The sequence below is a fragment of the Sorex araneus genome, chromosome 2, assembly GCF_027595985.1.
Source record: "Sorex araneus isolate mSorAra2 chromosome 2, mSorAra2.pri, whole genome shotgun sequence".
NCBI lineage: Eukaryota > Metazoa > Chordata > Mammalia > Eulipotyphla > Soricidae > Sorex > Sorex araneus.
The window spans coordinates 244,237,126-244,303,552 of record NC_073303.1 but is presented as its reverse complement, the minus strand read 5'-3'; the positions used below and the strand labels follow the sequence as shown (position 1 = coordinate 244,303,552).

The 66,427-nt window shown below is 61.2% G+C and overlaps 4 protein-coding genes across 7 annotated transcripts in view; 3 read left to right on the top strand and 1 right to left on the bottom strand.

Moving 5' to 3' along the window:
- The first annotated feature begins 14,686 nt into the window (after window positions 1–14,686).
- AP3D1 (adaptor related protein complex 3 subunit delta 1) lies at window positions 14,687–31,096 on the top strand. Of its 2 annotated transcripts, none has more exons than XM_055128005.1 (32): window positions 14,687–14,845; window positions 21,194–21,289; window positions 21,893–21,973; window positions 22,060–22,140; window positions 22,573–22,680; window positions 23,213–23,342; window positions 23,715–23,854; window positions 23,932–24,005; window positions 24,332–24,381; window positions 24,513–24,562; window positions 24,724–24,772; window positions 25,246–25,391; window positions 25,484–25,632; window positions 25,721–25,951; window positions 26,510–26,741; window positions 26,836–26,981; window positions 27,063–27,204; window positions 27,295–27,366; window positions 27,461–27,536; window positions 27,635–27,837; window positions 27,929–28,002; window positions 28,105–28,297; window positions 28,373–28,432; window positions 28,577–28,678; window positions 29,050–29,199; window positions 29,296–29,343; window positions 29,418–29,607; window positions 29,681–29,769; window positions 29,850–29,935; window positions 30,088–30,209; window positions 30,285–30,364; window positions 30,449–31,096. In XM_055128005.1, the coding sequence occupies exons 1-32, from the start codon at window positions 14,750–14,752 to the stop codon at window positions 30,542–30,544; spliced, it is 3,642 nt and encodes a 1,213-aa protein (XP_054983980.1). In that variant the 5' UTR covers window positions 14,687–14,749; the 3' UTR covers window positions 30,545–31,096. The 2 variants fall into 2 exon arrangements, with proteins under 2 accessions (XP_054983980.1, XP_004615005.2); XM_004614948.2 differs by having other exon boundaries at window positions 28,370–28,432.
- Window positions 31,097–31,816: 720 nt separating this feature from the next.
- Window positions 31,817–34,226, bottom strand: IZUMO4 (IZUMO family member 4). 2 transcript variants are annotated; one of them, XM_004614808.3, is made up of 10 exons: window positions 33,956–34,226; window positions 33,519–33,599; window positions 33,350–33,421; window positions 32,907–32,933; window positions 32,745–32,820; window positions 32,583–32,630; window positions 32,471–32,485; window positions 32,239–32,256; window positions 32,097–32,111; window positions 31,817–31,975 (listed from the first exon to the last, which is right to left on the bottom strand). In XM_004614808.3, exons 1-10 carry the CDS (start codon window positions 34,167–34,169, stop codon window positions 31,885–31,887), a joined length of 657 nt encoding a protein of 218 aa, XP_004614865.2. In that variant the 5' UTR covers window positions 34,170–34,226; the 3' UTR covers window positions 31,817–31,884. The 2 variants fall into 2 exon arrangements, 1 of the variants encoding a protein (XP_004614865.2); XR_008628586.1 differs by having other exon boundaries at window positions 31,829–31,975; window positions 32,097–32,117; window positions 32,239–32,485.
- A 204-nt stretch (window positions 34,227–34,430) lies between these two features.
- On the top strand, window positions 34,431–46,436 carry MOB3A (MOB kinase activator 3A). Of its 2 annotated transcripts, none has more exons than XM_004614807.2 (4): window positions 34,431–34,597; window positions 41,884–42,444; window positions 43,867–44,069; window positions 45,065–46,436. In XM_004614807.2, the coding sequence occupies exons 2-4, from the start codon at window positions 42,024–42,026 to the stop codon at window positions 45,092–45,094; spliced, it is 654 nt and encodes a 217-aa protein (XP_004614864.1). In that variant the 5' UTR covers window positions 34,431–34,597; window positions 41,884–42,023; the 3' UTR covers window positions 45,095–46,436. The 2 variants fall into 2 exon arrangements, with proteins under 2 accessions (XP_004614864.1, XP_054982713.1); XM_055126738.1 differs by having other exon boundaries at window positions 34,437–34,587.
- A 13,212-nt stretch (window positions 46,437–59,648) lies between these two features.
- The window catches only part of MKNK2 (MAPK interacting serine/threonine kinase 2), a 9,404-nt gene continuing 2,625 nt past the window's right edge, over window positions 59,649–66,427 (top strand). Inside the window, exons 1-12 of the mRNA XM_055128264.1 lie at window positions 59,649–59,814; window positions 60,009–60,144; window positions 62,390–62,477; window positions 62,569–62,670; window positions 62,767–62,864; window positions 64,331–64,410; window positions 64,497–64,570; window positions 64,696–64,800; window positions 64,900–64,955; window positions 65,044–65,139; window positions 65,437–65,631; window positions 66,374–66,427. The exon at window positions 66,374–66,427 is cut by the window's right edge and continues 111 nt beyond it. Of these exons, the coding sequence (XP_054984239.1) occupies window positions 60,094–60,144; window positions 62,390–62,477; window positions 62,569–62,670; window positions 62,767–62,864; window positions 64,331–64,410; window positions 64,497–64,570; window positions 64,696–64,800; window positions 64,900–64,955; window positions 65,044–65,139; window positions 65,437–65,631; window positions 66,374–66,427 (999 nt within the window). The 5' untranslated portion in view covers window positions 59,649–59,814; window positions 60,009–60,093. The remainder of the gene's footprint in view (window positions 59,815–60,008; window positions 60,145–62,389; window positions 62,478–62,568; window positions 62,671–62,766; window positions 62,865–64,330; window positions 64,411–64,496; window positions 64,571–64,695; window positions 64,801–64,899; window positions 64,956–65,043; window positions 65,140–65,436; window positions 65,632–66,373) is intronic.

The following is a 66,427-nucleotide window of genomic DNA, read 5'->3' as shown; positions in this document are numbered from 1 at the left end:
GTTCGATCCCCAATATTCCATAGGGTCCCCTGAGCCCTGCCAGGAGTAATTTCTGAGTGCTGAGCCAGGAGTGACCCCTGAGCATCACCAGGAGTGGCCCCCAAATATAAACAAAACATTAAAAGTAAGTCTTGAGGCTGAGAGGACTTAAGAGACTCGTGTGTGTTACGTGCACACAGCCAACGGTCACTGTCTTGCTCTGAAGTCTGAGCCCAGGCTATTTGGCAGCATGGGGAGCGGGCTTACTCCTGGCTCTGTGCTCAGGGATGACTCTTGATGGTGCTAAGGTTTCCAGATGTGGTGCCAGACATTGACAGCTGCATCCAGAGAACCCAAATCTTGGCATTTGACACTAATCCCTAACCCCGTGCTTGGAGCTCTCCGTGGTGCTGAAACCCACCCTCACCCCACCCTACGACTATCTTTACCTGGGATCTGATTCTGTCAGGCCACACACACACACACACACACACACACACACACACACACACACACACACACACACACACACACACACACACACACACACACACACACACACACACACACACACACACAGCGCCTGTGTTTCCAAGACCTCACTTGAGGACTAAAGTGATAGTGCAGCAGGTAGGAGGACCCTTGTCTTAAACACGACCGACCCAGGTTCCATCCCCCAGCATCTCATATGCCATCCCCACAGCCCAGGAGTGATTCCTAAATGCCAGAAGTAAGCCCTGAGCATTGCCAGGTATGGCCCCCAAAATAGAAAGGAAAATAAAAAACTTCACTTTGGACTGGAGCGATAGCTCAACAGGTAGGGCGTTTCCCTTGGACGCGGCCAACCCGGGTTCAATTTCCAGCATCACATAGGGTCCCCTGAGCACCGCCAGGGGTAATTCCTAAGTGCAGAGTCAGGAGTAACCCCTGTGCATCGCTAGATGTGACCCAAAAAGAAAAAAAAAAAAAAAAAGGACTCACTTGTCCTCGAGAGAGAGTCAGCCTTGAATTCTAGGGCGGTTGCAGTGCGTGAAGTATTCCTGAATCATGCAGTTTCAGAGTTAGATATTCCCAAAGCATTTTCTCTGGGGCTGAGGGAAGTTCTCTCTCATGGATCCATCTCTTGGGAATAGTGCAAAGACAACCTGGGCCATCTGTATTCGCATTGGAGCTTCTTCCCTCTTTTTTTTTTGCTTTTTTTTGCTTTTTGGGTCAACATCTGGCAATGCACAAGTGTTACTCCTGGCTCTGCACTCAGGAATTACTCCTGGAAGTGCTCGGGGGACCATATGAGATGCTGGGAATCGAACCTGGGTCAACCGCGTGCAAGGCAAACGCCCTCCCCGCTGTGCTATTACTCCAGTGCCTTCTTTCCTCTTTTATCAACTAATTCTAGCACACTGAAAAAGATCTAAGGACAGGAGCCTGAAGTGATAGGACAATGGGTAGGGTTCTTGCTTTGCACACGGCCTCTTCAGGTTTGATCCTTGGTACTCCTTTGTTTTTTTCTTTTTGGGTCACACCTGGCAATGCTCAGGGGTTACTCCTGACTCTGCACTCAGGAATTACTCCTGGAAGTGCTCGGGGGACCATATGGGATGCTGGGAATTGAACCCGGGTCGGCTGCATGCAAGGCAAACGCCCTCCCTGCTGTGCTATCCCTCCAGCCCCGATCCTTGGTACTCCTTATGGTCCCCTGAGCCCACCAAAAGTGATCCCTGAACATGGAGCCAAGAGTGAGCCTTGAGCAGCTCGAGCTGTGACCCCTGTCTGTTTCCTCTATTGGGGTAATTGGGGGCTAGTGTAGCAAGTGAGGTGCTGAATGCAAACTACAAGCCCAGGTTCAGTCCCCAGCTCTATCTAGGGCCCCCTGAGCACAGCCAAGAACAGCCAGCAATAAATAAACCTGGGTCAAATTCCCATAATACACAGCACCTTTGTTTTTTTTTTCCTTCTTTTTGGGTCACACCCAGTGATGCTCAGGGGTTACTCCTGGCTCTGCACTCAGGAATTACACCTGGCAGTGCTCAGGGGACCATATGGGATGCTGGGAATCGAACTCAGGTCAGCCACGTGCAAGGCAAATGCCCTACCCACTGTGCTATTGCTCCAGCCCCCAGTATACAGCACCTTTGGAACCACCTCCAAGCACACAGCCTTGTGTGGGGAAGAGCACTGGAGGGCTGTGAGCCCTCCACATCCTCTTCTCCAGAAAGACCTCCTCATCCTCTGTGAAATTTTATCACCAAGGTCACCTTTCCCCTCCTCTAGCTTCTGTCCCCCATCCACTTCCTTCTCTACAAATTGATTGATCTCATGAACTTTTTTGGGGGGAAGACTGTTTGTTAGTTTGGGGCCCATACCGGGCTCAGGGGTTACTCCTGGCTCTGCACTCAGGAATCACTCCTGGCGGGCTTTGGGGACCCTCTGGGATGCCACAGGTTGAACCTCTCCACTCTATTTCTCTGGCCCTGTTTTTGGTTGTTTTCTTCTTCTCTCTCTTTTTTTTTTTTTGCTTTTTGGGTTACACCCAGCAACGCACAGGAGTCATTCCTGGCTCATGCACTCAGGAATTACCCCTGGCGGTGCTCAGGGGACCATATGGGATACTGGGATTCGAACCCGGGTCGGCTGCGTGCAAGGCAAACGCCCTACCCGCTGTGCTATCACTCCAGCCCCTCTTCTTCTCTTTTTGTTCTTGTTTGGGAGGGCCATATCTGACTGTGCTCACGGCTGACTCCTGACTCTGCACTCAGGGATCACTCCTGGCAGTGCTCGAGGGACCTTAGGAGATGCTGAGAATCAAATCCAGGTCAGCCAAGAGCAAGGCAAGTGCCTTCCCCACAGTCCTACTGCTCTTGCCCCACCTCATGACCTTTCTTGGAGTGGGGCCAGGGGACTCGGGGAGGCTCAGTGATTCTCAGGGCTTAGTCCTTGCTCTGGCTGGAGCGGTAGCACAGCAGGTAAGGCGTCTGCCTTGCAAACAGCTGACCCAGGTTCAATCCCTCCGTCCTCTCGGAGAGCCCGGCAAGCTACTGAGAGTATCCCGCCCGCACAGCAGAGCCTGGCAAGCTCTCCGTGGCGTGTTCGATATGCCAAAAACAGTAACCACAAAGGGCTGGAGTAATAGCACAGCGGGTAGGGCATTTGCCTTGCACGCGGCCGACCCGGGTTCGAATCCCAGCATCCCATATGGTCCCCTGAGCGGCCGACCCGGGTTCGAGTCCCAGCATCCCATAGGGTCCCCTGAGCACCACCAGGAGTAATTCCTGAGTGCAGAGCCAGGAGTAACCCCTGTGCATTGCCGGGTGTGACCCAAAAAGCAAAAAAAAAAAAAAAAAAAAAAACAGTAACCACAAGTCTCACCATGGAGACGTTACTGGTGCCCACTCAAGCAAATCGATGAGCAAGGGGACAACAGTGCTACAGTGCTACTCCTCGCTCTGTGCTCAGTGGACCTTATGTGCTTTTGGGAATCAAACTGGGCTCAGCCATGTGCAAGGCAAACCCCTTACCTGCTGGACTGTCTCTCTACTCCCCCCACACCTCTTTGTCTATTTTGGGGTCCCACCCAAGTTACCACATGACCTTGATTCACCCATTAACCTCTCGCTTTTTGGTTTGTTTTGGTTTGTTTTTGTTTTTGTTTTGGGCCACATCCAGAGGTGCTCAGGCCTGACTCCTGGCTCTGTGCTCAGGGGCCCCTCTTGGCAGGGCTCTGGGGTCCTTATGGAGTGCTGGTCATTGGCCCCAGGTTGGTTGCGTGCAAGGCAAACATCTTCCCCGCTGGCCTATTTCTCCAGCCTAATAACCCCATTCACATCATCACCAGCTCCTGGGGCCTTTTCTCCTCCCGCAAGACCGGGCCGTAAGGAATAGCAGAATATATAAGTTTTCAAAGTTGTAAATTGCGGACACCAAGGCTCAGGGGCACGGGGGTTTTGTTGAGCGACTCTTCACCCGTGTCTGGCCCACGCAGTGGTCTGGCCGGGAGCTGGGTGATCCCAGTGGACGCGTGTGGTTACCAGGACACAGATGATGCAAGTCCGTGAATCTATTGCTGGCGCTGCCTCCCCAGCCCCCAGTCCTGGCAGGGGGCCCTGAGGCAGCCTAATTGGCATCTCTGGGGCTGGCCCCGTCTAACTGCTGACCCAGGCCCCCCAGGCTCCCTGGGGGAAGTCTGTCCTCCCAGACAGAAAAGTCTTGTCTTTTCCCAGCTACAGAGGTGGGGCCTTTGTTTGTTTATTTGTTTTTGGCTTTTTTTGGGGTCATGTGATGCTCAGGGGTTATTCCTGGCTCTGCACTAAGGAATTATTCCTGGTGGTACTTAGGGGAACCTATGGGATGGCGAAGAGCAAACCCGGATGGGCCCTAAGCGAGGCAAACACCCTCCTTGCAAACACCCTCCTTGCTGTACTATTCCTCTGTCCCCAGCTTTTTGTTTTGGCTTTTTTTTTTTTTTTGCTTTTTTTTTTGGGGGGGGTGGGGGTTACACCCGGCGATGCACAGGGTTTACTCCTGGCTCAAGCAGTCAGGAATTACTCTGGCGGTGCTCAGGGGACCCTATGGGATGCTGGGAATTGAACCCGGGTCACCCTCCTGCAAGGCAAAGGCCCTACCCCCCACCAGCTGTGCTATTGCTCCAGCCCCTGCCCTGGCTTTTGTCTTGATGTAGGCAGGTAGATAGGGAAAGGCCCTAGGCAATGAGCCTGGGTCCACAAAACTTCTGGGAGGAAAATTCTAAGGCTGATTCACCCTGTGGATAAGGATAAGACCTTGAGCAGCAATGGACCCTGAGGAGATCGGACCCCTCCCCATGAAGGAAATTCCTCGAATACCCTCGGACCTCTCCCTTAATTTGATTTACTTAGTGATCCAGCCCAAAAGAATACAATCATCAGTCCCAAGGTCCCTGGTAATCTCCTTAGCAACAGACTTTTACTTGGGAAGAAGCCCCACAGGGGAAGGTTGGAGAAATCCCATAAAAGCCACTTTGAACTAAAGGAAGGGCGCGCAGATGCTGCCCGAGCTCCTGTGCTGCTTGCTTGTGCTCACATGGCCGAGCACATGTGGTACCCAAGCATCTCTCCCCTTGAGATGTGTACTCTCACCCTTTTGTGCCTCATTCTGAAATGTGTCTAAGGGGCTCTCTCCACCCTTGGAGAAGCCCGCGTTCGTTTGTTCTTTTTTTTTTTTTCTTTTTGGGTCACTCCTGGCTCTGCACTAAGGAATCACCCCTGGCAGTGCTCAGGGGACCATATGGGATGCTGGGAATCGAACCCGGGTCGACCGCATGCAAGGCAAATGCCCTACCTGCTATGCTATCGCTCCAGCGCATTTCTCTCTCTCTCACACTCTCTCTCACACTCTCTCTCCCTCTCTCTCTCTCTCTCTCTCTCTCTCTCTCTCTCTCTCTCTCTCTCTCTTTCTTTCCCTCTCTCTCTCTCCCTCCCTCCACACCTTAAAAACCCTCCAAATAAAATCAACTTACTTGGGGCCGGAGCGATAGCACAGCGGGTAGGGCGTTTGCCTTGCACGCGGCCGACCTGGGTTCGATCCCCGGCATCCCATATGGTCCCCCAAGCACCGCCAGAAGTAATTCCTGAGTGCAAAGCCAGGAGTAACCCCTGAGCAACGCTGGGTGTGACCCAAAAAGCAAAAAAAAAAAAAAAAAAAAAAAAATCAACTTACTTCACTGCTTGGTGTCCACTCCCGACATTCCTTTCTGCAAGGCAAGAACCCAGTAATCCTGGGTCCCGGGTGGCAGAGTGACCGTCTTTCTCCTCCCCACTTCACATAAGTCACCCGGGGGGTCCACGGACATCAGTTTGTTTGGGGACATCAACTGGTGGTGATCCTCAGGGCTGACTCCTGGCCCTGCATTCAGGGATCACTCCTGGCAGTGCTTGGGGGACCCTATCTGATGCCGGGGATTGAACCTGAGTCAGCTGCGTGCAAGGCAAGCACCTTAGCTGCTGTGCTATTGCTGTGGCCCCTATATGGAACTTTTGTGTTGTTTTCTTGTTTGGTGTGATTCAATTGTTTATTTTTTTCTTGCCCTTTATTTTACTTTTTTTTTTTTTTTGGTTTGCTTGCTTTTTACTTTTTTGGGTCACACCTGGCGATGCTCAGGTGTTACTCCTGGCTCTGCACTCAGGAAAGATTCTACCAAGAGCGATTCTTTAGTGCAGAGCCAGGAGGAGCCCCAGAGCCACAGTGCAGCAGGGAGGGTGATTGCCTTTCGATTTCTCCAGGAGCCATAGACTACAGCTGGGACAAGGAATTGCTCTTTGCAGGAAAGGAAAAGTCAGTCCTAGACCTTACCCAGGACTGGAGCACAGCACCTTGCACGAGGCAGGCCCAGGTTGGATTTCTCCATCCCTCTCAGAGAGCCCGGCAAGCTACCGAGAGTATCCCGCCCACATGGCAGAGCCTCGCAAGCTGCCCATGGCATATTCAATATGCCAAAAACAGTAACAATGTCTCACAATGGAAATGTTGCTGGTGCCCGCTTGAGCAAAATCGAAGAACAACGGGATGACAGTCCTCCAGTGCTACAGACCTTGCCCAGGGTTACCAGGTTCTTGTCTTGGCTCGCAGAAAAGAATTTCAGTAGATGAGCAATGAAGAAAAACAGATTTCATTTATTTGGAGGTTTTGGAAGGTGAGGAGGGAAAGAAAATGAGAGTTAACGCACTCAAGGGAGAACGCGGGTTTCTCCAAAGGCAGAGAGCCCCTAGAGACACACCCCAATATTAGATAAGAAAGTCCACATCTCAGGAGGGGAGATGTAGGTGACACGTGTACTCGGCCATGTTGGGCACAAGCAGCACATGGACTCAGGCAGCATATACACATCCTCCCTGAATTCAAGTTGGCTTTTATAGGGTTTTTCCAAGCTGTCCCATGTGGGGCTTTCCAGCTAGATAAGAGTCCGTTCCTGGAGTAGAGGTTAGAGTTGGGAATAGTCTTCTCTGAAAAACTCCTTTTTTTGACCTTTGCCCCTGCTTATCTACTCTAAATCTACTCAGAATCTCCTGCCCCCATGCCAGGCTATCTTCACTGGGAGGCCCTCCTAGGGGGGGCAGGTTGAGTTTCCCTCCCTATTCCAAGCAGAGCCCTGACAGCCAAAAACCTCCAGAACCCAGCCACAGCCACACTCAAGGACACTTTCCACATGCTTGGACGAGCTTTACCCATGAAGGAAACAACAGAGGTACCCAGGTATGCAGGACCCGTGGCTGAGATCACCAAGCCTGCTCGGGCTGGGACTGGGCCTCCTCCAGGACCCCAGTTTTCCAGTAGCTTGGCAGTCACACCCACAAACTCCCCCGGCACCATGTAATCTCATCAATGGCCAAGATCCAGAGACAATAAAAACAAAGTTCCTGGAAGAGAGCAACACAATTTTTCCTGGAGCACACAGCCACATTTGCGGCTGTGCGACCTCTTTATTTTTATTTTTATTTTTTTTCCTTGCATGGCAGAGCCTGGCAAGCTACCCGTGACGTATTTGATATGCCAAAAACAGTAACAACAACGTGCTCTTCATCTTCCTGGAGTGAGCAGACGCCAATGGCCTACCCTAGCACGCGACAGGGACAAATGAAGACATTACTGGCGCCTGCTCGAGCAAATTGATGAACCACGGGATGACAGTGATACAGTGACAGTGATACACTCTGAGGGTGGTTCCAGTCTTCTCTAGTCTGGGCTAGCTGAGGGTTAATCAGATTAAAGGAAGGAATTGGGGGGGGTGGTCTGTTTCAGTAATTCCCTTCAGGCCCTTTCTGTAGGGAGGGGTCCAGGCTCCCTAGAGTCAGTTGCTGGGGAAGGTCTTATCAGCTCTTGCTTTCTGTACCTACAAGGTGGGTCAGACTTAGGACTGGTGGCCTTATTACTTCCCAGAAATTTCATTGCCAGGATGTGGGAAGGCCCTTCCCTAATCTACCTGCCTACATCAGTACATTGAGATAAACTGACAGAACTGGGGGAGGGAATCTTGGGGTCACTGATCTGCAGCCAGTCTTCAGAAGCTGATGACACCTCTGGCTTCACGATTGGGGGTCTGAGAAGGGCACAGGGGTTAGAGGCTGAGCCCTAAACTTGAGCAAGGGACCCCGAGCACCCAGGTGGTTCCAGTTTGACTTAGACCTGTGGTGTCAGGATTGAATGATGCTGTCAGAGGTGGGGCTGGTGCGATAAGACAGTGGACAGGGCATTTGTCTTGCACATGGCCAACCCAGGTTTGATCCTCTGCACCCCATAGGGGCCCCTGAGCACAGAGCCAAGAATGAGCCCCAAGCACCATCAGGTGTGGCCCCAAAGCAACAAATCAGTGCTTGAAGGTGACACCAAAAAAAATTGCTGGATGTGTATGTTTGGGAGAACCCTCCTTCCAGTCAGCAGGGCTGCGACTATGGTCAGAAGGACAGGAGGGGACGCACAGATCAACAGCAAGCTCGTCTTCAGGTATTTCTTTTCTTTTCTTTTTTTTTTTTTTGCTTTTTGGGTCACACCCGGCGATGCACAGTGGTTATTCCTGGTTCTACACTCAGGAATTACTCCTGGCTGTGCTCAGGGGACCATATGTGATGCTGGGATTCGAACCCGGGTCAGCTGCATCCAAGGCAAATGCCCTACCCGCTGTGCTATTGCTCCAGCCCCGTCTTCAGGTATTTCAACGCTGACATATAAAGTAAAATCAGGGATTGGGGTTCGATCCCCGGCATCCTGTTGGGTCTCCTGGGCATCGCCAGGAGTAATTCCTGAGTGCAGAGCCAGGAGTGACATCTGAGCATTGTCAGGTGTTGTTCCCAAATAAGACAAAATCAAAAAAGCCGAAGATTAGAATGCTTGTTTTGGGAATGGAGCAATAGTACAGCGGGTAGGGCGTTTGCCTTGCATGTGGCTGACCCGGTGTTCGATTCCCAGCATCCCATATGGTCCTCTGAGCACTGCCAGGGGTGATTCCTGAGTGCAGAGCCAGGAGTAACCCCTGTGCATTGCCAGGTGTGACCCAAAAAGAATTTAAAAAAATAGAATGCTTGTTTTGTGACTCCGGAGAACCACTGGGTGTGGCGGCCCTTCTCCCCCCAAAAAAACTAACTAAATGATTTCACGGAGCCTTAGGGAATAACCCAAGTTCTATGTAGATCACATTTCTGCTATGCAGGAGATGGAGTGTTCGACCCCCAGATCTGCCATGAATACCCCCATCACCAAAGGACCTGGTGCAGCTGGGCGTGGCTCCCTAAAAAAAAATTAATATTTTTTGTACTTATCCCACAGTGGGATAAGTACAAGGGCCAGCGTGTTCCTCACCCCTCCCTGTACAAACACTGTACAAACACTGTCAGGTGAGGTTCAAGTTCCCGCAACTGGGCGGTCCATCCACCCTGGTCCCACAGGTAGTGGGCGGGGCCCTGGTTTGCTCTGACCAATGAGCTGAGAGCAGATGCAGCTACTCGGAGAGGGACACATCCCCAGAGGGAAACGCCCTCATTCATACCTAGAGGCTGACCTCAGACCCCTGACCGGGGTGTGCCCAGCCCTTCCACATACCTCCATTGAGCCCCTGGCCAAGCGCCCAGTGAGATAGGTGCTTAGGCGGGGAAGGGGGGAGAGACACACACAGAGACAGAGACACAGAGACAGATGTTCAAGAGAACGTGGTTTGAAACAGCAAAGCAAGTAGGGCTGGACCTTAGCACAACAACCAGGAGGGGGCTCACCTTCCCCAATCCGTAATTGGGTTTGATTCCCAGCATCCCACAGGGACCTCCCCCTACCCCGCCTCCAGCTCCACCAGGAGTGATTCCTGAGTGCAGAGTCAGTAATCAACTCTGAGCACTCCAAGGTGTGGCACCTCCCAAACTTGGTCCTGACATCGTCCGGGATCCTCAGCGCCCCAGACCTTCTCCTCATGCTGACTTCATTTGCGTTCATTGTTCTTAGCACAGATACTTCCTACGTTGTTGAATCAGGGGATGGAGAGAGGATGGATAGAAAGATAGATGGAGAGGGGGAGGGATGCTGGGTTTATTGGTGGTGGAGAATGGGCACTGGTGAAGGGATGTGTTTTTGAACTTTGTATGAGGGAAACATGAGCACGAAAATGTATAAATCTGTAACTGTACCCTCACTGTGACTCACTAATAAATAAATTTAAAAAAAAAGAAAGATAGATGAAAAGGGGCTGGAGCGATAGCACAGCGGGTAGGGCATTTGTCCTGCATGTGGCCAACCCAGGTTCGATTCCCTGCATTCCATTACTCCCAAGCACCGCCAGGAGTAATTCCCGAGTGCAGAGCCAGGAGTAACCCTTGTGCATCGCCAGTTGTGACCCAAAAACAAAAAAAGAAAAAAAATGGAAGGAAGGAAAAGAAGATAATTGCCTGATGATGGATGGATGGATGGGTGGGTGGGTGGGTGAATTAATGGAATAAAGGATGGATATTAGAAAGGATAGAAAGGTGGTTGAATGCCCTTTTTGGTTTTGGGCGACACCTAGAGTCAAGAATCACTCCTGAAAGGTTTAGGGAACCTTATGGGGTGCCAGGAATCAGCTGCATATGAGGCAAAGGCCCTCCCCACTGTCCTATCTCTTCGGTCCCTGACTGGGTAACTTTTATCTTCTTTTTTTTTTTTTTTTTTTCTTTTTGGGTCACACCCGGCAATGCACAGAGGTTACTCCTGGCTATGCACTCAGGAATCACCCCTGGCGGTGCTCAGGGGACCATATGAGATGCTGGGAATTGAACCCGGGTCGGCCGGGTGCAAGGCAAACGCCCTACCCGTTGTGCCATTGCTCCAGCCCCTGACTGGGTAAATTTTAGATAAATGAACTGATTAAGGGCTGCATTTGACACTAATTACTGATGTGCAGACTTTGGTATGGGGGCGGGGGTGAGACCATCCAATTTCAAGAGCCCATTAAGGGTTAGTGGCCCTACCATAGCGGAACCTTTACAGTAATGGCCCCTGCTGGCCTCCCAGAGAATTGCAGGCAGCCCTCCCTTTCCCTGTCACTGTCACTGTCACTGTCATCCCTTTGCTCATTGATTTGTTAGAGCGGGCACCAGTAACGTCTCTCATTGAGAGACATTGTTACTGTTTTTGGCATATCCAATGTGCACGGATAGCTTGCCAGGCTCTGTCGCGCGGGCTCCATACTCTCGGTAGCTTGTCGGGCTCTCTGAGACGGGCGGAGGAATCGAACTCGGGTCGCAAGGAGAAAAATTGGCTCTAGTCAAAAAACCATTCTTGGGGCTGGAGGGATAGTATAGCATGTAGGGCGTTTGCCTTACACGCAGCTGACCCGGGTTCGATTCCCAGCATCCCATATGGTCCCTGAAGCACTACCAGGAGTAATTCCTGAGTGCACACCAGAAGTAACCACTATGCATCGCCGGGTGTGACCCAAAAAGTCACTGGGTACCAGTAACGTCTCCATTTTTTTTTTGAGACTTGTTGTTACTCCAGACCCAGAAAAAAACAAAACAAAACACATTCTTCCGGGTCTGGATGATCCTACAGTGGGTCAGGGGTTTATCTTGCATGTGGCCCACTCTGGTTCCTTTAGGGGTCCCCTGAGACACCACCAGGAGTAATTCCTCAGTGCAGAGCCAGGAGTAACCCCTGAGCAACACCGGGTGTGACCAAAAAAAAAAAAAGGTGATCTTTCATTTCTGTCCTCCTGGACTCTGTTTTCCCCAGGGGTCAGGGAAATTCCACTCTCTCAGCTTTTTTTTTTCGTTTTTGGCCACACCTGGCTGCACTCAAGGCTTACTCCTGGTTCTGCCCTAAGTGACCAGTCCTGGCAGGCTTGAAGGACCTAAATTTTATTTTATTTGGACAGATGTCTTCAGTTTTGGACATGTGGTTCTGAGGCAGTTAGACCCGCAGACATGCACTGTGATTTTTTTTTCTTTTTGGTTTTTGGGCCATACCCGGCGATGCTCAGGGGTTTCTCTTGGCTCTGCACCAGGATTCACTCCTGGAGGTGCTTGGGGGACCTTATGGGATACTGGGGATCGAACCTGGGTCGGCCGTGCATAAGGCAAATGCCCTACCCGCTGTGCTATCACTCTGGCCCCCTGTGCACTGTGTTGAAATAGATTTCCCCACCCCACCCCTCAGGTTTGTTTTTTTTTTTTTTTTTTTGCTTTTTGGGTCACACCCAGCGATGCTCAGGGGTTACTCCTGGCTTTGCACTTAGGAATCACTCCTGGCAGTGCTTGGGGGACCATATGGGATGCTGGGGATCGAACCCGGGTCGGCCGCGTGCAAGGCAAATGCCCTACCTGCTGTGCTATTGCTCCGGCCCCATCCCTCAGTTTTGTTTTTTCTGGTTTTGGAGCCCAAATCAAACTACTAGCAGTACTCGGGTCCCCATGGTAGGGATGGAACCTGGGGTTTCCACATGTAGAAGCCCACCAGCCCTCTGAACCATCTTCTTGGCCCCCAAATGGGTTATTATTTTGTTTACTTTTTTGCAACTTGGGCCCTGGCTCCATGGGAGTAGCACTGAAGGAGGCTCTCCTGGTGGTGCTCAGGGAACGAGGAATTGAACTGGGGTCAGCTGCATGCAATTTACAGAATTTTTCTGTTTGTTGGGGGGAGCTGGTGGTCACATCAGGAGGTGTTCTGGGCTTACTCCTGGCATCGCTACTGGTAGGGTTTAGGGCATATTATGTGAGGCAGAGATGTGAACCAAAATTGAAGTGGCCACATAGACAAAAGAGCTTTAACTGAAGTTTTTTTTGTTTTTTTGGGTTACATCCAGCAACGCTCAGGAGTTATTCCTGGCTCTGTGCTCAGGAGTTACTACTGGTGGTGCTCAGAGGACCATATGGGATGCCAGAGATCGAACCTGGGCAGGCCGTGTGCAAGGCAAACACCCTACCTGCTGTGCTATTGCTCCAGCCCCATACCTGAGGACTTTCTCTCTGACCATGGGCTATATATGAATTTTTTTTCAGAGTCTCATAGATGATTTATTACTGAGTTGGCAACCAGGTATAGACGCCAGAAAAGAAAAATAAAAGATTCCCTAATCAAACAAACATGGTTCAGACTTGTGGTGCCTTTCCACCCGCGGTGTGTGCAAGAGCCAAGCAGCTCACCTAGGCTGATGCGCATGCATCTCCTGTGCACCTCACCTTGCAGACCCAGCTAGGTTCTTCTTCAGTGTCTCCTCTTGGAGCTCTACCTGATTCTATTACCAGCTTTCATCCGAATCCATTGAGGAATGGGCTGACTCTGCTTCTGTTTCTTGGCCAGGAACCATTCGATCCCAAAACGTCTCGTGAGAAGAGCCACATTCGCCCAGGGATGACGGCGGAGAAAAGCCTGGGCTACCTTTTGTTTGTGATTTGGGTCTTTTCCGTTTTCAGTTTAGTCATAGTTCCTTTATTTATTTATTTGATCTTTTTTGGGGGAACACTGGCGATGCTCACAGTGCTTAGGGGACCACATGGGACTCCAGGATTGAACCCTGGTGGACAGAGTGCACGGCAAGCGCCTTCCCTGCTCTACTTTGCCAGCCCTAAACCCCAAAGCGGTCCTATGTCCTTTTTTCAGACACACAGAACATGAATCTCGTTTTCTGGTTTAAAATTGGCTTTTTTTAGGAGCCGAAGAGACAGTACAGTGGGTAAGGCACACTGCAAACCAGGGCTGAATCCCCAGCGCCCCATGGGGCGCCCCCAGCCCCCAGCACCGCCAGGACGGCAGGAAGTAGAGTATGAGCATTACCCGGTGTGAGACAAAAAACAAGAAAAATAAAAAATAAATAAATAAAAAAGGAAGAAAGATAGAAACTGGCTTTTTCAAATGTTTGCCGTGCCTGGTCTGGCACTAAGGGCAGCACACTCACAGTGGGGTGTCCGGGGCCCCTTTCATGCCTGGAACACGGAAGGGACCCAGGGAACTAGGATCTCATTAGTTTGATTGCGGAGGTGTAAGGTATCAGGGCCTCAATTTTCCGGGGGAGGGATGAGGAGCGTGTGAATCCCAGCCCTGCCCATGTGCTAGGATAACTAGAGACGTGCAGGACGCACTGTATCACTCAAGACAGCACTAGGTCTCCGGGCAGCGTCAGCTTTTCGCTGCAGCAAAGGCGGAGCTGGATGCTCGCTGGCGAACCAGCTGGATAAGCTCCACGTGGGCGCCCCGCCCACCGAAGCCCCCGCCCACTGCAGGCCCCGCCCCACGATGGGTCTCTCCGACGAGACGGGGCTGCGAGGGCGCACCTCGTGGGCGTGGTTAGACTACGGAACAAGGAAGTGGGTGGAGTCTCGCCGAACGCTGATCACTGAGAGGGAACAGTCCGGAGTCTCGGTGGGCGGGGCCAGATGGCCGTAGTGGGCGGAGTCCGGACTCCTATTGGGCCGCCGGGCGTCGTCCTGGAAACGCGGAGGGTAGGCGGGCTCTTAGGGGGCGGGGCTTCCGGGGGTGGGCCCGCCGGGCCGCGGCGCTGCCGTCAGCTGACCGGCCGCCATCTTGTCCGCCATTTGCCAGCGGCGCGGCTCGAGCCGGAGCGGGAGCCCGAGCCGGAGCGGGAGCGCGGCCGTCCGCGGGGTGGTCGCCGCCGCCGCCGCCTCCCCCGCCCCCGCCGCCGCCGCCGCCGCCGTCGCGGCCCCCGGGCCCGCTGCCGGCTTGGCCTGGGAGCCCGGCCCGGCCCGGCGCGGCGGCCGGCAGCGCAGCGCCCGGCGGGCGGCAGGTGCGGCGTCGCGCGGCCTCCCGGGGCTGCGGCCCGGCCGCCGCGATGGCCCTCAAGATGGTCAAGGGCAGCATCGACCGCATGTTCGACAAGAACCTGCAGGACCTGGTGCGCGGCATCCGCAACCACAAGGAGGACGAGGTGAGCCCCGGGGCGCCGCGCCCGCCCCGAGCATGCGCGCTCCGGCTCCCGAGCCTCAGTTTACCCCGCGGAGGCCGCCCGCCGCCGCCGCCCCGAGCTCGGGGCCCCCGGGCCTCGCGGTTCCCGGCATGGAACAGCGCCGCGGCCGCCCTCCTCCAGCCTCAGTTTCCCCGCTCCCCCACCCTGGACAGCGGCGGACTCACCCTCCTGAGTGTCACCCTCCTCCCTGCTCTGAGCCAAGCCCTTAGGCTGATTTTTTTCTTATTTTTAATTCTGACGGGACCCCTTTGCTTTCCACGAAAGCCCCTGGGCGTCCCAGGCCCCCAGGCCCCGGCAGGCCCGTGCCCGCTGCAGGACAGATGGCAGTGTCCGGTCCCCGGGGGCGGGGGCCATCGGGCACGGGCACAACCGGTTCCCCGTGCAGGGGCCCCTGTCCCGTGAGGGCTGCTTCCTCCCTGCCCCCTGCCCCCGGCCTGTGACCTAGATTTAGGAGGAAGGTGGGGGGTGGCCTTTGGCCACCGGCAGGGAGGCCCCCGCCCCGCTCTGCACCCCGTGACCGCTCCCATATGTCACCCCACCCTGCGAATCGCCAGGCCGCCTGCCCCCCACCCCTCCGCCGGGCCTTCCCGGGAGTCCGGAGAAGTGGGGGGCCTTGGCTCCGGGCCGTGTCCCCCGCTCGCTCTGGGGCCCTTTGCCGGGGCTCACCAGCAGTCCAGTGCGGGAGCGGCCTCCCTGGTGACCTGGTGACAGCGTGTCCCCCTCCCCCTCCCCGCGCGCGCTGCCCGTGGCTCTGGATTCTGGAGACGTGGCGCCTGCCCAGGTGCGCGCTGGCCGCTGGCGTCTTTGTCTGAAGGCCGCTGTCCCCGTCAGGGCAGGCAGCTCCTGGGTGGGGTGGGAGGCGGGGGAGGGCGCTGGTTTGTTTGTGGGGGGGGTCTCACCCTCTCCAGGGCCCTCCGCTGCAGGCGTCCACTTCTCCCACACCTCCTCCCTGCCCCCCTACAGGGCCCGCCTGTGTCTGGTGCTGCCCCAGCCCCTCCCCTGAAGGGCACCTGCCCCAGGGTCCTGGCCTGTCTGTCACCTCCCTGGCTGTCAGTGTCCCCCCCTGGAGCCTGGCTGAGTCACTCCTGTCCCCAGCCCCCGCAGCCAGGGCTTTCCCCGAGATCCGCCGTTTGTGTGTTGGGGGGGCTGGGGAGGAGGGTCTCTGGGGCTGTGAGGCCGGCTCCCACCATCTCTGCCCTCCTTGCCCGACTCACCTGCCCCAGCCCCAGCCCCAGCCCGTGACCCCTTTGGGCTTGTTTGCTCCAGCCCCAGCAGCTGAGGTTTCTGGGGTGACCCGGATGTGTGTGCGGGAGTGGGGGCGCTGGTCACCCTGTTCCTGCCGGCAGGGAGGGGCTGGAGCACGTTTTGTTTTCTGGTTTTGTTTTGGGGGCCGCAGCCGGCGATGCTCGGGGCTGACTCCTGGCTCTGTGCTCAGGGATCACGCCTGGCAGGACTCGGCGGGGACTCGATGGGGTGCCAGGGATCGTACCTGGGTCTGCCGTGTGTAAGGCCAGTACCCTGCCCTCCCAGTGTCCTGTCGCTCTGACCCCTCCCTGGGCCGCGGGGCTTCGCAGTGGCCTTGCTCCGGGAAGGTGGCGTTGTGCGACTCGGAGGGTCCTGAACGCCTTCCCTCACCCCTTCCCTTCACTGTTGTGGGATGCTGGGGTTGGGGGCCACCCCTGGCCCTGTGCTGTATGCCAGGCCTTCCCGCCGCTGCCCTCGCTCTGGTGCTCCTGCAGCAGGTTCCTAGGCCGGGGCGGGGGGGCCTGCGCCCCCGTCAGTGGAGGGTCCCTCGCACCTGGCAGCAGTGTGACCGGGCAGGCGCTGACCCCTGTGCTGACGTTCAGAGGGGCCCTGGCGCTCAGCTGCCTTCCCTCGCTTGTGAGTTTCTAGGGGACTCTTCCCCCCCTTGTGGGGATGTTCAGAGACGGTGAAGTGTGAGGGTGGAATCCTTTGGGCTCCAGCGGGGCCTCCCCTGGGCCTGCTGCAGGGGGTCAGACCTAGAACCCGGCAGTCCCCTGTGCCCCAGCCCCTGGGCACAGCCTGTCTCAGAGCAGACCCTGCCCGCGAGGCTGCGGTGATGGGGTGGGGGCAGCTGCGGGCACCGAGGCTTTGGCCCGCACCAAGCCTGTTTCCGGACCGCCGCCCATCTCGGCTCTTGGCTTGCAGCTGACCTGTGCCCCGAGGCCACAGGCCTCCCCCATGGTCTGGGCCCAGCGTGGCCCCCACAAGTCAGGGTGACCTGACGGCTTGCCCTGATCATGGCGGCGAGAACCCGGGGACACGTTCCCACCACGAGTAGAGGGCCGGTGTCCCCCAGACTCAGGCCGTGTCCCCCTGACACAGGCTGCTGTGCCCCCAGGCTCCTGGGCTTGGGCCCTCCCTCCCCTTGAAAGAGCACCCTTGCAGTCCCACTGGACCCCAGGGTCTGGGGCCCCCTCCGTCCCGCCTGAACGCCCTCGGCTGTGGAGGCCCTCTGGGAGCTGCTGCAGACTGGGGGCTGCTGTCCCCCAGAGCTGGGTGAGGCCAGAGGGCCGACAGCCAGCCTCTTGGTGCCACGCCGGGGGTCCTGTGCACCCCCCTCGCGAACATGGTGCAGGGTGTCCCCGTCTGCTCCCCGCCGCCCGCAGCCCCCTGTGGCCGGCCCCTCCGCCTGCTGCTCACTATTGAGTCCTGGTGCCCCAGGGGACTCGGCTGTGCCTGGGGAACATCAGTCATGGTCACGTGGGTGATTGATGTCGCCCGAGTGTCCAGGGGTGAGGGCCTGCCTGCACTCAGGGCGCTGGGCTGTGGAGAGGACAGTGGGCTCTGCAGAGACCCCAGGGCAGCTGTCTTTGTTGGCAGGCCTGCAGCTCCGGGGGTGACGGTTGATGGCCTCTGTCTGCCCTGTCACGGCCGCCCGGGTGCCCACTGAGGGCACAGTGGGCAGTGAGCCCCAGCCCCGACCTGGCCGGTCACTGTGTAGAGGCTCCAGCCACCTGCGTGGAGACAGGCGGGCAGTGGTCACCACTGCCTGTGCCTGGGGCTTTTGTGTCCCCGGTGGGCTGCCTGTACCCCAACCACCCTGTGCCTTCCCGCTGCGGGGGGGACACTCCCGCCACCCCAAAGGCTTCTTGCCCGACAGCCAAGGGCTTGGGACCCGGCTGACGTCAGGACCATCCAGATGCCCCCAGGGATTGGACCCCCAGCCCCACCCCTGCCAGACTCAGTGCTGTGATGACGCTGTGGTCTGCCGGTGGGCCCCCGAACCCCAGACTCCAGTCAAGAAAGGAAGGGCAGAGGCGCGGGTGGCCCCGAGGCTGAGCTCGGACTCTGCCAGTGGAGGCCCCGGCCTTCATTCAGGCACCTAGGGGCGACCTGAGCACCTGCAGATGGGCCTAGGGTCAGGGAAGGCAGGCAAGGGGAGAGAGTGAAGAATGAGTGAGTGAGTGAGTGAGTTGGTGAATGAATGAGTGAATGGATGGACATTCTGACCTGCCTGGAAGCTGCCTAGAGCTCCCACTCTCTGTGTTTCTCTGTGTCTCTTTCTCCGTCTCCATCTCTGTCTCTGTCCTGTGTCTGTTTGGGGGGTCTGCGCTCTGCCTGGCTGTGACTCTTGAGTGCGTGAACCTCGAGCATCTCCTGGGTGGCGGGCCCTGGCTGGGTAGGGCAGACGCCCGTGGGTGAGGTCTCCGGGGGTCCCCTCCGGTATAGGCGCCCTGCCTCCCGGGGACAAGTGTGCAGGCTCCCCCTCCCCCATCTCCATGCCACCCGGGTGCCTGTCCAGCGGCTGTTCATCGGGGTCCCTGTCACCTCCTCCCTGCAGTCTCCCGTGAGGCATGGAAGCACAGATGCAGGTCAGGGCTCTCCTGGAAGGGGTCACTCGGCTGGGCCAGCAGAGGGCCAAAGGTGGTGGGGGTTCTGTCGAGGGAGGGCCATGGACCCCCCTAGGGCAGGGTGGGCGGCTTCTCCTTTCACCCAGGAAGCGGTTAGGCCACTCGGCTATAGGGGAGGGAGACAGGTGTGAAGTCGCAGGTCAGGGGTCAGCAAGATAGTTCTGCCGAGAAGGTGCTCGCCAGGACACGGCTAACCCGGGCTCCGTCCCCAGCACCCCTTATGGTCCCTCAGGCACCTCCAGGAGTGAGCCCCGAGCACCACCAGGTGTGGCCTAGACCCCGCCTCTCCCCTGCCCCCAACTAAATAAGCCAGAAGTCAGCTGATGAGTCATCAAGAAGCGTTTGTATTTTTTTTTCCCCTCGGGGTGTTGGGAATCGAACTGGCCACTGTGAACTGGCCGCTGTGGGCCGCAGCCGGCTGTGCTCGGGGATTGGACCCGCGTCTGCTGGTGCAGGGCGGGCGCCTCACCCCACACGGCCTTCTCCGCCCCTGCAGTGCCCCCAGTTTGAGAGACTGGGCTTGTGGGTGCTGGGTCGGGGGCTGAGCCGGCACAGCTGGGCGTGCAGGGGGCCCGGCGCCGTCCCTGCCTGGTCCCCCCAGGCCTGGGGAGCGGCTTCTCCCCCTGCCCTCACCCCGGGCGCCCCTCACCTGGCTCGTCTGCAGACACTGCTCTCTGCTTCGGTCCTTCCCGGCCGCTCGGCGTCTGAGTATCCCCATTTCATGTTCAGTCACCAGCCACGGCCACTTAGAACATCCCACCTTCCTGTCTTCGGGCCTGCAGTGGGAGGTCAGAGGTCAGAGGTCTGGGCCTGCCCCCCCCAGGGGGGACCCTGGCACACGGGCTCCAGTTGTCGGCATCATACGCCCCTCCACTTGCAGGGGTGCAGCTCTAGCTTGCTCCAAGGGCTGTCCTGGGCTGCAGGTGACAGGCTTCGGTGGGGCTCTGAGACTTGGAGTGTGTGTGGGGGGGGGGCGGGGACCATCCTGCGCCAGGCCTGGGGGGGTCTACATGTGGGGTCCTCCCGCCCTCCCCTAGAAGCCAGCCCTGGCCAGCAGGAGGTGCGGGCCTGGCGCTGCACGTGTCACCAGCACAGGGGCGTCACGACCTGCCCGGACCCTCAGCTGTGGGTTCTGGCCAGCTGGGGGCAGGGTGGGGGGACCCTCACTCAGTGCCTCACGCCCCCGGTGACCCTCCGGGGCCCCTCCCGGGAGAGGGGGAAGCCTGCCCAGTGGCACAGGAGGGCCCATGGGAGCCCCTTTTGCTTCTTGGTCTCTTCCCTGGATGTGGGACCCAGAGCCCCGCAGGACACAGGGTCCGGGACGCTCCGACAGCACCTTGTCCAGAGTGGCCCCACTCCCTCCTTGTTGCTTCTGGGACTCGGGGGCCTGGGCACCCACAGGAGGCTCAGCCCTGCTGGGCCCACGTGCCTCTGCCCTCTGCCCTCTGCCCGGCCCACCCGGGCCTCTGCCTCGCGCCCTCCCTTGAAGTCTGTTTCTCATCACTCTGCCGCCGCCCCCTGTTGGCTGACACTCCTTCCCCGCAGCCCAGCTCTCGGGGTCTCCCCAACCCCGCAGGGCTGTGGTCCTCACCCGCTGCTCTGCTCTGCGGGGGGCTCCTCCCGCCCAGGGCTGTGGGGGACGGGGGCCAGGCCACCGGGTGTCAGGGTCTGGCTCCCCATGTGCTCTGGACCCGACACCCTCTTTGCTGTCACTTCTCTCGCACCCCGTGGGGTTGGGGTCCCCGCGCCCGCCCCGGCACTCTGGCCCGGGGCCCACTCGTCCCTGTGAAATGGAAGCCCTTCGTCGGGAGCGGGAGAAGGATCCCGTGACGCCCTGGCCCAGTGGCTGCCTCTGGGCCATGAAACATTTATGAGTGCCCGGGGCCTGGACAGGGGTCAGTGGCTCCCTGCCCGGGTGGCTGGCCCCTGCCACCTGCTCCGGCCTGCTTCTCCACCCCACAGGAAAGTGGTGCTGTCCTGGAGCTTTCCCGTGGCCGTCGGCGACAGCTAAAGAGACCCCTGCTTCCTTGGCCATCCCCCCCCCCCCCAAAGCAGACTCCAGAAAACTGAGGCCGCGTGTGTTTGAGGCTCCGGGTTTGATCCCCGGCCCCAGTCTGCGTGCTTCCCACAGTGGCCTGACAGTCCCCAGAGCCAGGCCCACAGCTGGGCCAGGTCCCCTGGCGGCACTCGGGGAGGTAGGTCAGGTCAGCAGGAGGGTTCGAGCACCGCCAGGAGTCAGCCCTGAGCAAAGCCAGGTGTGGCCCTAAAACAAACAGCAGCCAGAGGCCGGTAGAGGCAGAGGAATCCAGAGTCTGGGCCCGGCCCCCTCCCGCTCCCAGTCTTCGCCGCCAGCTGACCCTGCCCGGCTCTGCTGTGGCCTCTCCGCCGCTTCGAGTCTGCGGGGGTCCTGACACGGTCCCTCTGCCCCCTCCAGGCCAAGTACATCTCGCAGTGCATCGATGAGATCAAGCAGGAGCTGAAGCAGGACAACATCGCCGTGAAGGCCAACGCCGTGTGCAAGCTCACCTACGTGCGTGCAGCCCGCCGGCCACCTGTCCTTCTGTCCCCACCTCCCTCCATCTGTCCCTCCCTCCCTCTCTTCCTGCGTCCGTTGTCTCACCCTTCTCTAGTCTGTCCTTCACTCCCTCCATCTGTCCTTCCTCCTTCCGTCCATTCCCAGCTGTCCGTCCGTTCATGTGCCTGTCTGTACTGTCTTCTTTTGCATGTGTGTCTGGGCTGTCCTGGGGGCAGGGGTGTGTGAGATCCCAGGGATGGCCCCCGGGCCCTTGCATGAATGGCCCTGCTTAGCTCTTGGCTCCATGCCCTGCCCCTGCCCCAGCCCTCACCTCTGTTCTTCGTCTGTCACTGCCTCTTCCGGGAGGGTGTGGGTGCCACTGGCTTGTGGTGGGTCAAGCTGGTGATGACGGGGCGGGGGGGCCCCTGCCCTCCTGGCGAGTCTGCAGGCATCCTGATGCGGCCCAGGGAATGTGGCTGGTGTAGGGCTGGCGGGGAAGTTGAGTCACGGCATTGCTTTTCCCGGAGCCTGTGGGCCTGGAGTGCGGTGAGCCATCCCCCCTACCTTGGCGCGTCCCGCCGGGGAGCCCCTCGTGACAGTTACTGGCCTCGCCCACAGCTGCAGATGCTGGGCTACGACATCAGCTGGGCCGCCTTCAACATCATCGAGGTCATGAGCGCCTCCAAGTTCACGTTCAAGGTGCGGGGCGCCCGGGCGGGGTGGCGCGCAGGGGCGGGGCGGACCCTCTCCCCTGGCTCCCGCCTCACTCGTCCTGTGGGCCGCAGCGCATCGGCTACCTGGCCGCCTCGCAGTGCTTCCACGAGGGCACAGACGTCATCATGCTGACCACCAACCAGATCCGCAAGGTGCGTCCCCGGACTCGGGTCACCGCCAGGTGCCTGGACAGAGGAGGCGGGGGCGGGGAGGGGAGGAAAGCTGGCGCCTTGCGAGTGGCCACTTGGGTTGGATCCCTGGTGGCACCTCATGGGTACCCCCAAGCACTGCCCGGGGTCACACCTGAGCCCTGAGCCAGGACTAACCTCCTCCTAGAAGTGACAGCAGGCGTGGGGGGGCTCCCAGGTGGCGGCGCCTTCCCCCACGGTGTGGGGCCCTGCGGGATCTCGGGCCCTGTGGGCAGGGAGGGAGCCCGGGGCTTCAGCGTGCTGGGGGCTGCTGCCGTACCCGCTGAGCCCCAGATTCTCGGGTAGAGGTGGGAAATCAGAGCAGCCCCAGGGGCTGGTCACTTTGGCTGCCATCCAGTGACCACCCCCCCCCCCCCACGCCTTCTTGTCCACCAGGACCTGAGCAGCCCCAGTCAGTATGACACGGGCGTCGCGCTGACCGGCCTGTCCTGTTTCGTCACCCCAGATCTTGCCAGGGACTTGGCCAACGACATCATGACACTGGTGAGGGTCGGCGAGGGGCGCTGCCCAGGGGTCACAGGTGCCCGGCTAGTGGGATGGGCTCCCACCTTTCCCCATACAGGGGCGCCCCAGCCGCGTCCCATCTGCTAGCCACTCCACGTCCTTCCCGACCCCAGGGCTCTGTCTCCCAGTAGCTCTGCACGGCGCCTCCTGACCTCAGATGAGCACCTCACTTCTTAGCACTGGGCCGCCTGCTGGGACCCTGGGGGGTTGCTAGTGGACAGCATTTGTAGGAGCGGGTGGGGCAAGGGCGCAGGGGGGAGGCACGAGCCTCCTGAGTCACCAGAGCAAGCCCCAAGGAGAGAGGGGAGGTCAGAGCCGCCCCTGGGGCTGGACAAGGGGCCCCGCAGGGCGGGCAGCTGGGTTCTCTCCAGGCCCCGGGGCAGCGGTGGGGAGAGATCTCTGATCTCTCACGGGAGCCAGGAAGCAGTCTGCCTCGGGTGTTGGGGTGAGACCCGTGAGACCCAGGGCGGTGTGGGCTGGGGACACGGGGACAGAGCGCTGTCCCCCGCAGATGTCGCACACGAAGCCGTACATCCGGAAGAAGGCCGTGCTCATCATGTACAAGGTCTTCCTCAAGTACCCCGAGTCGCTGCGCCCCGCCTTCCCTCGCCTCAAGGAGAAGCTGGAGGACCCCGACCCTGGTGCGTGCCGGCCGGCAGTGGGAGGGGCCCCTGACCCTGCCTGGGACGGGGTGGCCGTCGGAAGGAGCCCAGGGCCCGAGTCCTGAGAGTGTCCACGTGTGGCCCCAGAGGGGCTGGCTGGGGTCCCTGTCAGGCCACCTTTCCGGCCCAGCGCCTGCTGCCACCTGCCCCATTGGGGCACATCATAGTCCTGGGACTCGTGGTGCAGAAGGTTCTAGAAGAAAGCAGGGGGCGTGTGTGGGAACAGGGTGGGGAGGGGCAGCTGCCCCTGCTCGGGCCCACCCTCTACCCCGGGACCCTGAGGTGGGACCAGGCCTTCTTCAGTGGGCCCCCCTGCTCCTGGGGCTGCCCCACGAGTTCTCCTTCCCGCAGGGGTGCAGTCGGCCGCCGTCAACGTCATCTGTGAGCTGGCGCGGCGCAACCCCAAGAACTACCTGTCCCTCGCGCCACTCTTCTTCAAGCTCATGACCTCGTCCACCAACAACTGGGTCCTCATCAAGATCATCAAACTGGTGAGGCCCGGGCGGGCATGGGGGCACGTGGAGGGAGGGCGCGGGTGGCTGCTGACCCCGCCCTGCTGCTCCCCTAGTTCGGTGCTCTTACCCCCCTGGAGCCCAGGCTGGGCAAGAAGCTCATCGAGCCTCTCACCAACCTCATCCACAGGTGGGCCTGGGCCCTGCATCTCCCCTCCTGTCCCGAGGGCCCCATCCCCCACATCCTCCTGGGGGGCCCCCAACCCCTGACACCCATCCGTGGGCCCCCGGGCCTCCCACCCTGCGATGCTGGTGGGGGGCAGTGGACACGGTAACCCCAGGGCACAGCCTCACTTGGGGTGTGTCCAGTGCCCCCCACCTCCTTGTGTGAGCTCCCACTGGCCCTGGGCACCCCACAGACTTCTCCCCCAGGGGTCTGCCCAGTGGGCTCAGTGGGGGGGGGTGGGGAGCAGGCCGCGCCCCAGGGCCCTCACTCTGCCCTGCCCTGCCCCGCAGCACGTCCGCCATGTCCCTCCTGTATGAGTGCGTCAACACTGTCATCGCCGGTGAGCAAGAGGAGTGCGGTGCTGGGCTGGACCCCATCTGCATGGAGGCCTGGGGGGTGGGGGGCGGGTTCGGGAAGAGGGTGGGGCGGGGCCTTCTCTTGGCGGCGGCCGACCCAGCCCGTCTGTTCCAGTTCTCATCTCGCTGTCTTCCGGCATGCCCAACCACAGTGCCAGCATCCAGGTACGTCACAGCCTCCCCGGGTCCCCACCCTCCCCTCCATGCAGCCCTCTAGGGTTCCCTCTCCCAGGGCCCCGGAGTAGCTGTGTCCGGGGGCGGGTCCCCTTTCTGGTTCCCCTGGCTTGGGCCCTGGTGGGGGCACCGACGGCCTCTCTCCTCCACAGCTTTGCGTTCAGAAGTTGAGGATATTGATTGAGGACTCGGATCAGAACTGTGAGTGGTTCCCGGATGTGCAGGCCTCGCCTGTGTCACCGTGTTGACTTTAGAGAATCAGGCCGGGGGCCACACAGCCTTAGCACAGCGGGCAGGGCGCTTGCCTCACACACGGCTGACCTGGGTTTGGTCCCCGGCACCTCAGAGGGTCCCCTGAGCCCAGCCAGGAGTGATTCCTGGGTGCAGAGTGTGTGTGGGGGAGGCCGCTGGGTGTGTCCCTGAGCCACGTGTCCCTCCAGGTGGCTCCTCCAGGATGCAGACCCACAGCACCCCCGTCCTTAGATGGCCCGAGGGGTCAGTGTACCTGGCACAGGGTCGTAAAGGCCTGGGCAGCAGGGGGCAGGCCCAGGCCCAGCGTTTGCTGTCCCCAGTGTAGGCAGTCCCGTGTCAGGCGGGACGAGGCGGAGGAGGCCAGGGCTTGTGTGGCCACTGTGGGGCTGTGAACGTGTCTCCGTGTCCCCCTCCCCCCACAGTGAAGTACCTGGGCCTCCTGGCCATGTCCAAGATCCTGCGGACACACCCCAAGTCTGTGCAGGCGCACAAGGACCTGGTCCTGCAGTGTCTGGACGACAAGGACGAGTCCATCCGCCTGCGGGCCCTGGACCTCCTGTACGGGATGGTGCGTGCCCCCTGCCTGGCCCGTGCCCCCCTGTGCCCTCCGGGCTGCACAGCCCCTGGCCTGCCCGTCACATGGCTCGGCCCCCCCCGCAGGTGTCCAAGAAGAACCTGATGGAGATCGTGAAGAAGCTGATGAGCCACGTGGACAAGGCCGAGGGCACCACGTACCGGGACGAGCTGCTCACCAAGATCCTGGACATCTGCAGCCAGTCCAACTACCAGCACATCACCAACTTCGAGTGGTGCGGGCCGGGGGACCACGGCGGGGGTGGGGGAGCACCCCATGGAGCACCACGGCCCCCGCCCCTCACCTGGCACCGCCCTTGGCAGGTACATCAGCGTCCTGGTGGAGCTGACCCGGCTGGAGGGCACGCGCCACGGCCACCTCATCGCTGCGCAGATGCTGGACGTGGCCATTCGCGTGAAGGCCATCCGCGGCTTCGCCGTGTCGCAGATGTCCCTGCTGCTCGACAGCGCCCACCTGCTGACCAGCAGCACCCAGCGCAATGGCATCTGCGAGGTGCTCTACGCTGCCGCCTGGATCTGCGGCGAGTTCTCCGAGTGAGCCGGGCTCCCCGGGTGCCCCACAGCTGGCGCTGTCCGGGGGGTTGCAGCTGTGACAAGGGGCCAGGCCCGCACCGAGGGTGGGCGCGGGCATACACATGCTTCTTGGGTCTTGTCTCTATTTTCCTTTTGTTTTTTGTTTGGTATTTTTTTTTGGGGGGGGGGAGCCTCACCCAGCTGTGCTCAGGGCCGACTCCCTGCTCTGCGCTCAGAGATCACTCTGGTGGGCTCGGGGGGCCCTGTGGGCGCCAGGGGTGGAACCCATGTGCAGGGAAAGCGCTCGCAGGTCCGAGGATGCGCACACAGGCCCAGCTCTCCGTTTTGGACCTGCCCGTGCCTCCAGGTTGTGGGGGAGAATACATGCTCCTTCCTCTGAGGCTCCCCGATGTGCTCCCCCACAGTGCTCCTCCCCACTTGGTGATGCTGGCCACTGCGCTGCCACCTGGTGGGTGGACGAGCTCTTCCCTGGCTCTTGGCCCCGCTCCCCGGCCCTGTCCCTCCCCTGAGGCCCCTGTCCGGTGGCGGGACCCATCCTCACCAGGCCTCCCCCCTCAGACACCTGCAGGAGCCCCAGCAGACGCTCGAGGCCATGCTGCGGCCCAAGGTGACCACGCTGCCCGGCCACATCCAGGCGGTGTACGTGCAGAACGTGGTGAAGCTGTTCGCCGCCATCCTGCGGCAGTGCGAGCAGGCGGGCGAGGCGGCCTCGGCCCAGGAGGTCACACAGCTCATGGCCGAGCGGCTGCCGCAGTTCGTGCAGAGCGCCGACCTGGAGGTCCAGGAGCGGGTGAGCGCGGGCCCGGGCTGCCGGGGTGGGCGCGGCCGGGGCTCCGGGGGCTCCCGGGGCTCCCGGGGCCTGTCCTCACCCTTGGCCCCCGCAGGCGTCCTGCATCCTTCAGCTGGTGAAGCACGTGCAGAAGCTGCAGGCCAAGGCCGTGCCAGTGGCGGAGGAGCTGAGCGCCCTGTTCGCTGGCGAGCTGAACCCCGTGGCCCCCAAGGCCCAGAAGAAGGTCCCGGTGCCCGAGGGGTAGGTCGGGGCCGCGGGCCCGGGCGCTGACGGGCAGCCCTGTCGCGGGGTCCCCCTGTAACCCGCCCGTGTGCCCGGCAGCCTGGACCTGGACGCGTGGATCAACGAGCCGCCGTCGGACAGCGAGTCGGAGGAGGAGCCGCCCAAGGCCATGTTCCAGGATGAGGGGCAGCGGCAGGCCCGGCAGCGGCCGCCCGAGGTGGACGAGGAGGAACTGGCCCGGGTAAGCGCCCCCGCCCCCCTTGCGGAAGGCCCGGTGGGGGTGGACACCCGGGCCGGGCGCTGAGCTCGTGCCGGGCGCCTGTCTCCACAGCGCCGCGAGGCCCGCAAGCAGGAGCAGGCCAACAACCCGTTCTACATCAAGAGCTCGCCGTCCCCCCAGAAGGTGAGGGCGCGCGGGCCTCCCCGCACCCATTGCACATGCACATGCGCCTGCAGCTGGGGGTGACCTGGCTCCCCTGCTTGCCCCCCCTCCACAGCGGTACCAGGACACGCCCGGCGTGGAGCACATCCCCGTGGTGCGCATCGACCTCTCGGTGCCACTCAAGGTCCCAGGCAAGTGAGGGCCCGGCCTGCTACCCGTCCCCTCGGCCCCCGCCCCTGCCATCCCCGCCCCCCAGGGGTGCAGCCAGCTCTGAGCGGTGCGCCCGCAGGCATGCCCATGTCGGAGCAGTACGTGAAGCTGGAGGAGGAGCGGCGCCACCGGCAGCGGCTGGAGAAGGATAAGCGGCGGCGGCGGCGGAAGGAACGCGAGCCGCGGGGCAAGGCCCGGCGACACGGCTCGCTGCCCACCGAGAGCGACGAGGACATCGCCCCGGCCCAGCGAGTGGACATCGTCACCGAGGAGATGCCCGAGGTGCCCTGGGAGGCCGGCTGGGGGAACGGGGGCGGGGGGCAGGACGGGGGTCTGGGCTGACAGGCAGCGCCTGTTTCTCTGCCCACCCCAGAATGCACTGCCCAGCGACGAGGAGGACAAGGACCCCAATGACCCCTACAGGGCGCTGGACATCGACCTGGATAAGTGAGTGGGGCCTGGGCTGGGGCCCTCGGGGGCTGCCGGGGGCAGGCCGGGCGCCTTCCCGGCCCCAGCGCTGGCGGGAGCTTCACCCCTGCACTCCCACAGGCCCTTAGCCGACAGCGAGAAGCTGCCCGTGCAGAAGCACCGGCACCCCGAGCCCTCCAGGTCCCCTGAGAAAGAGGATGCCCCAGCGGCGGAGAAGAAGAGCCGGAAGCCCAAGAAGAAGGACAAGAAGGAGAAGAAGCACAAAGAGAAGGAGAAGAAGAAGGAGAAGAAGAAGGAGGAGAAGGAGGAGAAGGTAGCTGCGGGGCCGTGGGCGGGGGCCCCTGCCTGCTGCGCCGGCCCCGCTGAAGGGCTGCTCTGCTTCCAGCAGGACGACCTGGACTTCTGGCTGTCCACCACGCCGCCCGCCCCGGCCCTGGCGCCCGCCCCGGTATGGCCCCAACCCCGGCCCACGGACCCCTGGCCGGCCCAGCCTTGGCTTGAGTTTGGGCGTGGGGTGGGCTGTGATTTCCTGGAGGAGCCTGTGGGGCCAGGAGGCCGGGCCTCTTCCGAGCCCTGACACCCTGGTCCACAGGAAGAGCCTGGGGTCGACACCGTGGCCCCAGCCCCGCAGGATGACCAGGAGGCCCCCCCAGGGGAGAAACTGGAAGAGGTGGAGCAGCCGGATGCAGAGAAGGTAGAGCCAAGCCCCCAGCCTTCTGCTGGGGGACCACCCCTCAGTCCAGAACATTCTACCCCTTGAAGGAAAAGCCCCTTGGCGGGAGCGATGTAACAGAGGGGAAGACTTTTGCCTTGTACCCGGGTTTGGTTCCCGGCGCCCCGTATGGTCCCCTCAGCACATACAGGAGCGAGCCCCTCGCACCCCAGCGCTGGGGCTTTCCCTCCCCATCCGCCTCACCCTGTTCGTGGCCCCTGCTCTGCAGAGGGCCCCTGCTGGTTTCTGGGGTGTCTGTGCGGTGTGGGCGCCAGAGCCATCTCCCCTTCGACACATGAGCCCGTCCTTCCCTCCACCGGGGGGTCTGAGCCCCGCGCTCTGCTGCCCCGCAGAAGTCTCGGCACAAGAAGAAGCACAAGAAGGAGAAGGAGGTGCGGCCCAAGGACAAGAAGAAGTCCAAGAAGAGGCGGGCAGCGGGCGAGGGCGCGCCGGGGCCCCTGGAGAACGGGGCGCTGGACGAGGAGGAAGAGGAGCCTCTCCCGGTGAGGGGGCGCCCCCTGCCCCACCCTGCACTCGGTGGCTGGGCCCGGGAGGCTGGAGCCCAGGCCGGTCCCCACTGAGCCGTGTGTCCCCTGCAGCCCATGTCCAGCTACTCGCTCTTGGCGGAGAACTCGTACGTGAAGATGGTGAGCGAGGCGCGGCCGGCCCAGGAGGGGGGCGCGGGGCCCTCGGGTGGCTCACTGTCCCCGCCCGCCTGCAGACGTACGACGTGCGGGCCAGCCTACAGAAGGCCAGCCAGGTGACCGTGTCGCTGGTCCTGGAGAACCGCAGCAGCAGCTCGCTCAAGAGCATGGAGTTCAGTGTGCTGGACTCCCTCAACGCCAAGCTGGCCCGGCCCGAGGGCGCCTCCGTGCACGACGGCGTCCCCGTGCCTTTCCAGCTGCCCCCTGGTAAGCGGGGGCCGGGGCTGGGGGCCGGCGTGGGGGGCTGGCAGCCACTCAGCCCTGCCCCCCGCCCCCGCAGGCATCTCCAACGAGGCGCAGTTCGTGTTCACGGTCCAGAGCATTATCATGGCGCAGAAGCTCAAGGGTACCCTGTCCTTCATCGCCAAGGTACCCTGCCCTCCCCACGGCGCCCTGCGGCCCCGCGGGGGCCCCCTCCACACCCCTCACCACCGCTCCCCTCTCCGCAGAATGACGAGGGCTCCACGCACGAGAAGCTCGACTTCCGGCTGCACTTCAGCTGCTCCTCGTACCTGGTCACTACGCCGTGCTACAGGTGCCCCCCAGCCGCCTGTCCGGGCCAGCCCCAGCAGTCCCGGGGGGGGGGGTGGGGAGGTAGGCACGCATGTGCCAGCGCCCAAGTCGGGGGCTCCGAGCTGGGATGGGGGCACGGGACCGAGCCCTCTGTGCCTTCCCCTCCCGCCCCAGCGACGCCTTTGCCAAGCTGCTGGAGTCGGGGGAGCTGAGCATGGGCTCCATCCGGGTGGACGGCATCACCGCGTCCTTCCCCACCCTGCTGGCCAAGATCTGCTTCTACCATCACTTCTCAGGTAAGGGCCGGCCTCGGGCTGAGCGCGGCTGCCCGCCCGCCCACACGTGCCGGCCTCATGCCTGCCCCTTTGCAGTGGTGGAGCGGGTGGACTCCTGCGCGTCCATGTACAGCCGCTCCGTCCAGGGCCACCACGTCTGTCTGCTGGTGAAGAAGGTGAGCCCCGCCCCGCCCACCACACCCCCTCCTCCCCCGCCCCCCATGGCTCGCGAGGCCCACCCGAGCCTTCCCCACACTTAGGGCGAGAAGTCGGTGTCCGTGGACGGGAAGTGCAGTGACGCCACGCTGCTGGGCAACGTCCTGGAGGAGATGCGCGCCACGCTGGCCCCGTGCTGAGCGCCCGCCCTGCCGGCCCTTCCGTCACCGTGTCACTCCGATCCTCCCCACTCCCTCTGGCCAGCAGCCCTGCCCTGCCCCCAAGGCCGCGGGGGCTGCGGGAAGCAGGGGGACCCGCAGGTTGGCCCTGTGGGCAGTGGGCTTCTGTGAAGTCGGCCCAGTTCCGCGGGCCCCCAGGGGCTGCCCCGGGTCCCCGGCGGCCCCACTGCTCTCCGTGTGTCCCCACTCAGAAGTGTGTCTGGTTTGGTGTTGTTTGGGACCCAGGTCCCCTCGTGTCAGGGAACGCTCCCCAGGGCGGCTGGATGGTGGGGGGACCCTGGCCGGGCACCTCCCACCCAGAACGCCCCGCCCCAAGGTGACGGTCCTTGGTGCCGTTCCAGCTTCCTCCGCCGCTGTAGCATGTAGTGTCTCTCCAGCCCCCGCGGTTCGGCCCCCCCAGGGCCAACGTGCGCCCCGAGAACTGACCTGCTACCGACATTCCCGTCCAAAGGAGCCACGTCCCGGGCTGTACGATTGTGTGTCCAGACGATCCAATAAACTCGCAAAGTCCGAGATGTGTCTCAGCCCTGCCCGCCCACCCGCGCCCCGGCAACTCACTCCTGGTTATGGGGACTGGGGGCTGGGGGGGGGGCAGCGCCTGCCTGTGGCCCAGACAGTACTCCTGAAGGGTCGGTGGTGGGGTCTGCAGTGTGAGGGGGCAGCAGCCCTCTGCCCTTCAGACCTGTCTCCCCCAGCCCGCTCCCCAATCCCGGTGGATTCCCACTGGCCCGGCCTGCAGCAGCCCAGCACTGGGCCCCTCGGCTGCTCTGCTGGCCGTGTCCTGCCCCAACAGGCTGTTCTGGGGGGACCTGGTCTCCCCCCACCACCATCTGCTGGACTATCCCTCCCCACAGCCCGTGTTTGTGTCATCTGGAGGCAGGGAGTGAACGGGGTCCTCTGGCTCATGTTCTGACTGCCTCCCCAGGCCGGGACGTCCCCTGAGACGGACTCCGAGCGCCTCCCCCAGCCCCAGCGAGTGACCCATGCGCAGAAGCTGGTGTTCAGGCAAGTGCAGCTGGCGGTCTCGGCCCTCCTGAGGTCAAGCCCAGAGCCACCTGAACCCCAGATTTGGTCTCTCCTCTGCGGGGTCCTGAAGCCACTGCCCACCTCCAGCCCCTGTCCGCAGGCCGCTCAGCCAGGAGGCCAGCTTGGCGATAAGAAACAGGACCTTTAATCGTTTAACCAAACAGCCCGACCCCGCGGGACTATGTACAGAGACACCCCCCCAGCCCCCTACCCGCACACCCCTGGCTCCACTGCTTGGGGGGCCCAGCTGGGCCTGTCACCCCAAGTCCTGGCCCTCAGTGCAGCATCAGGCACTCAGAAGCACTTTCCAGGGTCAGGTTGGCCAGTTGGGGGGGTTCCAGGCACGAGAAGCTCTGAGAGATGGGGCTGTGGGGTACACGGTGGGGTGGGGGCTTCAGTGTTGCCCCTCCCCAAAGTGGGACGCAAGCACAGGGGACGCCTGGCCCACCCCCACCCCGGGCCCCTCCCCCCAACCCTGTGCACTCACAAGGCAGGAATGGATCTGCTGCTGCAGAGGGCCAGGAGAAGGGCATGTTTATTCAAGGGAAAGACGGCACCATTGGGGGGCAAGCACCCCAGAGCCCCCAGCCTCCCACCTTCCTGCAGGAGGATCAGGTTCGCCACCTTACCTGGTGTTGCTTTCCTCTCTGAAAGACAGATGACCCAGTGAGCCCGGGCCGTGCCCGAGAACAGCTGTCCACTTGCCTCACCACCCATGGACGTGAGGGCAGGGCGGGGCCTGCAATCCGCTCCCGCCAAGCGGCTGGCAGGGCTGCCTGGGCCCCTAACTCCCGCTGCAGACTTGCCCCAGGGGCCAAGCCCGTACACAGCCTCGGACACGGGTCGGGTCGGGGGACTTACTTTTGCCACTCATTTCTGCAACGACAGCAGCCAAGCGTCAGCAACCAAGCCGGTGCCCCGGGGTCCCCTCCCCCCCGCCCCTCCCCGGAGCCCACCCAGCAGCTCCACTCACATGTACTGGAGGAGACCCTGCACAGCTTTCTCCCACTGTGTCGAGGACCTGGGTCAGTGGACAGCGGGGTGGGTTGGGGAATGGCCTCGGTGCAGGGACCCTGTCCATCCCCTGCATGACAGCCGCCCTGCCCCGCACCCACTCCCGGAAGCCCGGCCCTACTCGCAATTGTAGCCGAAACAGACCACGTGGGAATCAGTGCAGTTCGTGCATGAGATGGTCTTGTAGAGAAAAATGCCTGCAACACACCAGATGTGGGCTCCGGCTCCCCAGGCAAGCAGCCCCTGCCTGAGCCGCCTCCTGCCCTGGTCCCTGCCTACTCACCACAGTGACGCTGACAGTCGACGCGGCCTGTGTGGGGACAGGGGCGTGGAGATGGTCTTAACTGGTCCCACCTGCTCCCCAGCCCAGGGCCCCCTCTCCCGAACCTATCACGGGAGGGGATGGGGGGAGCACCTCCAGAACCCAGCTGGGGAGGTGACCAGGGCAAGCCCGGAGATCTAACCCCGGCCTGGCGGTCATTCTAGACTCAGCCATGCCCCCCCCCAGCCTGCCCCCACCTCTCTCTCTCTATTCCCCCTCCCCCTCCTCTCTGTCTTTCTCTTTTTGGTCACACCTGGCGATGCTCAGGGGTCAGTCCTGGCTCTGCACTCAGGAATTAGTCCTGGCGGTGCTCAGGGGACCATATGGGATGCCTGGGATGAACCGAGTGCCAGGTAAATGCCCTCCCTTCTGGGCTATCGGGTGGCTCCGGCCCACCCACTCACTTTCAATGATGGCGTTTTGAATGAGGCGAACTTGGTCCCAGAAGATAGTTCGCAGCTCATTGGGGAAGTATCCTGATGACCAGTGGGAAGGAGGTAGGACGAAGGTCACACTGGGACAGGGCCAGTCCGTGGTTCGGACTGACTTTCCTGCCAGGAGGCCGCCCCTTACCTGGAAAATACATTTTCCCCTGGTAGAGCTGATCCATCCGCTTGTACACGGCGTTGGCCACTTGGTCCAGCTTCTCCGGGGCTGGGGGCGGGAGAAGGGGTCGCAGGTCTGCCTACTCAGGCAGGCAATTGGAGTCTGGGGCACGCTAGAGAGTGGGGGACGGGGTCCTGGTGGAGTGGCGACTGGGTGACAGGCGGGGTCAGAGGTCACGTACGGAAGTCAGGGGTTCGGGTTCAATTTCAGGTGGGGATCAGGTTCCGGGCGCGGTCGGGTCAGTTCAGAACCTAGGTGGGATTCAGATGGGGCCGCGCTCGAGACGAGGTCAAGCTCGAGGAGGGGATCCGAGTTGGGGTGTGGGTTCGAGGCCAGGGTTCGGGGGGAGGGGGAGGTGGGCGTCCTGGTGGGGCCGGGGGTCTGGGTCAGGGCTCGAGTCTCACTGATCTCCGCGGGGATGACGAGGTGCAGCTCCTTCATGGTGGCCTGGCTCCAGTTGCTGAGCAGCGAGCCCGACACGGGGATGTCGCCCACCCACCAGGACTTGAGGTTCACGTGGTGACGGTAGAAGGAGAATTTGTCCGAGAAGTTACCGTGGCAATGCAGGCAGCCGCGGGCCAGCGAGGCCGTCAGGCCCAGGCACAGCAGAAGGGCCATGGCCCGCCCCCGCCCGCCGCCGGCCAACCAACGGCGCTCCCCGTGCCACGCCCCCGCGCCGCGACCCGCCCTCGCAACGGACAGCAGGGCGGCGCTCCCGCCCCGCCCTCCACTTGGCCCCGCCCCCCGCGGCTCGTGCAAGGCCCGTCTTCCACGCATGCGCCCTCTGATCCTCTTCCCGGGCACTGGTTAAAGGCGTCACGGCCTGGCTCCCGGGTTGCCAGGCAACGGCGGCGGAGCGTGGGCGCGCGCGCGCGCCGCCGCGACTTCCGGGGTGGCTTCGGTCCGCAGCGGAAGTAGGTCGGGAGGGCGTGGTGGTCGGGGCGGGGCCCGCGGCCGTGTCCCTCTGCCGCCGGCTACGAGGCGGGCCCGGTGTCGCATCGGAACTGCTGCGGGCGCGGAGGCTGGTTGGTGACAGGTGGCGGCAGGTGGGTACTTGGAGGGGCAGCGCCATCGGCCGGGGCTGGGCAGCGCACTTCGGTGGCAAGTGGACGGGTCTTCAGAAGTGGGGACCTTGGGCGGCGGTTGTGCTACAGGTCCTGGCAGGGGAAGAACTAGGGCGGCGGTTGTGCGCCGGATCCTGAGAGAGGAAGATCTAGGGTGGCGGGAAGGCGGATGCAAAAGGGGAAGAACTTGGGCGGAGAGGGCCGGGAGCTCTGGGGGAAAGAAAGAACTCGGGCGGCGAGTGAGCCGGGTCCTCAGCAGGAAGAACTCAGGCAGCGAGCAGGCAGCCTGAAGGGGCGAGGATTCCTGGTGGCCTGGAGTTTATGGTCAGAAATGTTCATTCCGGTCAGCCCCCCGCCCCTCCCCACCGCGCTGGGTCGCTAGTTATTTAGGATTTAGGGGCTCCCAAACCACGTGAGACTCGGGCCTTTTAAAAGGGGGCCTGGGGGCGTGGTATGGGTCTCTGGCCTTGCACGAGGCCGACCTATAATTGATCCCCGGACCCATAGGGTCCCCCAGCCCGCCAGGAGTGATCCGTGACCACAGAGCCAGGAAGCAGCCCTGAGCACTGCCGGGTGTGGCCCCAAATTAAAAAAAAAAAAAAAAGGTGATTTCTCTTTGCTTCAGGCAAGAAAGTGGGTGTCTCAGTACTGCCCTTTGGGGGGCTTTTCTGCTGCACTCTGCTGGCTGTAGAACCTGTATTTGGTTTCTGGGTGTTTTTTTTTTTTCTCTTTGGTTCACACCCAGCAGTACTCAGGGGTTACTCCTGGCTCTGCTCAGGGACCATACAGGATGCCAGGGATCAAACCCAGGTCGTGGAAGGCAAAATGCCCTACACGCAGTATTTTGTTGTTTTGTTTGTTGTTTGGGGGGCCACGTCCAGCGATGTTCAGGCCTTACTCCTGACTCTGTGCTCAGAGATCCCTCCTGGCGGGGCTCGGGGGACCAGGGCATTGCCAAGGTTCAAACCTGGGTCAGCCATGTTCAAGACCAGCACCTTCTCCAGGATCTTTCACTCTAGCCCCTGCATTTTATGTATTTATTTATTTATTTATGGGAGGGGGTGTGCTACTCCTAGCTTGGCGCTGGGGCTCACACCTGGCAGTGTTGGGGAAAACATTTTGTGACAGGGACTTGAGCCCCTTTGAACCCTGGCCCTGACCCTCCAGTGGCCATCTGTAGGAGTGGGGAAGGATGTGGGCTGGAAATTCCAGAAAGTAACTTGCTGCGGGGGTTCAGGACGTGGAGAGCTACTTTGGTTTGGGATCTCTCCATAAGCCTGTTGCCTCCTGGAAGTGAGGGCTCCGAACCAGGCAGTGATGCTCCAAACACCTTAGTTCCAGGCCCTGCAGAACCCCCAGGTTCCCCATGGTCGGGTCCTAGAGTGTCTGAAACACGGTTGAATGTGATTGTTCAGGGGGAATTTTTTGGGTTTTTTTTTCCGTTTTGGTTAGTTGGTTGGGTTTTTTTGGGTTTTTTTTTTTCTTTGTTCATCCCCTTTTTGGGCCACACCCAGCAGTGCTTCAGGGCTTGCTCCTGGCTCTGCACTCAGCCATCTTTCCTGGCTTCACTCAGAGGACCCTATTAGGTGCTGGGTATCGAACCCAGGTCAGCCGTGTACAAGGCAAGCACCCGCCCTGCTGCACTGTCTCTCCGGCCTCCTGAATGTGGGCTAAGGAATGCAAAACGTAACACTGCATTAATATATTAAACAGAAATCGAACATGGTAGAAATGCAGAAGGGGGACCCTGGGGAAATAGTACAGCAGGGAGGGCACTTGCCTTTGCAAGTGGCCAACTTGAGTTCGATCCCGGATACTCCATAGGGCCTCTGAGCCCTGCCAGGAGTGGCCCCTGAGTGCAGAGCCAGGAATTAACCCTGCCCACTGCTGGGTATGGCCTCAAGGAAAAAAAAAAAAAAGTAGAAAATGGTCCAGAGCTGTAGAGTGGGGAAGGTGATTGCCTTGAATGCAGCTGGCTCAGGATTTGATCCCTGGCATCACAGAGGCTTTCTGAGCACTGGCAGTAGTGCCCCCTCCCCCCCAAAAAAAAATCATGTTGTACTTGCCCATATCCTCAGGTGTTAGTGAATACTGCTTGGCATTCTGTAGGTATCATGTGAATGTCACTGTCACTGCACCGGGCTCATGGAAAATTGTTTTTTTTTTTGTCTTGTCTTTTGGGGCCACACCCAGCAATGCTCAGGGGTTCCTCCTGGCTCTGCACTCAGGAATTACTCCTGGTGGTGCTCAGGGAACCATATGGGCTCCTGGGGATTGAACCCCAGGTTGGCCATGTGCAAGGTGACCGCCCTATCTGCTGTGCTCTCGCCCCGGCCCCCAAAGCCTGAAGTTCTAGCTCCATTTCCAGCCCTTCTATGGCCTTTGTTTTTGCTGCACTCCCCCGCCCCGACTTCTGCCCTTGTTTGTGGTTTTCCAGGGACTGAGTTGTCATCATAGGTGGGTCCATGTTGTCAGGGAACGCCCCTCCCCCCCCGCAAGCCACATGTGCACGCCCCCCCACACACACACACCAGAAGTGGGGTGAGGAGCATTCATCACCTGGAGATCCTGATTGACATTTGGAGTCTCTCCGATGCCCTGTGACCCAGGGGTTCGGAGATGAGCCACGCAGAGTGGCTGGACCCAGACCCCCTGCACCTCACCCGTCCACCCCACCCCACCCTAAGGCCTTGACATTCTGGTTCTGTCTTTTCCAGAACCTTCTGGCGCCAAAAGCACCCAGAGTGTCCCCTCTCAGAGTTTGCCACAAAGGCCCCCTACCGAGAGACCTTCCCATCAGACAGAGGCACTCCCCGAGTCAGAGCCTCCTCTGTTCCAGCTTTCTGGGTACCCGGCACCCTGATCTTAGACAAGCCCCTTTCTAGGCTCCCCCACTTTCCACACGGGGCTGGGGGTGCCGTCAGCCGGCCTGAAGTTCTCCAGTCTTCCCTGAACGTGGAGGATTTCCGGGGCTTCCCTGGGGCATCTCTGACAAGCCCCGCCCAGCGCGTCCTGGAATTTCCCAAGGCTTGTGGCTTGGGGCCTCCTGTCAGGTTGGATTTGGGGAAGGACGGTTCCCCGATGTGGCCCCCGAGACCCCAGTGGGACATGGGGAGTGCTGCCAGGAGTGTCCCAGCCCCACCTACTCTTTCCCCCCTCTCCCCCAACGCCACCTGTGACTTAGGACACCCACAAAGGTCACCCAAGGTCACTTGGGGCATAGTGGTAGAGGGGATGGGGGTGCAGGGTCAACCCCCCACACACACCAAGATAGGACAGTGCGAGGAAGCCCACCCGGGACCCCAGCCTTGTTTTTTTGGGGTTTTTTTTTTGGCTTTTTGGGTCACACCCGGTGATGCACAGGGGTTGCTCCTGGCTCTGCACTCAGGAATTAGCCCTGGCCGTGCTCAGGGGACCATATGGGATGCTGGGAATCGAACCCAGGTCGGTCGCGTGCAAGGCAAACGCCCTACCCGCTGTGCTATCGCTCCAGCCCCCCCAGCCTTGTTTTGTCCTCTGGCCCCCGGGTCATGGGTTCAGTGCATAGCAGGGTCCCTGGAAAGCCCCATCTCAAGCTGAGCCCCCCAACTGGAAGACGACCTGGTTAGCCTTTGGCGGGTTCTATACTGTGCCCCCAACCTAGCCCCAGGTGTCACAAACAGTGAATGTGGCCCCAGAGTTCTTGTCTCAGCCGAGGTCCCCAGCTGGATTGGGTTGGATGTGGGGACCCATTTCCCGGTTTCCTCTTTTGGTGGGGCTCAGGGCACTTTATGCCATGCTGGGGTTGATCTCCTGCCTCCTCTGCGGCCCCCTCTGACTCCCCGCCCCCCTTGCTGCTTCAGCTCAGACGCTGGGGCATGGAGGTGGGTACTTCCTGTTTTTGCCATCTTCTGGGGTCACCCGCAGCCCACAGCGTCACAGCCTCACCCCATCTTTGCCTCTGATCTTTGCGGCCATCTCCCAAGGGCCCAGTTCAAAGTCCCTCTTGTCCTCTCAGCACCCCAGGCCTCATCTCTGTCCCCCCCTCCAGCGCACCCCCCTCTGAACTGCTCACAGCTGACGAGCCCCTTCTCCAGCCAAGACCCGAGGTAGGGGGGTGTCAGGACCTGAACGGACCTTGGGGGCAGGGGTGGTGGCGAAGAGACATAACAATCAGCCCTTAAGGAGGGCAGGGGACCCCGGGGTGTAGCTGCTGGCAGGCTCAGGGGGTGTTCTGACACCGAAAATTAGAGGTGACCTGTGGTATGTACCCCGTGATTTCATGAAAAGCCATCGAGTTGTATGAGTTTTAGAAGGGTGTCAGAGGGTGTTATTTACAGGTGTGAATTACCTCTGGGTGGATTTCACAGCAAGGATTATGGGGGAGGGCTGGCTTGGCTTGGAGGGTGGGTACTGCAGACCTTCCCTTCTTCCTCCAAGAGAGCAAAACCCTGAACCCCAAATCCCAGCAGACTGGGGGCAGGCTGTCCTGCACCTCCAGGTGGGCTGCGAGCCCGCCTGGCATCCCCCAGTACTGCAGGGTGTGGCCCCGAAACAAACCCCAAAAATCAACACAGAAAGAAGGGGCGTGCCTTTGTTTCCAGTTCAGGCCCGCGGGGTGCGCAACCTCAACCCTGGGGGACCAGCCTCCTCAGCCCCCCTCCCGGGACAGGATGTGGAGGCGCCGGAAGGAAGTGGGCGAGGGCGGGCGCGGCTGCACCCCTGCTCGGCTCGGGTGGGTCAGGCGCCCGCGGAGAGGAACTGGGTTCTGCGCTGTCTTCTGGGAAAAGAACAAACCGCCGCCTGTGGGCTGGGCCAGAGCGATATGCCCTCTTACCTTTGACACGCACTCTAGAAGTTTCTGAGCACGGCGCACAGCGGGTGCGCGGGACCTGGGGACATCGCCCCCCCCCAGCAGCCGCGGGAATCTGGAGCTGGGGAGCGGGGGCAGAAGGGGAGCATGGATGGGGTTGGTGTCTGGGAACTCAGAAGCCTTTAGGAAATCCTCGCTCTCCCAATCTCTAAACAACTGCTGAGTCCCTCTCTGTGTTGACGGGAAACAGCGCCTCGCCCCGCCTCGCCCGCCCCGCCCCGCCCTGCCCTCGGCCACGCCCTCTGCTCGGCCCCAAACCGGCCCTTAAGCTGCTCCACCCCCAGCTCCTCCCTCTGCTCAAGCTAAACATCCTAAACCACGCCCACCAGCTCTGCTCGGCCCCTAGGCCCCGCCCCCTGCCCGTGAGAAGCACCTAGGCCACGCCCACTAGCTCTGCTCAGCCCCTAAACCCCGCCCCCTACCGGAGCCAAGCACCCCAAAGCCACGCCTACAAGCTCTGTTCCGCCCCTAAGGTATTACAGCTCTGTCCTAAGCTAAGCCCAGTCGCGCTCCACCCGGCCACGCCCTTCACAAGCCCCACCCACAACCAGCCCCTATTTGGCTTGTGGACACCCAGTCTTTTATTTCTTCAATTGAATCACCGTGAGAGATACACTTACAACGTTGCTCATGATTGAGTTTCAGTTGTGCAATGTTCAACACCCATCCCTTCACCAGTGTACATTTCCCACCACCAGTTCCCCACCCCCAGCTGCCTCCATGGCAGACACCTCTCTTTCTCTCTCTCTGCAGCAGGAGGGGGTGGGACGCTGCTCCTGGATGCTGCCCATCTCCCATGGGACTATGGAGAGTTCAGCTCCCCAAACTCTCCCCTCTCCCCCCCCAACCCCGCTCACTCCCTCCCCCCCCCAGACCCTGACACCCTGGCTGCTGGGTGGAGGGTGACCGGAAACTAGGTGGGTGGGCTCAGGACGGGTGAGGACCAGACTGTGTGACCTCTGAGCATCAGAGAAGAACCCTGTGTGGGGCACCGGGGTGAGTGGAGGGCTTGCAGCCCTGGGACAGGTGGCAGTTTGTGTCCAGGGTGTGGGAATGAGGAGAGCTCTCTGGCTGTGCCCTGGCCCTGGCTTTGGACACTCCGATGAGGGACAGGCCGGCAAGGAAGCACAAGGGCTGAGCACTGGCTTGGTACACGGGATTTTTGATGTCTGATTTGTTTGGAGGCCACACCCTGTTGGTGCTCAGGGATTACTCCTGGCAGGTTCAGGGTGACCCTGGCAGGTGCTGGGAATCGAACCTGGGTTGACAGTGTGCAAGGCAAGTGGCCTGCCCTATCTCTCTGACCCCAGCTTTGCCCGTGGGAGGCCAGGGCTGGATCCCCGTCACCACATATCCCCCCTGAGCACTGCGAGAAGCTGCCCCAGAGCGACAGACGAGCCAGGAATAGCACTGCCTGATGTGGCCCCAAAAGCCAAATAAAAAGCAACACAAGTGTTGGTGGGGACCAAGGAGCCCGAAGATCTAAAGAGCCACCAGCTGGGGACACCTGGGCGGCAGCCCTCCCCCCACATGGGCACTGGGGTATGACCGGGGGTGCTTCTGGCTTTGCAAGGGGAGCTATGGGTGTGAGTCAGACCCCCCCCACAGCGCCTGGACTGGTCCCCAGAGAGGAACTGGTCTGCAGGGCCCAGGGCTAGACAGACATGGGCTGGGCACTCCGCGGGGGTGCGGGTGGAGGTGGCGGGGCGTATGTCTTGGCTGAGCACCCAGGCAAGAAGCGAGGGGACAGGAAGTGAGAGGCCGAACCTCAGGGGACCCTCTCTGAGACTTGGGTGCGGGTCAGAGGCTGTGTTTGGACTCTCCCCCCTCCCCCGCCCCCAGCTGCCGAGGCTCCTGTGGTCTGCGTTCCTCACCCTTTGCCTTCTGTTGCCCTCTGGTTCTGAGCGGGGGGGGGGGGGGGGTGAGGCAGGGAACCTCTGCTTCAGAAACCAGAAAGTTCAGGACCCCCGTTCATGTGCCCACCACCCCCATTCAAAACAAAAACCAGGGCACAGAGCCATAGTATAGCGGGGAGGGAGCTTGCCTTGCACATGTCACCAACCCAGGTCCGATCCCCAGCAGCCCGTAGGGTCCCCCAAACACTGAAGGGAGTGATCAGAAGTGATCCCTGAGTACTGAGCCAGGAGTCATCTCTGAGCACTATCGGGTGTGCCTCCAAGACCAAAAAAAAATACCTAATTCAAGATCTGTAACCCCCACTCCACAGAGCATCCACCAACTCCATGCACACACCCACTTTCCCAGAAGTTCCCCCTGTGGAGACATTGGGGGGCCCCTGGGCAGTGCTGCCCGTGGTCAGAAGCCACTCCCAGGGGAACGGGACCGCACCCCCTGGGCCGGCCGCCACATCGTACCTTCGTGGAAAGTTCCCAACCTCCCTCTCCCTGCCTTGCAGATCTCGGGGTTGGCAGGGGGCTGTGAATCCCCGCTGCCTCCCGGCACTGGAGGCGCCTCTTGTTCAGTGCACGACCCCAGCGACCTGCCTGTGCAGCTTCCCACAGAGACAGGGCCGCTGTGCGCCGCGGCGGGGCCACCATGTCCAGCCCCTTCCTGAAGCAAGTGTTCAACAAGGACAAGACATTCCGGCCCAAGCGCAAGTTCGAGCCGGGCACGCAGCGCTTCGAGCTGCACAAGAAGGCTCAGGCGTCGCTGAACGCGGGGCTGGACCTCAAGCTGGCCGTGCAGCTGCCCCCCGGTGAGGACCTTCACGACTGGGTGGCCGTGCACGTGGTGGACTTCTTCAACCGCGTCAACCTCATCTACGGCACCATCAGCGACGGCTGCACGGAGCAGTCGTGTCCCATCATGTCGGGGGGCCCCAAGTACGAGTACCGCTGGCAGGACGAGCAGCGCTTCCGCCGGCCCACGGCGCTCTCCGCGCCGCGCTACATGGACCTGCTCATGGACTGGATCGAGGCGCAGATCAACAACGAGGACATCTTCCCCACCAACGTCGGTGAGCAGGGCCCCCGAGGGTCAGGGGAAGGGCATCCGGTGGAGCCATCTTTTATTTATTTACTTATTTATTGGGACTTTTGTTTTTGTTTTTGGTTTTGGTTTTTGGGTCACACCCGGTGATGCACAAGGGTCACTCCTGGCTCTGCACTCAGGAATTACTCCTGGCTATGCTCAGGGAACCCTACGGGATGCTGGGAATTAAACCTGCGTCAGCCACGTGTAAGGCAAACGCCCTCCCCGCTGTGCTATCGCTCCAGCTCCTTATTTATTGGGCTTTTTGGGTTGCACCCAGAGATGCTCAGGGCTGACTCCTGGCTCTGCACTCAGGACTTACTCCTGGCAGTGCTCAGGGGACCAGCTGGGATGCCACGGGTTGAGCCCAGGTTGACTGCGTGCAAGGCAAAAGCCTCCCCGCTGTGCTCTCTCTCTGGCCCATGGCAGGTGTCTTTGATCACACTTGGACAAAGAAGTCAGGGTCTGGAGCGCGCTTACCTTGCATGTGGCTGAACTGGGTTGGATCCCCGGCATCCTACAGGGTACCCCAAGACCCACCAGGAGTGATTCCTGAGCATAGAACCAGGAATCAGCCCTGAGTACTGCCGGTTGTGCCTTTCCCCCCCCCCAAAAAATAAAAATGAATAAAAAGAAGTGTAAAGCTCTGAGCTGGGGGCCCGGAGATGGCTCCAATGGTGGGGTGCAGCTTTGCATCCAGAGGGCTCAATCCTCAGCTGCATCTGAACATCACCAGGAGTGAGCCCTGAGCTGGGAGTAGGTCCTGTGCCCACCAGCTGTGGCCAGACAGCAAACAAGCAGGGGCCAGAGCAACGGCACAGCGGGGAGGGCACTTGCCTTGCATGCGACAGATTCAGACTCGACCCTTGGTTCCCCGTAGGGTCCCCCGAGCACCTCCAGGAGTGACCCCTGACCACAGAGCCAGGAATAACCCTTGAGCACTGCTGCTGGGTGTGACCCGAACACAAAAGGGAACAAAATAGAACCAGAAACATGAGCGGCAGAGCCCCTGTATCTGGGAGCACCCACGGGGATCCCAGCCAGGTCTGGGGTCTGTGCCGGGGGTTCTCAGTAGCGGGGGCAGAGGCTAGGAGGGAGAGTAGGGCGGGGGTATACGCGCCTCCCCGAGGGCAGCCCCCTCCCAAGTTCTTGTTGAGCAGCTGGGATGTGGGACTGGTGTGATCTAGGGGTGCTGAGACAGGCACCTGCCTGGCAAGACCAGGTACCCCCACTACGGAGGAGGAGAAGACTGTGTGTGCTGTGTGACCTAGGGCAGGCGTCTCTACCTCTCTGGGTTGTGATAGAGGGAGCGGGGTCAGGGTGTGTGTGTGCTGTGTGACCTGAGGCAGGTGTCCCTGCTTCTCTGTGGGCGAGCCCCCGGTGGCCCGCTGAGCGTGTGCTCCTCCAGGCACGCCGTTCCCAAAGAACTTCCTGGCGGTGGTGAAGAAGATCCTGTCGCGGTTGTTCCGCGTGTTCGTGCACGTGTACATCCACCACTTCGACCGCATCGCGCAGATGGGCTCCGAGGCGCACGTCAATACCTGCTACAAGCACTTCTACTACTTTGTCCGCGAGTTTGGCCTCATCGACACCAAGGAGTTGGAGCCGCTGGTGAGCGGGCGGTGCTGGGGACCCCTGCAACGCTGGGGAGGCCGTCGAGGCAACCCCTGCCAAGCCTGAGCTCCAGCCCCCCGGGGTCGCCTCCCGAGGCTCCTCTCTAGTCCTCCTGGGCCCTCCGCGGGCATCCGGAGCCCCTGAGCCCGCCCGAGCCCGCCCGAGCCATTCTGAGCCCCCCTCCCGAGCTTTCCCGAGCCCTTCCGGGCCCCCTCTCCCGAGCTTTCCCGAGCCGCTTCCCGAACCATTTCGAGCACTCCCGAGCCCTTCCGAGCCCTCTGAATCCTCCCAAGCCCTCCTGAGCTGCTTCCCAAGCCATCCTGAGCCCTCCCGAGCCTCCTCCCGAGCTTACCCGAGCCCTCCCCGGGGACTCCCGAGCTTTCTGAGCCCTCCCGAGCCCCCTCCCGAGCCCTCTGAGCCGTCTTCCAAACAAGCCCTTTTGAGCCCCCTCCCGAGCTCTCCAAAGCCTTCTGAGCCCTCCCGAGCCCCTCCTGAACTTTCCTGAGCCCTCCCAAGCAGCATCCTGAGGCCCTCGGCCTCGCTGCCTTTGGTTTGGGCTCACGTCTGTCCCCCGGGACACTGGTTCTGGTTCTGACGCTCAGGGACCTGGATTTTTGCTTCCTGTTCCCATGGGGGACCATGGAATGTTCTGGAGAAAAGTGAAGGCAGGGTTGCCGGCAGTGTGGGTGTCTGGTCTCAGGGCTGCTCACTGTCTCGCAGCCCTTTGCCCAGACCCTCAGACCTGTCTGTGGTGGGGAGATTCCCAGCTGCACCCACCGTGGGGGGTCACCCTCACACCCTGCTGTTCCCCAGTTATTGGGGGAATCGCAGCCAGGTCTGAGCTGCTCTGCCAGCCCTCCCCTCCCCCCCTACCGGCCTGCTCAGACAGAGTTGAGCCCCCCAGGGGCCCCCAAACCAACCTCTCAGGGAGACTGGGGCTTCCTTGCTGCTGGGAAGTGTGCACTGTCTGATGTCCCATTTGTTCTCAACAGAAAGAAATGACAGCAAGAATGTGCCACTGAGAGCCGCGGCCCGAGGCAGCACCAGGGACAGACGTCTGCAGATTGGGATTGCCGGGGCGCTCCTTGTACCCCTCCACAGCCCGAGTCTGCGCGTTCAGCGGAACTGTTGAACTTTAAGCCTCAGCCTCCGCCGGGAAAGCCACTGTTTGCAAACCACTTCATCGCCAGGAGCTGCACCTGCAGCCCCCCAGCCCCCCACGAGAGGTGCCGCAGGAACTTGAATGTGTCTGACCCCTTGCCTCTCTGCCCCGCCTCCGGGACCCACCCTCAGATCCTGGAGTCCAGGATATGGTGAAAGACGGATTTCCTGCTCCAGTCCGCACCTCCTCACCCCACCAACCCCCCCAGATTGCAGGACCAGCAGCTTTTTCCCACAGAGTTGAGGGAAGCTCAGGAACCTGCCATGGGGCACCGCGCTGGACCACTTGCCTCGCCTCATGGGGTCCTGGGGCTCCACCCGGGAACCTCGACGTCAGAATGCCAGCGAGATAGATGGTTGAGGGGTCAGGGCGGCCAGCCCCAGTTCTAGCCACGGTACCTACAGACCCCCGACACTGCCAAAGGTCCCCCAGCCCTGCAGGGTGTGACCCCTCCCCCCAGAGACTGCCCCGCATCCTCCTACCTGCACAGTGAAACTGCTGGGTTGGCTGAGAATAGGGGCCGGGCCGGGGTCGCCTGGCGCTGCTTGGGGGCTCCCGCTGCCTGCCTCAGAATGAGCCCCGGCCCTGGCACTGATCCTCCTTCCCACGCCCCCTATTCCTCTCCCCCATACCCAGCACACAGAGCCGCACCTGCCACTGCGGCTGGACCCTCCCGCCTGAATTCTCACCGCCCCACACAAGGTCTTGCTTGTGTGACACCTTTATCGAGATCCTAGCACTGTGCCACGACCGCCTGGGGGGCGGGGCCGGCGCCACCGCACCGCGCAGCTATTGGCGCTTGGGTCTGCCCACGCCCCCATCTTGGCCACGCCTCCTTCCCTAGCATGGGTGGCCGCCCTCGCGCGCTCGGCCCCTCAATGTGCGGGGACGCACCAAGAACAGGGTGCCCCACCCCCCACCCCGCTCAGAACAAGTGCAATTAATGTGGCCTGGGTCCTTCCAGAAAGCGCAGGCCCCGCCTGGGCCCCGCGGGCCGGACTCCCCCAACTTCAGGGAACCGACTGGTCCCTTGTAGTTCCTTTCCAGTGCCCAGCCATGACCACTGTGTCCTCCGGCCGCCATGGGGCGCCGTTCTTCCTCGAGTCCCACCAGCAAGGGGGAGAAATTGGGACAGGGAGGTCCCCGCGACCCTGCGTGTTTCCCAGGGCGAACATTGGAATAAACTGCCATTTCTCTGCCTACCTACCGACTGGTCACTCAGTTCTCTCCCGGCCAGAGCCTCGCGTCACGCCCATCACTCTCCGGAGTGCCCTCGGAGAGCGGGGAAAGGAGGAAACCCCCTCCGCCCTCGCCCACTAAAGCCCCTAGTAGAGACCTGGATGCCCAGACTTGGTGCAAACGCTGCAGGTACAGACAGAATGGGCCCCCAAGAGCGGGGAGACGCATCGTTCCCTGCGTAGCCTGGGCTTAAAAAGGATTCCACTGTTGGGCTGGAGCGATAGCACAGCGGGGAGGGCATTTGCCTTGCATGCGGCCAACCCGGGTTCGATTCCCAGCATCCCATAGGGTCCCCCGAGCACCGCCAGGAGTAATCCCTGAGCATCGCCGGGTGTGACCCAAAAAAGCAAAAAAAAAAAAAAAAAAAAAGGATTCCACTGTTTCGCTCACCCACGCCCCCGTGAAATATGCTTCCAGAAAACATGCAGACTCAGAGGTTGGGTCGCAGGGGTAGGGGGTGGGTAGCATGAGAACCTGCGACGCCGTTGCTCACCGCTAGAGGGCACGCTGGCATTGCGGGAAAGGGGGTGCTAAATGTGAACCAGGAGCTACCGCACCGCCCCACCCCCCGAAAAAAATACCCTTCGTTAGTCCTTTAATTTTGCAAAGACATCCCAAGAATTGACAGGATTGGGAGTTTACAGGAGTGTTGACTCAAGCCTTTGGGTTGACTGAAGGTTGTTCCTGCCTTGCTCCCGCCCCCCACCCCCACCTCCAAAAAAGGGACTAAGTTGGTGGGATGCAGTGGGCAGGGTCCCAGAATCAGGGCCCCAGTGCTCCCCTGAACGTCCCCATCCGAGGGTGCAGGAGGGTCCGAGTCAGGGAGGCTGGGGGAAGGGTGCCCAGGAGCCAGAAGCGGCTGGAGGTAGAAACCTCTGAGAAGATCCCTCCCCTCGTGTCCGGGGCAGGAGCCTGGTGGGACTGAGCTGAGATGACAGAAGTGTGCGGTGGCCACAAAATGTCACCGCAGGAACACAGGCCATTTTTTTTTTTTTTTAACACAGGCCGTTTTGAAAGGTTTGCATGGGGACAGACGGGTGGGTCTCTGGCCCAGTCTCCCTGGAACACAATCATTGCAGAGACTGGATTAGGGGCCTGGGAGTCCCATACTGGACAGACACCCCAGAACTTATCCAACTAGCACAACTCTAGGGTTGGGGTCACATGTTGGTGTCTTGTAAGCACAGGTGGTAGGGTGGTAGGGAGAAGGTGTTTGGTCATATAGGCAGATTTTGTATCATTGAGGGATGTGACAAACAGACCAAAGGACCCAGAATGGAACCAGAGCAGTATTACAAGCAGGTAAGTTGCCTTACACACGGCAGACCCAGATTTGAACCCCAGCATCCCATATGGTCCCCAAGCACCTCCAGGATGTTGATCCAGGGGTGCAGAGCCAGTATAACCAGGTGTTACCCCCCCACCAAAAAACAAAAAGACAGAATAAAAGAAGAAGGACCTAGAATGAACTGTAGTAAGCCTGAAAGGGATTGTTCTGGACTGAGTGAAAAGCCCCTGTTACTCATATTTCCTATTCAGGGCAGTACTTGTCCCAGCGCCTGGTCAGTACAGAAACCTCCAGCCATGGTGACAGTTTAAATCCTAATTAACAATTAATTAGGGGGCCAGAGAGTAGGGAGGGGTGGTAGAGGTACTTGCCTCACTGGCAGCTGACCAGGATTCAATCCCCTGCACCCCATATGGTCCCCTGAGCACCATCAGCAAGGATCCCTGAGCACAGCTGGGTGTGGCTCCCCAAAAACAAACAAAAAGAAACTCAGGGCAATGCAGCTTGTCACATGCCACAGAGGTAGGCAAGCAAGCCGTCCCTAGTCCCTAAGACAGGTTGTGTACCATCCGGTCATTAATCTCCGTGTCCCAAACAGGTGCCCAACCTGGGACATCCGCCCTTGGAGGGTATCACGGTGGTGCCAGTGTCACAGGCTGTCTTTCAACTCCATAACCTGCATGCAAGTCCTCAGAGTCAGGACTTGCTACACTGTCCATTCTGGGTGACTTTTTTTTTCGAGGGGAGTACACCACTCGATGCTCCATGCTCAGGGGTTACTCCTGACTTTGCACTCAGGGAATCACTCCTAGCTGTGCTTGGGGGACCCTCTGGATGCGGACGATCAAACCGGCATCAGGTCAGCTGTATACCAGGCAAACACCCTCCCCGCTGTTCATCACTCCCGCCCCTCTAGTTACGATAGATAACTTCAGGAAAAAGCTCTGAGCATGAGACCCCGAAAGACGAAAGACATCCGGTGTCAAGGTGGGCTCAGAGGTCAGGACCCCTCTGAGCTGGGTTCTTGAGGCTGCAAAATAGGATCCCAACTGGACTGGAGATACAGTGCGCAGATCTGCAACTCCCTGCCCGCCCCCACTCGGAGGAGTCGGCTCCAAGGGCTGAAGGTCAGGCAGGAGACCCCGGTTCAACCTCCGCTCCCTCCCCTTGCCCCGTAGGGTCCCCCAAGCACGGGAACAAGCACCTCCAGGATCCACCAGGAAGCAACGCTCTGAAAGTGGACTCAGATCGCCCTGGGTGTGGCACCCCCCAACAAAACAGGAATCTCACTCCCTCCCTCCTGGGAGAGGCCCGCAGACCGGATTGCAGTCAGCCCCGCCGACCGAAAGGGTACCGCCCTGGGGCGTGACCAGGAGCTGATGGGCGTGGTCATGGTCATAGGGGGCGTGGTCATGTGCGGTCAGGGCGTGGACGTGCTCTCCGGGGGGGCGTGGTCAGGCGCGGCCCGGAGCCCGGCCGCCAGGAGTGCGGCGGGCGGCGGGCCGGTAGCCAGCTGCCCCTGCTCCTGCCCCGCCCGCGACGTGACCGCACATCACGAGCCCGGAGTCTGGCAGCTGCTGGCCGGGGCCCCTCTGCCGACCTGCCATGCCACTGCGGGTCAGCGCCCCGGGGGCGGGGACAGGCTGGGGGACACGTTCCTAGATATTTCGGGAGCTGGCTGCCCTTCTCTGCGCACCAAAGACAGGCGGGGGGTGGGGGGATGAAGCCCGTTGTCCTCGTCTGCCTGCCTGCCTGGCGGACTCTGTTTGTGGGCAGCTCGGCCCCCGGAAGACAGAAAGGGCTCGGTTGCAAAGCGGGAGGCCGTCTGGTCTGGGAGAGAGTGCTTCAACTTTAAATATATTTTTGTTTTTTTGGAGAGCGCGCACTGGGACTACACAGAGTAGCCCTGGCGGCCGGGTGGTGGTGGGGTGGGGAGAGCATAGAGGGTGCCCGGACCAAACTCAGGTCTCCCACCTGCAATGCATGCACTCTCTGGGCTCACTCCTAAGAGGGGCTCAGGGGACCCTTTGCAGTGCTGGGGATCAAGACCCGTAGGCTGCATGCAAGGCAAGCAAACGCCTCCCCCTACTTCCAAGCCCCTGGGCTCCTGTACTTCCTGCCCGCACCAAGCTAGATGGTTGCGAGAGGCTGGGGAACCCATGGCAAAGTGCCCTGTGGGTCATGATGCATGACGGAGCCAGGACCCTGCAGATTCAGCCTTAGGGAACCTTTCCTCCACCATGGGGGGGCAGGGGGTGGTCGGGAGAAGAGTGGGGGAGGAAGAGAGCCATAGAACAGTGTGGAGGGCCTTTGCCTTGCATGTGGCGGACCCAGGTTTGATCCCCAGCATCTCATGGGGTCCCCCAGCTCCTCCAGTAATTCCCGAATGCAGAGCCTGGAGTAATCCCTGAAACTTGCCGGGTGTGGCCCCCAAACAAAACAAATAAAAGAACGTGACTCGTGACTGTCCCCTAGTATCCACCAGTCCAGTTCCAAGGGAGCTACACCTGTCCACAACAACCCCAATCGAAGGAGCACCCTCCTCCAACAACAACCCACAACAGGAATGACCCCCGTCCCAACAGAAGCAGCCTGTCCATAACCGGACACGTGAGGTTCCTGCCACGTAACCCCCACACTCAGTCCACACCCACACTTGACCTTCATCTTTATCCTGCACTCCAGTCCTGCCCCTCCGAGCATGGGGCTCCTGGAGGAGGCCCTCTCTAGCTCCTGGGGGGGGTTGGGGGACTCTCTCTAGCCTTTCCCAGCTCCTAGAGGTGCTGTCTCCTCTGTGACCCCCTTCCCTCCAGCCAGCATCCAAGGCAGAGTCATCCCAGCAACCTTCTAGAGTGCTGTGGCTACCAGAGAACTCAGTGGGTTGGTGCCCAGGACCCCACCCCCAGAACAAAGTCAAACCTCCCTGGCCTGGCCCTAAGATCCTGTTTCAGGAAGACACGCCCAGCCCTGTGTGTGCGCGCCCAGGTCCCGCCTAGCCTACAAAGGGAAGGTGCCCATTTGCCGGTCTTTATTATTTTATTTATGTATTTGGCAGGGTGTTTCTTTGTTTGGGGGGCCACACTTTGCGATAATGAGGGCTTACCCTGTGTTTTGGGATCACTCCTGGTATGCTCAGAGAACCCTATGCAGGGCTGGGGATCTAACCAGAGTCCATTGCATGCAAGGCAAGAGTCTTTCCCTCTGTACTGTATTTCTCTGCCCTGCTTTTGTTTGAGGGGTGGGGGGTGTTTGGAACCACACCTGTGTTGTTTAAGTGTCCACATGCAGTGCCAGGGATGGCCACATGAATGGCAAACACCTGACATACACGTACTATCTCTCCGGCTCATGCAGTTTGCCCGCTGGGTTTGCTGAGAGAACAGGGGAAGATGGGGCGGCATTGTTGTGAGTGCCGTACTCCTCCCCGCCCGGTCCAGGGGAACCAGATCTCCACCCCACCCCGTACACACTTCTGCTTTTGGTGGGTGAAGCAGACAGCATTTGGGACGGTTCCCAGGAACTTGAGAACCCAGATCCCAGCCAGGATCCAGCCTCCCAGGAAAGGAAATGAGAGGGTCCTTGTCAAGGAATGCTTTCTGCCTCCCCTCCTGCGAATATGTGGATGAGGGGCCCCAGGATGGAGTCAAATCCATCTGCCACCTGCTCTGTGTTCCTAGAAGGGAGTGCTTCCGCCGCCCTAGGAGGGGGCGTGCAAGCTGCCTAGGCAAATCCCGGATCCTTAGGGGGTCCAACTGTGGTGCAGAGAGAGGCGCCCTTTGGGGGAAACAGCATGCACTGGATGCGCCCCCCGCTCCACAACTATGCGCTCCTAGGGAAAACAGCCTTAGGGGTACTCCCCGACACCACTCAACCGCCCTCTGCCTCACTCAGATCACCGAGAGACTAGCGTGGCCCCTTTAAAGGGGGCGCGGTCCACAGCGCGCGGTTCCGACAACAACCTTGTTATTGGTTGGCGCCTCGGCCCCTGCCACGCCCTCCCAGCCCTGCTCTGGAATTTTATTGGCTCGCTTCCAGGGCCCCGCCTCCCACGCCCGGGAGAGCTGCGGCTTCCCACCAGGTCCGATGACGCAAACGTGTTGTCCCAGCAACCGCTGGAGCCCGGAGGCCCCAGGCTGGTGGCCCTGGCCAGTACCCGTTCGCGCCTGGGTCCCCCCACCTCCCTCCACACCCCGGCCCCGAAAGCCTCTCCCCGCCCGCGGCTCCTCGATTTCCGCGTGGGACGCCACGGGGAGGCCGGGCAACGCGGACGGAGAGGTGCCCCGCCCCCACCGGGGTCGTCCCCGCCTGGGCATGGTCGAGGCGCTGCGGGTGTCCAGCTGCAGCCCCGGGAGGGTTGGGAGGCGCCGGGCGCGCGGCCAGCAGCAGGTCGGCGGGAGCCTTTAGCAGCGCCAGCGAATGCAGCCGGGGGAGGGCATTCCCACACTGCCCCTGGTCAGTAGCCGCCGGCCACCGTGGCCTCCGGGCTCAGCAAGTAAATGAGTCTCTAGGTCATTACCTCGCCCCGGGGTTCAGCGCTACATCCAGAGGGGTGCCCGGGTCAGGACGCTGCCTGTCTCCACGCTGCACTGCACAGGGTCCCCCCTTCACCGTTAGGAGGGAGGTACTCCAGTCCCTAGGGATTAGGGCAAAGATGATCATTTCGCTGACCCCAGAATCTAGCAGCTTCTGGCCAACCGGGGCCAATGGTGCCAACTGCCCGGCTCTGTGTGATGAGGCAGAGTCACAGGAGCTGGATGGGGGACATCAGTGAAACTCAGGGGCTGGGGCTTGTCTGGGCAGGATGTCCCAGTGAGAAGCGGAAGTGAACCAGGCTTGGGTGCCTCTGGGAGGGGATGTTTGGGGCAGGTGATTGAGCAAAGCTTTCTCCCCAACACCAGCCCAGCCAAACTCGGCCCCTTCTGCCCTCCTTGATTGCATCCCTGCAAAAATCTCCCAAAGTCCCCTACTCCCTTAAAACTCAGAGTGATAGTATAGCCAGCAGGTTAGATACCTGCTTTGCAGGCAGCTGATGGAGGTTCAATCCCCAGCACCTCATAGGCTCCCTGAGCACAGCCAGGAGTGGCCCCCAAACAAAGTAGCAGCCCGAGGGGCTACAGAGATGGTTCGATGGGCTGGAGCACAAGGATTTGCTTGTTTGTTTTGGTGGGGCGGCCATATCTGGCGATGCTGGGGGGTTTGCTCCTGAGTCTGTGCTCAGGGATCATTCCTGGCGGGGCTCAGAGAGCCATAACAGGTGCTGGGGATCAAACCGAGGTCGGCCACATGCCAGACAAGTGCTGTTCCTGCTGTCCTATCACTCCAGTCCATGGGGCATAGGTTTGATATTCAGGAGCCCGGGTTCCATCCCCATGAGCCCAGGGCCCTCTATGTACTGCTGTGGACACCCCTGAGCATCACTAGATGTGCCCCCAAAACATAAAGTGAGGGGCCGGAGCGATAGCACAGTGGGTAAGGCGTTTGCCTTGCACGCGGCAGACCTGGGTTCGATCCCCGGCATCCCATATGCACCCCCCCCCCCAGCACCGCCAGGAGTAATTCCTGAGTGTGTGAGCCAGGAGTAACCCCTGAGCATTGCCGAGTGACCCAAAAAGCAATAAATAAATAAAGCAAGGAGCCCTTGAATCTGAGGTTGCCAATCACAGTGGGGGCACCAGCCCAGACAGCTGCTGCCTAAGGACCTCTGGGACAGGCCGGCAGAGGGACAAGAAGGGCACACAGCACAGCGGGGAGGGCACTGGCCTTGCACATGACCCACCCGGGTTCAATCCCTGCACCCTATTAGGGTCTCCATGGCACTGCCAAGAGTAGGCCCCTGGGCGCAGAGCACCACTGGGTGTGGCCCCAAAAGACAAAAAGGAAGAAGAGAAGGACAGCCATAAGCCAGTCAGGGTGACCGGGGAGGGCCCCCGCCTCCCTCCGCCCCCGCCACCACCCCCGTCTGGCGAGTGATGAATGCTGGCAGACAGCTGCTCTCCATCACAGCTGGGCACCCACCCCCGGGCACCAGGCCACACGCACCCACTTTTGCTTTCCTGTCCCTCCGCCCCTCCCCTCCTTAACCCCCCCCCTCGCCTGCCCCGCACGGAGGAGGACATCAGGCTCTGTCTACAGGACTCTGGGCCTGGCACGCACTGAGCCGTGAGTCAGCCCTGAGGAAACGCCACTTACAGCCACTTACATCAGCCCTGGAAAAGCCAGCCGTGACCCTGGCGGTGACCCTCACTGGTTTCTGCCCCGGATGGGGCCTCTGAGACTCCTCGGGTGCCCTGGACCTTCGGCTACCTGGACCCACCCTGATTTTGACACCCTGGTTCTGAAGGGGTGTCTAAACGGGGCTTTGAGGGGCAGCCCCCTCCTGAGGGGTAGCCCCACCTCTGGAGACACAGCCTCGGGGTTAGTCAACAATTCTCATGACCCCCCCAGTGGCCCACCCCCCTGCAGGGCACCCACCAGGCAGATGAAAGCCCAGGCCACCTGCCCACACCTTTCCTGTGTCCCCACAGGTCCCCGACCCAAGCTCATGTCTCCCTAAGTTAACGCAGACACCCTCCCGTGTCCAACCCGACTCCCCGAACTTTCTGACACCACGCCGAGCCTTCAGTTAACAGTGTTGGAAAGGGAACAGCGGATAAGGCGCTTACTTTCCACGCAGTCAACCCAGCTTCGACCTGCAGTACCCCAGATGGTCCCCCAGGCACCACCATGAGTAATTCAAACCAGGAGTGAGTGACTCCAAGTGTGCCCCCCAAAAAAAACGTTAAAAAATATGTTGGAGAATAAGATGTTTGCTGCTGTTGTTGTTTTGCTTTTTGGGTCACACTCAGCAATGCACAGGGGTTACTCCTGGCTCTGCACTCAGGAATTACTCCTGGCGGTGCTCAGAGGACTATATGGGATGCTGGCAATCGAACCTGGGTCGGCTGAATGCAAGGCAAACGCCCTCCCCGCTGTGCTAACACTCCAGCCCCGAAAATAAGATTGTTTTTGTTTTGGGATTACACGGAGCAGAGCTCAGGGCTGACTTCGGACTCTGTGCTCAGGGCTCACTCCTGGCAGTGCTCAGGGGGCTTTATGGGGTGCCGGGGATCAAGGTCATCTGTGTGCAGGGCAAACTCCGTCCCCACTATCCTATCTCTAGCCTCACACGCCGGCGATCCTGGAGGAAATGCTGAGCTGTCTATCTGTCTGTCTGTCTGTCTGTCTGTCTGTCTGTCTGTCTGTCTGTCCTCCTGGCCCTTCTGTCCACTCTTTGCCCTGCTGGCTCTGCTCCACCCTGATCCTGTCTCTGCAAGTTCTTTTCCCCTGGACCGTGACCACCCGTGATTCCACTTGCTCCGGAAGGACGGAGGAAAGCAAGTCAGGGCCGGTTCCAGGAACTGGGGCCAGGAACCGGCTTCCTGCCTCTCTAGCCTGGAGGGTGTGTGGGTCCCTTCACCCCCGGGGTGGACTTGGGAGGGTGCTCCTTCCCCCTAAAACCAAAAGCTGTCAGAAGTTTGGAGAGGGACGAGTTGAGCTCTCTCTCTCTCTCTCTCTCTCTCTCTCTCTCTCTCTCTCTCTCTCCAGGTCCCTACATGTTCCTGCACCCCCCATGCTGAGCTCAGTTCAGGGCATGAAGCTTGACATTTGACATTCTGTGGGTCCCCAGGAAGTGCACTGACCACTCACTCACCACTCCCAGATCTCTGAGCCCCCCAAGTCTGCACACACGTGCAAAGCCTTGTACATATTTCCTGGCCGTCTTGTAAGACTCAGCTCCTCGCCCCCCCCACCCCCAGGTAGAGACCCGAGACCCTAGGGCTCGGAGGGGACCAAGAGCCATCTGGGAAACATCTGTGGTTGTCACACTGAGGCCAGTCTGGCCCATCCTGCCCAAACTGCCTCCCCAGTGCCCACAGGGCCAATCCTGGAGGAAAAGACCACAAAGGCAAGAAATTCTGGGGCCGGAGAGATAGTGCAGCAGCTCGGGCACTTGCCTTGCCTGCAGCCAACTAGAGTGTGGTCCCTGACATCCCATCTGGTCCCCCAAGCCCACAAGGAGGGATTCCTGAGCACCAAGGCAGGAACAAGCCCTGAGCACTGCCCCCCCCCAAAAAAACAAGAACAAACAGGAGTGATTCCTGAGAGCAATCAGAAGTAAAGCCTGAGCAATGCTGGGTGTGGCCCCCAAACAAAAACAAAAACAAAAAACAAAAAAAAGGAAAGCGATTTCCTTCTGTAGTTTTTTTTTTTTTGGGGGGGGGATAGGGTGGGGTTTGGGGCCATATTTAGCAGTGCTCACGGCTTCCTTCTTGGCTCTGTGCTCTGGGATCGCTCCTGGTGGGACTCGAGAGCCTGGGGATTAAATCCAAGTCAGCTCACATACGAGGCAAGTGCCCCTCGAGCTATGCTACCAAGCAGGTAAGAGCTTCCTTCTGATCTGAACATCCCGCTTTCCCGCCGGTACCTGGGTACCTCAACGGGGTCTCACATGCTCAAGTATGAGGAGGGTTTGGGCCACACTGGATGGTGCTCAGGGATCACTTCTGCCTCTGTGTCCTCAGGGATCACTCCTGTCTGTGCTTGGGGATCGCCTCTGGCTCCAACTAGGTACCCAACAACTGTTTCAGGCAATGCTCCGGGGTCACTCCAGGCTCTGACTCTGTACTCAGGGGTCACTTATGGCTCCGACTGTGCACCCAGGGCTCATTCCTGGTGGTAGTCGGGGATCACCCCTGGCTCCAACTTTGTAGCCAGGGCTCACTCCTGGTGGAGCTCGGGGATCACTCATGGTGGTGCTGGATTGGAACTAGGAGTGTCCACCATTCGAGACAGGCACTTTCGCCCCGGCCCTCCCTCGATGACCCTGTTGTCTGTTGTTATTATTTCGGCAGAGCTGAGTACCCCAGTTCTAGGTTCCTGTGTGTGTGTGTGTGTATGTGTGTGTGTGTGTGTGTGTGTGTGTGTGTGTGTGTGTGTGTGAGCACTTCTATGGTAATGGGAACCATATGATACCGGGGATCAAACACAGGCTTCCTGAATGCACCTTACCCCTTGGTGTCCTCTCCCTGGCCCCCTTTTTATTTGGGGGCACCCCTAGTGGTGCTCAGGCCTTCCACCTGGTTCTTACGAAGGGGATCACTTCTGGTGGCCTTGGGGAGTCATTGCAGTTCTAGGAATAGAACTGGGACTGAGCACACTCAAGGCATGTGCCACCACCCCTGGGTCCACCTGCCTCCTTTGTGGGGTGTTTAGGTCACACCCGTAGTGCCTGGGGTACCATTAGTGCTACCAGGAAGCAAACGGGCCTGAAAGTAAATGCCTAAATGCCTCCCGCACCCCTGCTCAGGACCTAAGAATGGATTCCTGTCTATTGTTTTCTCGCGATTATTTTTTTCTTTTTGGGCCACACCCAGCGATGCTCAGGGGTTATTCCTGGCTTTGCACTCAGGAATTACTCCTGGCGGTGCTTGGGGGACCATATGGGATGCCAGGGATCGAACCCGAGTCGGCCGCGTGCAAGGCAAACGCCCTACCCGCTGCGCTATCGCTCCGGTCCCTCACGATTATTTTTTGACACACCCGGAAGTGTTCAGGACTTACTCCTGGTTCTGTGCTTAGGAATCACCCCTTGTGGTGCTCAGGGGACCATATGGGGTGCTGGGGATTGAACAAAGTCAGTGGCTTGCAAGGCAAGTACCTCACTCACCGTACTATCTCTCGGATCCCCACTTGTTAGGCTTTTTTGTTTGTTTGTTTTGGGGGCCCCACCTGATGCTGCTCACAGCTGACTCTGTGCTAGGGGCTCACTCCTGGTGATGCTCAGGGGACCCTATGGAGTGTTGGGGAATGGAACCTGGGTCAGCCCTCAATGCGAGGCCAGGGCCTTCCTCCCCGTCCATTGCTCGGGCCCCTTTTCTTTTTCTCTTTGATGCTGAAGGTGATGGGGGAAGGAACCCAGGGCCTCACACCGTCCAGGCAAGTGCTCCAGTGCGGGATCCCGGTCCGACAGGTACTTGGTTACCACTGTAGCAGCAGAGCATGCCTGCAGGCGCAGGACTGATGCTTTGTGCCAGTTCAGACACATCCCCCCTCAGCCTTAGCTCAGAAACACACACACACACACACACACACACACACACACACACACACACACACACTCTGGCAGCTTCTCTGACTGGCAGACTCCCTGCTCGAGGGCTGCCCGGATGCTCTTGGGAGGTGTGGTGGCTGATGCCCAATATTCTGTACCTGCCCGGTGCTCTCCTTCAGCGTACAACAACCACGTGTGTTGTTGGCACTCGAGCAATAGCACAGTGGGGAGGGCGCTGGCCTTGCACACAGACTACCCGGGTTCCATCCCTGGCATTGCACAGGGGCCCCTGAGCACCACCAGGGGTAATCCCCAGGGATTGCTGGGTGTGACCCCAAAGGCACAAAAAAGCCATGCATGCACTAAACACCTGGGAGGGAGGAGTGGAGGACCCCAAGAGACGTTGCAAGGAGGCAAGAAGGGGAATTACCCTGGGCAAGCCCCACAGCCCTGCCCAGGCACCTGGAACCAATAAGCATGTGCACACTCACAACTGCATGTGGGGGATAAGGGCTGCCCCCCACCACACACACACACACACACACACACACAGTGTGGCTATGGTCTCTTCTCTCTGCTCCAGACCAGAGCCTGATCTGGTGACTGGGGAGCAGCAAGCATAAGCAAATAGGGGGCTTTGGGGGTGGGGTGGAGGTGTGACTGGAAGACCAACTCCCAGCCCCAAGCAACCTGTCTCCCCATACTCCTGTGTGAGGCCTTCTGATTGGAGCAGACGTCAAGGACAGGGACCTATCAGGGGTCAAGGGGAAAAAAGCCAAACATGGGACTTTAGTTTTGTGGGCTGGGTGGGGGCACACCTGGCAATGCTCAGGGGTTACTTTTGCATTCAGGAATTATTCCTGGCGATGCTTGAGGGACCCTCTCAGGTTTCCATGCCGCAGACTGAGCCTCCGCCCTCCCCGCTGTACTATAGATCCAGCACCTGTTTTATTTTTTTGTTTGGGGGTCACACCCGGCCGTGCTCAGGGTTACTCCTGGCTCTGCTCTCAGGAATCACTCTTTGGGGGCTTGGGGGGGACCCTATGGGGTTTCCGGGATGGGACCCGGGTCTGGTGTCGCTGACAAGTGGCCTCCCCGCAATGAGATTATTTTAACTCCTGCTCCTGAAGCTTTGTGCGTGAAGGGGTGAGGGAGGCACTTCTCCCCTGACTTGCTCTCCTTTGCCTGTTACCAGTGGGGGGAACCCCGCCGGGAGGTCCCCCAGGGAAGCAGCGTCCCTCACCCGCCCCTGCAGAAGCGCGTTGGGAGTGTGTGGGTTGGAGAGCTGGGGCTGTGCCTGCGAGCTGCCAGCGGGAATCAGGTCAGGTTCTGGGGTGAGGGACGGCAAGCGGGAGCCCAGGCGGATTCTAGATCAGCGGAGTTGCCCGAAGATGTCAGTAAAGGTATCCCGGGAGTCCCTACCCACACAGCCGCGGGGGGAGAGGGGGACAGAGCAGGACCCCGCTCGGGGCTCTCGATCCGATCCGGCCGCTGCGGGTTTCCATGCAGCCCAGTGAGGACACGCAGGCCGATCCCGGCGTTCCCCTTAAAGGGGAACTAGAAATGCTCCTAGTATCTGGAGGTGCCACCCCCCCCCTCCTCCGCCCTCTGCCCCGCCACCCGCGCTCTACTGCGCAGGCGCTAGGCACGCCCCCGCGGCCGCAGCTACGCCCGGCCCCGCCCCCGGGCGCGCGTGGGCGGGTCCTCACGGGCGGGGCCTGCGTCGGGGGCGGGGCCTGCGCCTCTGGCCCATAAAGGCGGCGGCGGCGCGGCGCGCCTGGCTCCTCTAGGCGGCGGCGGCCCAGGGCGGAGGAGTCCGCGGTGGCGGCGGCCCAGGCGGCGGCGGCCCAGGCGGCGGCGGCCCAGGTGGCGGCGGCGGCCCTGTTCCCCGCGCGGTCCGCGCAGCGGGGACCAGGCTGCGCGTCTCGGGCGGCGGCGGCAGCGGCACTGCGGCCCTAGCCCGGTGAGTCCCGCCGCGGCCACTGCGACCCGGCCTGGACTCGCCCCGGCTCGGTCCGGTCCGGTTCGGTCCGCTGGAGCCCAGGACTCGGGCGGGGAGAACGGGCTCCCCCCACGGGACCCTCGCGGCGCCCGTCCGGCCTGCCGGCGGCCCAGCCGCGGCCACTCACGCCCTCCTTTGTCTGCTCCCGCCCGCAGGGTCCCCTCCCCGGCCGCCCCCCGCCCACGGGCCGCCCCCCGGGCCCCCGCGTCCCCTCCCCCGCTGGCGGGGCTCGGACAGAAGATGGTGCAGAAGAAAACAGCCGAACTTCAGGGCTTCCACCGTTCGTTCAAGGTGAGGGCCCGGTCGGTTTGGGGGGCATCGGTGGGGCTGGACCACCCGAGCGGCCGGTTGGGGGGGAAGGGAGCCCGCGGAACCCGCCCCCAGGATCCCCCTGGGCTCGTGCCGGGGAGCCCCCCCATCCCGCGAGCTGGGCTGCCCCAGCCGGTTGTAGGCGTGTGGACGCGGGGTGCCTGCAGGCCGCGGTCCTGCCCCCAGCGCCCGGGGACCCTGGCTTCTGCACGGCTCAGCCCTGTGCCCGGGTGCAGAGTGCTGGGGGGTGGGGGGGCCTCTGGGCTCCAGGGCTGTTCTCAGCCTCTCGGGAGCCTCTGTAGGTCCCAGCTGGGGTGGACTGGGGCTGGCTCAGCTCCCCTCTCTGGTGGTCTGCAGAATTGGGGAGCAGGGTGGAAAGTCTCCCCGAAACCCGGGACCTAGCGCTATTTCCTGTCTGAGCAGAGCAAGAAGTTTCTGCTGCGGTGGCCCCATGGCGGCGGCGGCCGCAGCCAACCCTGGTCTCAGATGAGAAGTCTGGGGTGTGTGTGTTGGGGGGAAGGAGGGGGGCAGGCAGGTGCTGGGCAGGGGCCCCACGGGGCCTGGCCCAGGGGACGCGGTGATGTCAGCGGCCTCCCCACCCGCTGGCCAGGCAGGTTATGTAATGGCTTTCCCCAGGCCTGGCTGGGCAAAGGACTTGTTATCCTGCAGAGAAAGCAGGGCTGGGTGTGTGCATGTGTGTGTGCGTGTGTGTGCGTGTGTGTGCGTGTGTGTGTGTGTGTGTGTGTGTGTGTGAGTACTGGTGTACAGGTGGCTATTTGGGACTAGAATTTCCAGGCCTGTCCAGCCGCGTCCCAACCAGGCCAGCTGCCCCACCCGGGCCACACGCCTGTCACCCGTAACATACACACACACACACACATACACACACACACACACCCATGTCCCGCGCCCTCGGTGAAGGCGCAGTGGCAGCTGCCCTTGGCACCGAGTGTCCAGGGCCTGCAGGAGAGTCACCTTAGTAGTTGGTGCCCGCCTCGGGCAGGCCGGGAGCCGAGGGGCCTGCCCAGCGGCCAAAGCAAACCCGGACTTTCTGGATGCTTCCCACCACCTCCTGCCGCCCACACCGTGGGGAGTGCCCTCCCCCCTGCCCGCACCCCGGGGGAGGGGGAGGGCTTCCTGGTTTAAAACGGGGCATGACGGGGCACCAGCCTTGCATGTGATCAGCCCAGGTTCAGTCCCCGGGACGGAGCCCCCTACAACCCCGCCCCACCAGCAGTGACCCCTGTGCACCACCAGGTGTGACTCCAAGAGGACACGAGAGGGGATTTGGCGGGCCTCTGAAGGAGGAGGGGCTGGGGGTCCCCCCCCCAGTGGGGCTGTGTGGGGAGCCCTGCCTTGCCCGTCCCTGCACCCGCCCCCCTGGCTTCTCTCCTGCCGGAGTCCTCGCTCTGCCCCTGAGGAATCCGGCCCCGCTACAACCTCTGCAGGCCTTTCCCTGCCGCCTTGGCTGCTGGTGGCCCAGCCTGGGCCAGAAACTTGTCCCCTAGTGTGGGCACGAAGCATGCAGCACCTTCCCCGGCCTGAAGCATCTATTCTAGCTCTCTCCCTCCGAGACCAGGAGTGGCGTCCCCCTCCTTTTCCCTGGGTGCTCCCTCTCCACCTTCCACCCCCCACCTTCCCACTTGCTTGGGTGACCTGGGACTGGGGTCTTGGGGTGGGGGGGCAGTGTGACTCTCAGCTGGGCACCGGGCTGGCAGGGGGGAAGTGAAAGAGGCAGGTCAGGGTGGGGCGGCTGCATTTTTGCCTCCTGCGTGGGAACCCCAAGCCTGGCCTCTGTGAGGAGGCTGGAGGCGGGGCGGGGGCGTGGGGGCCAGGTCAGGAGATGACCAGGAAGTTGTCGGGCACTGGGGAATGACTGAGGTCCCCAAGGACAGTCCAGGGATAGCAAATGCCCTGGGGGAGGAGGAGGCGGGACAGCAGAAGAGGCCACGGGAGGCTGACTGCTGCGTCCCCCTCTTTGCCGTGGGGGGCGGGGGGTGGAGAATGGGGCCAGCTGGGGCTGAGCCGGGGCGTCTGTGGGAAAGCAGAGGCTGCCCGGGGCCGCTGTGAGTCACCCTCCCACTGGCTGCCCGGGAGGGAGCGGGCGCATTCTGCAGGTGAGCCTGGAGAGGCGGGGCCCGGCTGGGCAGCCGTCCCTGGGGTTCCAGGCCCTCCCCCCCACCCCTCCCGGGCCTGAGCGTGTCTCTGTCCCAATCTCTCTCTGCAGGGGCAGAACCCTTTTGAGCTGGCCTTCTCTCTGGACCAGGCCCCACAGGAGGACAGCGACTATAGCCTGGAGTGTCAGACCCGCCCTGGTGAGGGACGGGGCAAGGGCAGGCCAGGGGCCCGGCCCGGCAGGGCAGGGCTGGCGGGGCCTCACCTGGTGCTCCCCCCGCCCCCGTGCAGACATGCCCGCCAGTCAGCCCATCGACATCCCCGACACCAGGAAGCGGGGCAAGAAGAAGAAGCGGTGCCGGGCCACGGACAGCTTCTCGGGAAGGTTCGAAGGTGAGTGGGCCGGGGCCGGGGTTGGCTGGGGAAGAGGAGGAGGAGGGGTGACCCTGGGGGCCCGGAGCCGCACTCACGGCCCACCCTGCCCTGTAGATGTGTACCAGCTGCAAGAGGACGTGCTGGGGGAAGGTGCGCATGCCCGGGTGCAGACCTGCGTGAACCTCATCACCAACCAGGAGTACGCGGTCAAGGTGAGCTGGGGGGCCCCGAGATGCTGGGATGGGCCTGGGTCAGCCCGGCAGGGACACCCAGGGCTGGACCTCCCCGCCCCCCACATGGGGGCAGCCTTGGCAAGACGCCAGCCCCACCCCCAGATACTCCCCTGTGTTGGTTTCGAGGATTAAAAAGTCACCCCTCCTCCCCCACCCTGGGGCCAGAGGGAGAGGACAGCAGGGAGGGCACTTGCCTTGCACACAGCCGACCTGGGTTCGATCCCCAGCACCCTGAGCCCTGCCAGGAGTGACCGCTGAGCACTGTTGGGTGTGGCTTCAGAATAGAATTTCAGAGATGAACCTTAGACCAGAGAGAGGTTCAGGAAGGTTTGGCTTTGGGGGACACCGGGATTCCCCCCTGCCCTCCCCCACCCTAGGTGGCCTGTGACCTGGGCACTGAGCCTGAAACCTGGACCCTCTGGGCCAGACAGGTGGTGGCCCCCCCCATTCCCAGGTATCCCCCCCCAAACTCCCCGCATGGCCGGTCACGGCCACTGGCTGTGCAGGCAGGTGCTTCCAGCTAGCTGGCTGGCGTCCCAGCCCATCCCCCACAGCCGACCCTGGGGTGACCTGGCCGGGGGCGGGGGCAAGATGTGGGGAGACAGTGGGTCTCTCACCTTTGGAACATTGAAGGGCCCCTAGCCCCGCGTCCTGCGCCTGCCTGGGAAACTGAGGCTGGGGTGGACGGCAGTCATGTTCCTGCAGTGGGGAGATCTGGGGTCACCCGGGAGGCTGGGCTGTTGGCAGCACCTGGGGCTCCAGACCGCTCTGCCTTGTTGGCAGGCAGTGGGCCAAGCACAGGGTGACTGATCCCTCGGCCCAGGGTAGGCCCCCCGTCCCTTCCCATACGTCCTGCCAGGCACCTTAGGGTGGGTCCGGAACCCACTCCTAGTGCCAAGTGGGGGGCAGAGGTGCAGGGCATGGTTCTCCCTGACACGAGTGCAATACTGACTGCTAACCCTGGTCAAACTTGGGTTATCCGCAAGCTAGGCAAGCACAGGCTGGAGCGATAGCGCAGCAGGTCAAGCGTTTGCCTTGCACATGGCTGACCCGGGTTCAATTCCCTGCATCCCATATGGTCCCCTGAGCACTGCCAGGAGTGATTCCTGAGTGCAGAGCCATGAGTAACCCCTGAGCATCGCCAGGTGTGACCCAAAAAGTAAAAAAAAAAAAAGAAAAAAGAAGGAAAGGAGGATAAATGAATGATAAGTGGATGGATGGGTGGGTGGGTGGGTGGGTGGGTGAATGAATGAATGGAATAAAGAATTCCAAAAAAGTTTAAAAAAAGCTAGGCAAGCACTCTCCCGAGTGTCCTATCACTCTGGGCCCCAGAAGTGGCAGTTCGGACTTGTAGCAAGTTCTGGGGCCTGTCTCTGGGCTCTGAGCACCAGGCCGTGCCCGGGAGCTCTGACTGACCCTACCCTCTTCCCCTGACCTGGTCTCAGATCATTGAGAAGCAGCCTGGCCACATTCGGAGTAGGGTGTTCCGGGAGGTGGAGATGCTGTACCAGTGCCAAGGACACAGGTAACCTAAGCTCCTGCCCCCCACCTAGGCCCCTGCCCCTCTGCCGGGCTCGGGCGACACCTCACTCTTCACTGGCCCGCCCCCAGGAACGTTCTGGAGCTGATTGAATTCTTTGAGGAAGAGGATCGCTTCTACCTGGTGTTTGAGAAGATGCACGGGGGTGAGTGGCCCTGCTCTAGGGTAGGGGCTCAGTGGCCACGGGGCTCCTTTCCAGGTGCACCGCTGCAGGCCGGACAGTCAAGCCCTTGACAGGACCCCCTCCCCCTACTGTTTTCCCTGCCCCAGGCTCCATCCTGAGCCATATCCACCGGAGAAGGCACTTTAACGAGCTCGAGGCCAGTGTGGTGGTGCAGGACGTGGCCAGCGCCCTGGACTTCCTGCACAACAAAGGTGGGTGCCTGCCCAGGGCCCCCCACGACACGAGCGCCCAGTTCCTGGACGTGCCCTGGGGCTCCCATCCGTGACTGCTCCGCCTCATCCTTCCTGCAGGCATCGCCCACCGGGACCTAAAGCCAGAAAATATCCTCTGTGAGCACCCCAACCAGGTGAGGGGCGTGGGGCAGCGGGGACCAGGGGCAGGGAGGGGTGAGGGGCAGGGGGAGCGAGCCCGGTCCTCACCACCCGTGCACGCAGGTCTCACCCGTGAAGATCTGTGACTTTGACCTGGGCAGTGGCATCAAGCTCAACGGGGACTGCTCCCCAATCTCTACACCAGAGCTGCTCACCCCGGTGAGGGCACGTAGGGGCCGGCAGGGGGACAGCGGAGGGGACAGGGTCCTGCGGTGCCAGCCGCAATTTGACCGCGACAGTCCCGATTTCCGCTTAGCAACAGCTCCTGATTGGCTGGGCGTGGAGGCGGGCGCCGCTGATTGGGCGGGGGCGGGGCCGTGGTCAGGCGGGGGCGGGGGGAGCTCCCTTCGGGCCTCTGATTGGCGGGTGGGTGGGGCGGGCCCCAGTGAGGGGCGGGGCGCCCCAGGCGGAAGTGCCCCTGGGCGGGTTGACGGCGGCGCTCCCCTCTCTCCCCAGTGCGGCTCCGCGGAGTACATGGCGCCCGAGGTCGTGGAGGCCTTCAGCGAGGAGGCCAGCATCTACGACAAGCGCTGCGACCTGTGGAGCCTGGGCGTCATCCTCTACATCCTGCTCAGCGGCTACCCGCCCTTCGTGGGCCACTGCGGCAGCGACTGCGGCTGGGACCGCGGCGAGGCCTGCCCGGCCTGCCAGGTGGGGGCGGGGGCTGCCCCGGGGCCTGGGTGTGGGAGACTCGCCCCGACCCCTGCCCATGTGGAGTAGGGGCCCTCACAGAACCTGAGTGAGCACCGTGAAGCCCCTGCAGACATGCACACGGCGGTGCCCGGCCCACGGGCAAGCTCGGACAGGCACACAACACGGTGGTGGCAGTGCTCCTGTACACACATACACACACGGTGTTTGTGCATGCATGCGCACACACAGCAGTGCTCCTGCACATGTGCATAGCAGCGTCCTTGCACGTGCACACACGTAGTGTTCCTGTGGACGTATGCACACACACAGCAGTGTCCCTGCATGCACACACATACGGCAGTGTTCTGCACACACCGCAGCGTGCAGACATGCTACATAATCTTTTTAGTACCGCCAACCCCCCTCCCCAGATTGCCCTTGTGCCCCTTCCCTTGCAGAGTGGGGGACATGCCCTTCCACACACACGTTGTGTACCCTAGGGCCTACCCTGAGTACCCCAACCTGTCCTGGGCACCGGCTGGGGCTGGGCCTGACCCTGGCTTACCACGCGCCACTGCCTCTTGGCGTTTCCTGAAGCTTTGGGGGAATCAGGAAGCCAAGGGAATCCAGGCAGACCAAATCCTCACTTCCTGCCCAGACAGATGAGCCGTCAGGACCCCTGCCCGTGGGCCTTGGGGCCAGGGGGTGGTGTGGTGGTCAGTGGTCCGGTGGCTGATACTCCTGGCCCGCCTCCCCCCAGAACATGCTGTTCGAGAGCATCCAGGAAGGGAAGTACGAGTTCCCGGAGAAGGAC

Bases quoted from the DNA above. Each gene is read 5' to 3' on its own strand.
- AP3D1 (XM_004614948.2), top strand. From the start codon at position 14,750: ATGGCCCTCAAGATGGTCAAGGGCAGCATCGACCGCATGTTCGACAAG. The intron at 23,343-23,714 runs GTGCGTGCCGGC...TCCTTCCCGCAG, and splicing joins GCTGGAGGACCCCGACCCTG to GGGTGCAGTCGGCCGCCGTC. The intron at 29,770-29,849 runs GTACCCTGCCCT...CCCTCTCCGCAG, and splicing joins CCCTGTCCTTCATCGCCAAG to AATGACGAGGGCTCCACGCA.
- IZUMO4 (XM_004614808.3), bottom strand. From the start codon at position 34,169: ATGGCCCTTCTGCTGTGCCTGGGCCTGACGGCCTCGCTGGCCCGCGGC. The intron at 33,600-33,955 runs GTGAGACTCGAG...TCCCGCCCCCAG, and splicing joins CGTCATCCCCGCGGAGATCA to CCCCGGAGAAGCTGGACCAA. The intron at 32,934-33,349 runs GTGAGTGGGTGG...GTCCCCACACAG, and splicing joins TCAAAACGCCATCATTGAAA to GCCGCGTCGACTGTCAGCGT.
- MOB3A (XM_004614807.2), top strand. From the start codon at position 42,024: ATGTCCAGCCCCTTCCTGAAGCAAGTGTTCAACAAGGACAAGACATTC. The intron at 42,445-43,866 runs GTGAGCAGGGCC...GTGCTCCTCCAG, and splicing joins CATCTTCCCCACCAACGTCG to GCACGCCGTTCCCAAAGAAC. The intron at 44,070-45,064 runs GTGAGCGGGCGG...TGTTCTCAACAG, and splicing joins CCAAGGAGTTGGAGCCGCTG to AAAGAAATGACAGCAAGAAT.